The sequence below is a fragment of the Malaclemys terrapin genome, chromosome 20 (genome assembly GCF_027887155.1).
Source record: "Malaclemys terrapin pileata isolate rMalTer1 chromosome 20, rMalTer1.hap1, whole genome shotgun sequence".
NCBI lineage: Eukaryota > Metazoa > Chordata > Testudines > Emydidae > Malaclemys > Malaclemys terrapin.
Genome location: NC_071524.1, coordinates 7,733,026 through 7,801,252, shown reverse-complemented (window position 1 = coordinate 7,801,252; position 68,227 = coordinate 7,733,026). Strand labels below are relative to the sequence as shown.

Sequence of the window (68,227 nt, the reverse complement as noted above, 5' to 3'; positions counted from 1 at the left end):
ACAAGATACTTTCAAATCTTGGGTGGGGGGAAAGGCTTTTGTTTGTGTTCTTTGTTTGGTAGGGTGTTCGCTCTCGGGACTGAGAGGGACCAGACATCAATCCAGGTTCTCCACATCTTTCTAAACAAGTCTCTCCTATTTCAAACTTGTAAGTAAATAGCCAGGCAAGGCGTGTTAGTTTTCCTTTGTTTTCTCAACTTGTAAATGTACCTTTTACTAAAGTGTTTATCTTTGTTTGCTGTACTTTGAACCTAAGACTAGAGGGGAGTCCTCTGAGCTCTTTAAGTTTGATTACCCTGTAAGGTTAATTTCCATACTGATTTTACAGAGATAATTTTTACCTTTTTCTTTAATTAAAAGCCTTCTTTTTAGGAACCTGATTGATTTTTCCTTGTTTTAGATCCCAAGGGGTTTGGATCTGTATTCACCAGGGAATTGGTGAAGGTTTTTCAAGGCTTCCCAGGGAGGGAATCCATTGAAATGGTGGCAGCGGACCAGAGCTAAGCTGGTAGTTAAGCTTAGAAGTTTTCATGCAGGCCCCTACATTTGTACCCTAAAGTTCAAAGTGGGGATACAGCCTTGACAGAAGTGTAATTCCCGCCTGGGGAGAGATTATGGGGTACAAGTCCCCCAGGGTGAAAGATTGGGGGGAAGTTCCTTTTGAGGGTAGATAATGTTATTAGAACCCTCTTCTCTAGTACATCTTTTGGGGGCTCTGGCCAGGCCTATTGCCCCTGCTGCCAGTAGCTTGCTGGGATGAGCCACTAGTGGGGTGATATGGGACCCTCATTATTGGGTGACCCATGCTGGGCAGGATCTGCTCGCCCTGTGAGCCAGGCCCCTTCAGAGCCTGTAGCTGCCCTCAGGGGCAATGCACTGACAGAGTAAAAGCCCTGCCTGAGCAGAGTGACATCTGAATGCCCTGGGGGATGCAGAGAGAGCAGGAAGGGGCGTGGGGCACAGTATCATTAAGATGGGTTCCTGGGGCCTGCCCTTATTGAGGAGTCATCCCCTAAAAGTGAGGGTCACTCTCCTCAGAGTCCATATGAGGGGTCACCCACTCCCACAGCCTCAGTCCCATCACCTGCAAGTGAGGGCTCTCATGAAATCACTGGCACCACCATAGCTTGGAAACAGACTTCCCTTCCTGCAAAAATGGTGGAGATTTCAAAACAATGTCCAAAACGTTGGGGTAAAATTGAGATCTCTCATTTTTTTCCAAAAAGCCAGAGACAAAGAGACATACCACAGGAAGAAACCCAGCTGCCCCTAAACAGTGCACTCACCTGGCATGTAGAAAACCCAGGTTTAAGTCCCTTCTTCATCTCATTCACAGGAGGGACTTGAATCTGCATCGTTCACATCACCCAGTATTTTCCTAGGTATGGGGGGGGGGGGTGATGCTGGCAGACTAGGTCATATCAGACTGTATTCAGGTCAATTCACTTGTGTATTAATATATATCAAAATGAGCACAAATGTAAAAGTGTATTCAGATGTTTAAACTTCATGAAAACTAGTGGAATTGTTACTTCTATTGTTTTTACTTGTCCGCTTGTGTTATAATGTAATGGCAAACACTTCCACTGTGTATACTCCTCTGACAAAATAACCCATCAAAGAAAGCTTGTGAAATGCTAATGAAACACTTAAGGGCTTTAACAGAAAATGCTAATTTCAAAGAGAGTGGCCATTATGCTTGGTGGTTGGAGGACAAAAGGCTAAATGTACTCCTCACTCATCCTCCCCAAAGGAAAAACCCATGTGGGTAGATAGACTGTCAACTTGTCTTCTGTGAGAAGAAGATATAAATATGGATTCAGAGAAAGATCTTTTATCTCTGGACTGTTTGGACTCTTACAGTGAAGTATACCAGATGCAAAGCAGAGATCTCCAGAGACAATCAGGATACTCTGAAACGACTTTTGGGAAAGTGGCAGATTACTGCATCTCTCCTTCGAATTGGAATTATAGACTGTGACTCACCCGTTATTATATTTGATCTGCTTTAACCTCGCAATGCCTCTCACTTCCTTTTTTTATCTAATAAAACTTTACTTAATTTACTATAGAATTGGTTACCAGCGTTGTGTTTATTGTAAGATCTGGAGTATCAATTGACCTTGGGACTGAGAGAAGCCTGATGTGGTGTGATTTTAGGTTTAATCACAAAGTTCAGTTTGTCTGGGTGACAAGATAGACTGGAGACTCTAAGGGGACTGTCTGTGTCTCCACTGTAAGACTGGAATAGTGATCCAGGAGTGTTCATTACTGGCTTGGTGAAATCTAATTATAGACTACACCACCATTTTAGGGTATGTGCCTTTGTTTTCTGACAGTCTGCCCTGAGATAGATACTTAGAGTTGTGAGCTGTTCCAGAGAGTGTGACATGGGGCTAATACTTAACTTGTGGTGGGTTCATTCATTTTTAACAGAAATTCCATCCTGAACTGCAGCAACCTACCCAACAAAAAGTTTAATCAAAGTCTAGCCTTTCCCACACAAAGTTTCATTTTTGAGACAACAGCATTTTTTCAACAAGAACAAAAAACATTTTGTCCATAAATTCCCACCAGCTCAAATCACCAACCCTCAATACCAGTTTTGCAGAGGTATTCCCTTGACGTATTAACAAACAGGAGGTTTTCTCTTTGTCTTATGGCTCCCATCTCCCATTTCTATCACCAGTGATAAAGTCACAGGAGACCTTCAGGCAAGATAATGACAATAGCCACTTCCTATCAGCCTTTGCAAGTGCTGGTGAGGCTGCCTTTGACAAAGATGGCCTCCACCTCCTATAGTTTGCTTTTAAGATGAAGCCAGTCAGTTGTCAAAGGAGATGGCCAGTTGCTGATCTGCCAAGAGGCAGAGAGAGTTCTGTGAGGAGAAGGGAAACAGGTGGGATTCAGAGAAGGAGGGTGAGGAAGGAAGGTAATATTGGGAGAGGGGCAGGGCAAGTGAGGTCCGTGGAATGACTCTCTGTGTGGCTGAGTTTCAGGAGAGAGGTGTGTAGATGGAGAGCTGCTTCCTGAGCTGTGTTGTCATAGGGAAAAGTGAAGAAGCCTGGGGAAAAGATGTCAGGAGGGGACAACCAAAGATGGAGCTTTACAAATCAGTCAGAGAAGGTGAAAAAGGGACTGATTGCTGCTAATAATGAACAATCTCTAGCACTGATATCCACATTTTCACGTAGAAGTGGATCCCAGTATCTGTATTTGTCACTTCAACCTCTCAGTGAGTAAGGCCTGAATGCGCAAAAGGAGTTAGGTGATGTGATGCTGAACATCACAATGCCTAACTTTGGAAAATCACCATTATACACAGACCTGGAGCTCAGACCTAATCTCCGATACACTGAATGAAGAGTGATAGGAGCCTTAAACTGAGATTCACACCAGCCAGCCTGCTAACCTGGAAGACCTCTGGTTTACAACTTAGCCTTGGTCTTCACTACGAGTTTAGGTTGATGTTAGCAGCATTAGATCAATTTAACCCTGCACCCATCCACACGATGAAGCCATTTTTGTCGACTTAAAGGGCTCTTAAAATCAATTTCAGTACTCCTCCCCGACGAGGGGATTAGGGCTGAAATCGACCTTGCTGGGTTGAATTTGGTAGTGTGGATGCAATTCGATGGTATTGGCCACTGGGAGCTATCCCAGAGTGCTCCATTGTGACCGCTCTGTACAGCATTCTCAACTCCGATGCACTGGCCAGGTAGACAGGAAAAGCCCTGCGAACTTTTGGATTTCATTTCCTGTTTGGCCAGCGTGGTGAGCTCAGAGGTGACCATGCAGACTTCATCAGCACAGATGACCATGCAGTCCCAGAATCGCAAACGAGCTCCAGCATGGACCGAAAGGGAGGTACTGGATCTGATCGCTGTACAGGGAGATGAATCTGTGCTATCCGAACTCTGTTCCAAAAGACGAAATGCTGGAATATTTGAAAAAATCTCCAAGGGCATGAAGGACAGAGGTTATAACAGGGACCTGCAGCAGTGCTGTGTGAAACTTAAGAAGATGAGGCAAGCCTACCAAAGAACCAGAGAGGCAAATGGCTGCTCTGGGTCAGAGCCCCAGACATGCTGCTTCTATCATACAATCATAGACTATCGGGGTTGAAAGGGACCTCAGGAGGTCATCTAGTCCAACCCCCTGCTCAAAGCAGGACCAATCCCCAGACAGATTTTTGCCCCAGATCCCTAAATGGCCCCATCAAGGATTGAACTCAAAACTCTGGGTTTAGCAGGCCAATACTCAAACCACTAAGCTTTCCCTCTCCCCTCTCCAATGCATACCATTTTAGGGGGTGCCCCTACAACTACCCCAGCCCTGTGCATGGACTCCATCCATGGATTCTCACACAACAGGGATACAGGTTTTGGGGACGAGGAAGATGATGAGAAGGAGGATGTTGAAGATTGCGCACAGCATGAAAGCAGAGAAAAAGTTTTTCCCAACAGCCAGGAACTGTTTATCACCCTGGAGTCAGTACCCTCCTAACCCACCCAAGGTGGGCTCACGGACCTTGAAGGCGGAGAAGGGACCTCTGGTGAGTGTACCTTTGTAAATATTGTACATGGTTTAAAAGCAAGCATTTTTTAATGATTAATTTGCCCTGAAGACTTGGGATGCATTCATGGCCAATACAGCTACTGGAAAAGTCTGTAAACGTGTATGGGGATGGAGTGTAAATCCTCCAGGGACATCTCAATGAAGCTCTCCTGGGTGTATTCCCAAAGCCTTTGCAAAAGGTTTCTGGGGAGGGCAGCCTTATTCCGTCCTCCATGGTAGAACACTTTACCACGCCAGGCCAGTAGCATTTAATTTGGAATCATTGCATAACAAAGCATGGCAGCGTATTGTCCTGGTGTTTGTTGGCATTCAAGCAACATCTGTTTTTTATCTTTCTGTGTTATCCTCAGGAGAGTGATATCATTCATGGTCACATGGTTGAAATAGGGGATTTTATTAAGGGGACATTCAGAGGTGGTCGTTCCTGCTGGGCTGTTTGCCTGTGGCTGAACAGAAATCATCCCCGCTGTGCGCCACATGGTGGGGTGAGGGGTGAGGTGATCATCCCAGAGAATAGGGTGTGTGTGTGGGGGAGGTTAGTTCGGTTTGTGCTGCACGTTATCCCGAAAACCACAGCCCCTCCTTTTAAATGGCCTACCATTTCAAATCAGGTAATGTTAACAGCTTGGTTCACCATGAAAGAGTCTACCCATTATTCTCTAAAATGTGTCTTTTTAAATACTACTCTCCCATTTTTTTTCCTCCCGCAGCTGCAAATGTTTCAACGCTCCCTGTATCATCTCCATCCCAGAGGCTAGTGAAGATTAGAAGGCGAAAAAACGCACTCGCGATGAAATGTTCTCTGAGCTCATGCAGTCCTCCCACACTGAAAGAGCCCAGCAGAATGCATGGAGGCAGACACTGTCAGAGTGCAGGAAAGCACAAAATGAACGCGAGGACAGGAGGGACGCGTGAGAGGATAGGTGGTGGGATCAAGATGATAGGTGGCATCAGTGTGATGAAAGGAGGCAGGAAGCAATGCTGAGGCTACTGGAGGATCAAACTGATATTCTCCGGTGTATTGTTGAGGTGCAGGACAGGCAGCAGGAGCACAGACCACTGCTGCAGCCCCTGTGTAACCAACTGCCCTCCTCCCCAAGTTCCATAGCCTCCTCACCCAGATGCCCCAGAACACGGTGAGGGAGCCTCCGGGCACCCAACCACTCCACCCCAGAGGACTGCCTAAGCAACAGAAAGCTGGCATTCAATAAGTTTTAAAGTGCAGTGTGGCCTTGTCCTTCCCTCCTCCCCTCCTCCACCACCCCACACGGTGCTTCCTTCCTCCCCCACCCCTCCCGGGCTACCTTGGCAGTTATCCCCTCATTTGTGTGATGAAGTAATAAAGAATGCAGGAATTTGAAATAACAATGACTTTATTGCCTCTGCAAGTGGTGATCTAAGGGGGGAGGGGAGGGTGGTTGGCTTACAGGGAGGTAGAGTGACCCAGGCGGGCAAGTTTTCATGAAGGAGAAACAAACAGAACTTTCACACCATAGCCTGGCCAGTCATGAAACTGGTTTTCAAAGCTTCTCTGATGCGCAGCATGCCCTGCTGCGCTCTTCTAACTGCCCTGGTGTTTGCCTGTGCATAATCAACGGCCAGGTGATTTGCCTCAACCTCCCATCCCGCCATAAACATCTCCCCCTTACTCTCACAGATATTGTGGAGCACACAGCAAGAAGTAATAATGATGGGAATATTGGTTTCGATCTAACCGAGTCAGTAAACTGTGCCGGAGCACTTTTAAACATCCAAAGGCACATTCTACCACCATTCTGCACTTGCTCAGCCTATAGTTGAACAGCTCCTGACTACTGTCCAGGGTGCCTGTATATGGCTTCAGGAGCCATAGCATTAAGGGGTAGGCTGGGTCCCCAAGTGTAACTATAGGCATTTCAACATCCCCAATGGTTATTTTCTGTTCTGGAAAGTAAGTCCCTTTCTCCAGCTGTTCAAACAGACCAGAGTTCCTGAAGATGCGAGCTTCATATACCTTTCCCGGCCATCCCATGTTGATGTTGGTGAAATGTCCCTTGTGATCCACCAGTGCTTGCAGCACCATTGAAAAGTACCCCTTTCGGTTTATGTACTGGCTGCCTTGGTGGTCCAGTCCCAAGATAGGGATATGCGTTCCGTCTATTGCCCCACCACAGTTAGGGAATCCCATTGCAGCAAAGCCATCCACTATGACCTGCACATTTCCCAAAATCACTACCCTTGATAGCAGAAGCTCAGTAATCACACTGGCTATTTGGATCACAGCAGCCCCCACAGTAGATTTGCCCACTCCAATTTGATTCCCGACTGACCGGTAGCTGTCTGGCATTGCAAGCATCCACAGGGCTATTGCCACTCACTTGTGAACTGTGAGGGCTGCTCTCATCTTGGTATTCTTGCAGTTCAGAGTAGGGGAAAGCACGTCACAAAGTTCCATGAAAGTGCCCTTACGCATGTGAACGTTTTGCAGCCACTGAGAATCATCCCAAACCTGCAACTCACCAGTCTGTGCTTGTTTCCCGGGCCCAGAATCGGCGTTCCAAGGCATGAGCTTGCCCCATTGCCACCAGGATGGCCAAATTGCCGGGGCCCGTGCTTTGATAAAAGCCTGTGTCCACATCCTCATCATTCTTGTCACTGCGCTGCTTTTGCAGGTTCTGGTGCTGTAATACACTGCAGGATAATGCATGTTGTGTTTACAATGCTCATAACTGCCGTGGCGATCTGAGTGGGCTCCATGCTAGCCATGGTATGGTGTCTGCATGGAAAAAAGGTGCGAAACGATTCTCAGGCGTTGCTCTCACTGAGGAGGGGCGACTGATGACATGGCTTACAGGGTTGGCTTACAGTACTGTTCCCACAGTCTCGCCCCATTGGAATTCTGGGTTGCACTCCCAATGCCTGATGGGTCAAAAACATTGTCGTGGGTGGTTCTGGGTACTTGTCATCACACACCCCTCTCTCCGTGAAAGCAATGGTAAAAAATCGTTTCTCGCCTTTTTTCCTGGGTTACCAGTGCAGACGACATACCACGGCAAGCATGGAGCCCGCTCAGCTCACTGTCACTATGTGTCTCCTGGGTGCTGCTGGCAGACGCGGTACTGCAGTGCTACACAGCAGTATCCCCTTGCCTTGCCCTGCAGACAGCAAACGGTGCAATAAGATTGCTAACCATCATCGTCGTCCCGTGGGTGCTTCTGGCCGGCTTCGGTGAGGTCGGTCCGGGGCTCCTGGACAAAAATGGGAATGACTCAAGGTCATTCTCTTCTTTAAGTTTTGTCTAATGGAGATTCAGTCCTGCCTGGAATATCATGCGAGCTGGAGGCTTCTGCCTCAGGCTGCTCTCCCAGTCGGCAGCAACGCACGGTCGCACCTACCCCAGCCTACCCCTTGCTCCCATGGCTCATGAAGCCTGGACAGTACTAGGGAGCAGTTCAACTATAGGCTGAGCAAGTGCAGAATGGTGGGTTCACTCTACTTCCCTGTAAGCCAACCTCCCTTCCCTCCCCCCTTTTGATCTCAGCTTGCAGAGACAATAAAGTCATTGTTGTTTCAAATTCATGCATTCTTTGTTAGTTCATCACACAAATGGGGGGATAACTGCCAAGGTAACCCAGGAGGGGTGAGGGAGGAGGGAAGCACAGGGGAGGAGTAGTTATAGGGGCACCCCCTAGAATGGCATGCAGCTCATTATAGAAGCGGCATGTCTGGGGCTATGATACGGAGCGGCCGTTTGCCTCTCTGGTTCTTTGGTAGGCTTGCCTGATATTCCAGGCAGGAATGAATCTCCATTAGACGAAACTTAAAGAAGATGCAGGATCCAGCCTCCCTGCTCCAATTACTCTATAATTACTGACCATCAGTGGAACAGCTTCAAAAAGAGAGATTGAGGGAGCCTCACACCAGATTGTCTCATAGCCCAGTGGGTACAGCAAGGTGGCAGATCCCAGCTCAAGTCCCTTCTCTCTTGCAGGTGGAAGATGGACCTCTACCAGGGGTTTCCTATAACCCAGGTGGGTACCCTAACTACTGGGATAAGAGTTATGAGGGTTGTCCTCTTTCTACCTCAGCAGTGATTTTATATGAGCTCCCCTGAGGGGCCCAATCTAATAGGAAGCCTTTGAGCACACTTACCAAATTGGGCCCTGCACTAACTTAGGCTATCATCCCCTGGTTTGTGAATCACTCTGGGACTTACGCCAGAGATCAGCATCGAGAGGGAAGCTGCAGTGTACATGCCCAGAGGCAGGAACATAGACATAGGGAACTTTTCCTGTAGAAACTTAAGAGCGAAGTGAGTTTAGGCAGCTGCAGGATTTGGTGGTGCAGAGGGAAAGGGGAGCAGTACATCAGAGTCGTGCTGAAACCAGGTTTTAGGTGCCCCAAATAGCTACTTAGGTGCCTAACTTTTTTTGTGTGCAGCCAGAGCTAACACACTCAGATCATATTCAAGCTTGGCTGCCTGCTTCTTTCTGAAGGAAAATTGCTTTAGTGTTTACTATTCTATTTGGTTAATAAATAACTACATAAATGTATCAACTGAAAGTACAAAATTCAACTGCAATGAACAGCCTCTGTGAAGATTAAAAGATTCCTCAAAGCCAGACTCCATGTACAGCACATAGCAGTGCACGGAATCCAGAGATGTAGGTAACAAATCACAGTTTAGAAAAACTGATCATAGATAGATTTTTGCAAGTCTAGTTCTCGCATGTAATTGGAAGATTACAATCAGATTCTTGGTCTGAAGCAGCCTGGAGGATAATTCACTGCCATTTTCAGATACCTATGAACATACTTTGAATAGTTTTATGTTTACACACCACAGAATTGAAGACATGCCTCTCTACTGGAGGTTTAAGCAGGTTGGTTATAAGGAAGTTGTTTCAAGAAAAGGGTGTATTTGATAACACTGGTCTACAATTTTTGAGAAGTAGGATGCTTCAGAGATAAAATGTGCTATTTATTATGTATTTGGATGTGCTGAATTCAAATATGACAATTAAAACAACCGATTGGCTACTGTTTCTAAGATATTTAAGTTTTTACATTTTATGTCTATGTATATTGTGTAGATAGTAGAGTTTTAATCATAAATTGTAAACCTAGGTCTTTTCATTTGTTTATGGTTGCTTTACATGATAATATTTCACCTGTCCTGTTTATGTAACACTTTAAAAATCAGCAAAAGGGTTATATAAATAAAATGTATTAGGAAACAAAAGGCAAAAAACTATTCTGTACATAATTTAGTCCTATTCAGTGTCTACTGGGCGCTTCTTGTCTTGTCTCTTGTATTCATTAAATGGAGCATCTCTTGTCACTGTCCAGCAATAGTCTGCAAGCATTGATAAGCTCCATTTGCCCTGATAGCGTTTCTCCATTGTTGCAATGTCCTGGTGAAATCGCTCGCCGTGCTCGTCGCTCACTGCTCCACAGTTCGGTGGAAAAAAATCTAGATGAGAGTGCAAAAAATGTATCTTTAGTGACATGTTGCAACCAAGGCTTTTGTATGCCTTGAGGAGGTTTTCCACTAACAACCTGTAGTTGTCTGCCTTGTTGTTTCCGAGAAAATTTATTGCCACTAACTGGAAGGCTTTCCATGCCGTCTTTTCCTTGCCATGCAGTGCATGGTCAAATGTATCATCTCGAAGAAGTTCACGAATCTGAGGACCAACAAAGACACCTTCCTTTATCTTAGCTTCACTTAACCTTGGAAATTTTCCACGGAGGTACTTGAAAGCTGCTTGTGTTTTGTCAATGGCCTTGACAAAGTTCTTCATCAGACCCAGCTTGATGTGATGGATTTTTGTGGTGGATGCTGAACACTTTTCCTCCCAGGCTCCAATGACTGTCGGAGTGGCCAATCTTTCTTGATGTAGTGGGAATCTCTTGCACGACTATCCCATTCGCAGAGAAAACAGCAGTACTTTGTGTATCCAGTCTGCAGACCAAACAAGAGAGCAACAACCTTCAAATCGCCACAAAGCTGCCACTGATGTTGGTCATAGTTTATGCACCTCAAAAGTTGTTTCATGTTGTAATAGGTTTCCTTCATATGGACTGCATGACCAACTGGAATTGATGGCAAAACATTGCCATTATGCAGTAAAACAGCTTTAAAACTCGTCTTCGATGAATCAATGAACAGTCTCCACTAATCTGGATCGTGAACGATGTTGAGGGCTGCCATCACACCATCGATGTTGTTGCAGGCTACAAGATCACCTTCCATGAAGAAGAATGGGACAAGATCCTTTTGACGGTCACGGAACATGGAAACCCTAACATCACCTGCCAGGAGATTCCACTGCTGTAGTCTGGAGCCCAACAGCTCTGCCTTATTCTTAGGTAGTTCCAAATCTCTGACAAGGTCATTCAGTTCACCTTGTGTTCTGAGGTGTGGTTCAGAGGAGGAGGATGGGAGAAAATGTGGGTCCTGTGACATTGATGGTTCAGGACCAGAAGTTTCATCCTCTTCCTCTTCTTCGTCTGACTCAAGTGAGAATGATTCTGGTGCATCAGGAACTGGCAGTCCTTCTCTGTGGGGTACTGGTTGTATAGCTGATGGAATGTTTGGATAATGCACAGTCCACTTTTTCTTCTTTGACACACCTTTCCCAATTGGAGGCACCATGCAGAAGTAACAATTGCTGATATGATCTGTTGGCTCTCTCCAAATCATTGGCACTGCAAAAGGCATAGATTTCCTTTTCCTGTTCAACCACTGGCGAAGATTTGTTGCACAAGTGTTGCAGCATATGTGTGGGGCCCACCTCTTGTCCTGATCTCCAGTTTTGCAGCCAAAATAAAGGTGATAGGCATTCTTAACCATAGTGGTTATACTGCGCTTTTGTGATGCAAAAGTCACTTCACCACAAACATAGCAGAAGTTATCTGCACTGTGCACACAAGTACGAGGCATCTCTGCTCACTTTGGCTAAACAGAAATGTGTCCCTTTGCAAAATCAACCACTGACAAATAAGAGAGCATGACACTGTATGATTTCTAGAGCTCATATAGGGCAATTTGTTCAGCAGAGAGATGTAAGCTTCGTTATGATTGCATCATCCATGACTTCTAGGAATAACATGATGCAATTCATATCATGTATGATGCAATACCAGCTTCAGATTGCATCATTCATTGTTTTGCCTAAAAAGCAAGTACTGTCCAAACCCAGTCATAGATTTATTTATAGGTCCAGTCAAAGATGAATTTTAGTCATTTCTGGTTTAAATTGAGATCCCTTCCCCTTATAACTCACTTATCCTCCGCCATTCCCAAGTCAAGGGTCGTGTATACAGACCCAATAGCATATCTTGAAAACTAGAGCCAATCAACAATTTTAAGCATCATTTTCATTCTCAGTGACCCAGAATTAGTAAAGTTTGACTACATTTATTTCAGAAGCATTTTGGCTGTAGAGCACTGTATTCAGCAATATCATCCTCCTCACTCTATGCAGGACATAAGTGTTCCCATTTGTGGATTTTTGGCATGATGGGAGTCGTTGGGGTGTGGACTTCTCGTTCTGCTTCTCTATCAGGTCCAGCTGGTGTTTTCTCTCTCTCTCTTTCTTCTCTCTCTCTCTCTCTCTTTTTCTATTATCTCCAGTTCTTTCAGTTGCAATAATCTCTAGTTCTCCCCCTCCTTTTCTGCAGACTGCAGCCTAAAAAGCTCCAACTTCACAATCACTTCTCAGCTTTCACTAATTTTCCTGCTTTTCTGTTCCTACTTCCCTTTCCTGAAATAAGCAAAGAGAAAATAACAAAACGATGACCTCCTCTTGACTGTTCTTAGACACTGCACTTAAGACTCACTTAAAAGCATAAATATCAGTGGTTAAAGTGTGACCTCCACTTGGAATAACAAGCTGTACATACACCCTGAGCACTGTTCCATTGTGACATTCCCATGGTGTTATCTGGACTGGTGATCTGCTAGGTCACTCCAATCCTCGACTCTGGGAGGCAGCCTTACCCTGCTCTGCTGTGAGAACCCCCACTCCCGGGTTGTTCCTGCACAGCCTCAAGCATGTAAGCTCCTCCTTGGATTGTGCAACCAAATGACACTATCCAATATCTCCGGTCCCAGACACAACCCTATGCAGAGTCCAGTTATACCTGCCACTATAACATCACTATAACAACCATGCTCAATGCATCATGAGCCTTCTGAAGACACCCGACATGACAAACTTTGCATTGGATACCACACAATCAGATTATAAGGATGAACATGGGGGTGCAGGGTGTTCCTCTGAGATACAGAGTATCACAGATACAGCCCTCCTTTGTAAAATACTTTGAGATCTACTGTTGAAATGCCTGATATAAGAGCAAGGTATTATCTTCTTCTAAATACTTTTTGTCAGTTTCCAGCAAAACCCCACTTTGATTAGGCTGAGTTGAAAAGTTTAAAAATCATAATTTGCAAAAGAATATTTGTGATGGGTTCCCCCCGGGGTGCCACCTGGAACTGCGGTACCACTGAGCCCTCTGACCCACCAGCCTGGGCTCCCTCTCACAGTGTGCTGCTATGACAAGTTGCAAAGGCCTTCGAACTTGAACTTTCACCAGCATTCATACAAGTAGGGACACACCCAGGTAGAGTCTCATGCAGGGTCTCTAACCACCAGCCTCTGAGCCTAGGACACCAGAGCAGTACTGTCCTACTCTGATCAAATCTGGCCAGTATATGAGTTTATCACCTGGTCCACCTCTCCCCATGTGAAGAGGACCATGGGATGGTGTTCCAAGAAGAAGGATTGCTAGGGAGAGACGGGCTCCACCTAACGAAGAGAGGGAAGAGCATCTTCACAAGCAGGCTGGCTAACCTTGTGAGGAGGGCTTTAAACTAGGTTCACCGGGGGAAGGAGATCAAAGCCCTGAGGTAAGTGGGGAAGTGGGATACCAGGAGGAAGCATGAGCAGGAGAGCGCAAGGGGGGAGGACTCCTGCCTCATATTGAGAAAGCAGGATGATCAGCGAGTTATCTTAAGTGTCTATACACAAATGCAAGAAGCCTGGGAAACAAGCAGGGAGAACTAAGTCCTGGCACAGTCAAGGAACTACGGTATGATGTGATTGGAATAACAGAGACTTGGTGGGATAACTCACATGATTGGAGTACTGTCATGGATGGATATAAACTGTTCAGGAACAACAGGCAGGGCAGAAAAGGTGGGGGGTTGCATTGTATGTAAGAAGGCAGTATGACTGCTCAGAGCTCCAGTATGAACGTGCAGAAAAACCTGAGAGTCTCTGGATTAAGTTTAGAAGTGTGAGCAACAAGGGTGATATCATGGTGGGAGTCTGCTATAGACCACCAGCCTAAGGGGACGAGGTGGACAAGGCTTTCTTCTGGCAACTAACTGAAGTTACTAGATCACAGGCCCTGGTTCTCATGGGGGACTTCAACCATACAATATCCGGGTTGGAAGGGACCTCAGAAGGTCATCTAGTCCAGCCCTCTGCTCAAAGCAGGACCAATCCCCAAACAGATTTTTGCCCTAGATCCCTAAATGGCCCCTTCAAGGATTGAGCTCACAACCCCTGGGTTTAGCAGGCCAGTGCTCAAACCACTGAGCTATCCCTCCCCTGTTCTGAAACAAGGAAGAAAGGAGAGCAGCAGAATATGGACCCTGGACTTCAGAAAAGCAGACTTTGATTCCCTCAGGGAACTGATGGACAGGATCCCCTGGGAGAATAACATGAGGGGGAAAGGAGTCCAAGAGAACTGGCTGTATTTTAAAGAATCCTTATTGAGGTTTCAGGAACAAACCATCCTGATGTGTAGAAAGAATAGTATATATGGCAGGTGACTACCTTGGGCTTAAGAGTGAAATCCTTGCTGATCTTAAACACAAAAAGAAGCTTACAAGAAGTGGAAGATTGGACAAATGACCAGGGAAGAGTATAAAAATATTGCTCAGGCATGCAGGAGTTAAATCAGGAAGGCCAAATCACACTTGAAGTTGCAGCTAGCAAGAGATGTTAAGAGTAACAAGAAGGTTTCTTCACAGACTCATAGACTTTGAGGTCAGAAGGGACCATTATAATCATCTAGTCTGACCTCCTGCACAATGCAGGGAACAGAATCTCACCCACCCACTCCTGTAACAAATCCCTATCCTATGCCTGAGTTATTGAAGTCCTCAAATCGTGGTTTAAAGACCTCAATGTGCAGAGAATCCTCCAGCAAGTGACCTATGCCCCACCCTGCAGAGGAAGGCGAAAAACCTCCAGGGCCTCTGCCAATCTGCCCTGGAGGAAAATTCCTTCCTGACCCCAAAAATGGCGTTCAGTTAAACCCTGAGCATGTGGGCAAGACTCACCCAGGAAAGAATTCTCTGTAGTAACTCAGATCCCACCCCATCTAACATCCCATCACAGACCATTGGGCATATTTACCTGCTAATAATCAAAGATCAATTAATTCCCAAAATTAGGCTATCCCATCATACCATCCCCTCCAGGGCCGGCTTTAGGCCAATTCCACCAATTCCCCCGAATTGGGCCCCGCACCTAAGAGGGCCCCACGCCCAGTGGCAGGGCTGCCGGGGTGGGGGCAAGTGGCTGAGAATCCCTTCCCTGGCTAGAGGCTCCTTTTTAATTTTTCCTCACCCGGCGGCGCTCCGGGTCTTCGGCAGCACTTCGGCAGCAGGTCCTTCAGTGCCGCCAAAGACCCGGAGCGAGTGAAGGACCCACCGCCGAAGACTAGGAGCACCACCCGGTGAGTACAAGACCCACGTGTTTTTTTACGTGGTTTTTTTTTTTTTTTTTTAGTCATCCCTGCCGGGGCCGTCGAAACTGTTCGAACTGGGCCCCGCACTTCCTAAAGCTGGCCCTGATCCCCTCCATAAATTTATCAAGCTTAGTCTTGAAGCCAGATAGGTCTTTTGCCCCCACTACTCCCCTTGGAAGGCAGTTCCAGAACTTCACTCCTCTAATGGTTAGAAACCTTCATCTAATTTCAAGTCTAAACTTCCTAATGTCCAGTTTATATCCATTTGTTCTTGTGTCCACATTGGTATTAAGCTTGAATAATTCCTTTCCCTCACTGATATTTATCCCTCTGGTATATTTATAAAGAGCAATCATATCTCCCCTCAGCCTTCTTTTGGTTAGGCTAAAAAAGCCAAGCTCTTTGAGTCTCCTTTCATAAGACAGGTTTTCCATTCCTCGGATCATCCTAGTAGCCCTTCTCTGTACCTGTTCCAGTTTGAATTCATCCTTCTTAAACATGGGAGACCAGAACTGCACACAATATTCCAGATGAGGTCTCACCAGTGCCTTGTATAACGGTACTAATCTTCCTTATCTTTACTGGAAATACCTCACCTGATGCATCCCAAGACCGCATTAGCTTTTTTAACGGCCATATCACATTGGAGGCTCATAGTCATCCTGTGATCAACCAATACTCCAACGTCCTTCTCCTCCTCTGTTACTTCCAACTGATGCGTCTCCAATTTATAACCAAAATTCTTGTTATTAATCCCTAAATGCATGACCTTGCACTTTTCACTATTAAATTTCATCTATTACTATTACTCCAGTTTACAAGGTCATCCAGATGTTCCTGTATGATATCCCGGTCCTTCTCTGTATTAGCAATACCTCCCAGCTTTGTGTCATCCGCAAACTTTATTAGCACATTCCCACTTTTTGTGCCAAGGTCAGTAATAAAAAGATTAAATAAGATTGGTCCCCAAACCGATCCCTGAGGAACTCCACTAGTAACCTCCTTCCAGCCTGACAGTTCACCTTTCAGTATGACCCGTTGTAGTCTCCCCTTTAACCAGTTCCTTATCCACCTTTCAATTTTCATATTGATCCCCATTTTTTCCAATTTAGCTAATAATTCCCCATGTGGAACCGTATCAAATGCCTTACTGAAATCGAGGTAAATTAGATCCACTGCATTTCCTTTGTCTAAAAAATCTGTTACCTTCTCACAGAAGGAGATCAGCTTGGTTTGGCGTGATCTACCTTTTGTAAAACCATGTTGTATTTTGTCTCAATTACCATTGACCTCAATGTCCTTAACTACTTTCTCCTTCAAAAAATTTTCCAAGGCCTTGCATACTACAGATGTCAAACTAACAGACCTATAGTTACTCGGATCACCTTTTTCCCCCTTCTTAAAAATAGGAACTATGTTAGCAATTCTCCAGTCATACAGTACAACCCATGAGTTTACTAATTCATTAAAAATTCTTGCTAATGGCCTTGCAATTTCATGTGCCAGTTCCATTAATATTCTTGGATGCAGATTATCTGGGACCCCTGATTTAGTCCCATTAAGCTGTTCGAGTTTGGCTTCTACCTCAGATGCAGTAATATCTATCTCCATCTCCTCATTCGTCATCCTACCATTATCCCTAAGCTCCTTATTAGCCTCATTAAAGACTGAGGCAAAGTATTTGTTTAGATATTGGGCCATGCCTAGATTATCCTTAACCTCCACTCCATCCTCAGTGTTTAGTGGTCCCACTTCTTCTCTCTTCATTTTCTTCTTATTTATATGGCTATAGAACCTTTTACTATTGGTTTTAATTCCCTTTGCAACGTCCAATTCTACATGGCTTTTGGCCTTTCTCACTTTCTGCATGTTCTGACCTCAATAAGGTAGCTTTCCTTGCTAATCCCTCCCATCTTCCACTCCTTGTAGGCTTTCTGCTTTTTCTTAATCATCTCTCTGAGATGCTTGCTCATCCAGCTTGGTCTATGACTCCTGCCTATGAATTTTTTCCCCTTTCGTGGGATGCAGGCTTCTGATAGTTTCTGCAACTTTGACTTGAAGTAATTCCAGGCCTCCTCCACCTTTAGATCCACAAGTTCTTCAGTTCCAATCCACTTCCCTAACTAATTTCCTTAATTCTTTAAAGTTAGCCCTTTTAAAATCAAAAACCCTAGTCCCAGATCTATTTTTGTTTATCCTACCATCTAGTTTGAACTGAATTAGCTCATGATTGCTCGAACCAAGGTTGTCCCCTACAACCATTTCTTTTATGAGGTCCTCACTACTCACCAAAACCAAATCTAAAATGGCATCCCCTCTTGTTGGTTCTTCAACTAGTTGGTGAAGGAATCCATCAGCTATCGCATCCAGGAAAATCTGGGCCCTATTATTATTACTAGCACTTGTCCTCCAGTCTATCTGGGAAGTTAAAGTCTCCCATGATCACACAATTCCCATTAGTGTTTACTTCATTAAAAAGATTAAAGAAGTCTCTATCCATATCCAAATCGGATCCCGGCGGTCTGTGGCATACCCCAAGCAGTATCTCAAGGGAGGCTCTAGTAGCTTTCTTCCCCAATCTGATTTTTGCCCAGACAGACTCTGTCTTCTCCATTCCATCACTTGTTATTTCTTTACAGTCTACCTCATCATTGATATACAATGCTACTCCACCACCTTTGCCTTTATTTCTGTCTTTCCTAAACAGCACATAGCCTTCAATACCTGTACTCCAGTCATGACTACTATTCCACCATGTTTCTGTTATCCCTATAATATCTGGTTTCACTTCCTGCACCAGTAGCTCTAGTTCCTCCATTTTGTTACCTAGGCTCCTCGCATTAGTGTACAAACATCTTAATTTTTGCCATTTGGCTTCACTGACATTCTTTACCCGATTAGGCCCAGACATTCTACCACCAGTGTCATCTATTAGACTGGGATCTACACAACCCTTCCTCCTTACGTCCATTTTCATACCCACGGCTGTATCCTTTCTTACTTTGTTTTCTTCCTTCTCAATGTTAAATTCCAGCATGGAGATTACTTGGACATCTTCCAGCCATCTCCCCCAAATTCCTAGTTTAAAGCTCTCTTAATGAGTTGTGCCAGCCTCCATCCTAGAAGTCTATTTCCCTCCTTACTCAGGTGAAGTCCATCCCGAGAGAACAGTCCTCTGTCCATGAATGCTTCCCAGTGGCCATACATCCCGAAGCCCTCCTTGTAGCACCACTGCCTGAGCCATCTGTTGATCGCCATAATCTTGTCACACCTTTGTTGCCCTTCTCAAGGAACAGACAGAATCTCACTGAAGATCACCTGAGCCTCGATTTCCTTAAGCATCTTCCCCAGCCTGGCATAGGTATGTTAGGAACAAGAAGAAAGTCAAGGAAAGTGTGTGCCCCTTATTGAGTGAGGGAGGCAACCTAGTGACAGAGGATATTGAAAAAGCTAATGTAATCAATGCTTTTTTTGCCTCTGTCTTCACAAACAAGGTCAACTCCCAAACTACTGCATTGGGCTTCACAGTATGAGGAGGAGGTGTTATTCCTTGACTTTAGCAAAACTTTTGGTATGGTCTCCCACAGTATTCCTGCCAGCAAGTTAAAGAAGTATGGGCTGGATGAATGGACTATAAGGTGGATAGAAAGCTGGTTAGATCGTCGGGCTCAACGGGTAGTGATCAATGGCTCCATGTCTAGTTGGCAGCCAGTATCATGCAGAGTGCCCGAAGGGTCGGTCCTGGGGCCGGATTTGTTCAATATCTTCATTAATGATCTGGAGGATGGAGTGGATTGCACTCTCAGCAAGTTTGCAGATGATGTTAAACTGGGAGGAGCGGTAGATACGCGGGAGGGTAGGGATAGGATATAGAGGGATGTAGACAAATTAGAAGATTGGGCCAAAAGAAATCCAATGAGGTTCAACAAGGACAAGTGCAGAGTCCTCTACTTAGAATGGAAGAATCCCATGCACTGCAACAGATTAGGGACCGAGTGGCTCAGCAGCAGTGCTGCAGAAAAGGACCTGGGGTTACAGTGGATGAGAAGCTGGATATAAGTTAACAGTGTGCCTTTGTGGCCTAGAAGGCTTATGTCCTTTTGGGCTGTATAAGTAGGAGCATTGCCAGCAGAATGAGGGACATAATCATTCCCCTGTATTCGGCATTGGTGAGGCCTCATCTGGAGTCCTGTGTCCAGTTTTGGGCCCCACACTACAAGGAGGATGTGGAAAAATTAGAAAGAGTCCAGCGGAGGGCAACAAAAATAATTAGGAGACTGGAGCACATGACTTATGAGGAGAGGCTGAGGGAAGTGGGATTGTTTAGTCTGCAGAAGAGAAGAATGAGGGGGGATTTGATAGCTGCTTTCAACTACCTGAAGGGGGGTTCCAAAGAGGATGGATCTAGACTGTTCTCCGTAGTACCAGATGGCAGAACAAGGAGTAATGGTCTAAAGTTGCAGTATCCGTCTTTGGGAAGTGTGATAAATGAAGGGGTGGGGGTAGCTCCCTTTTATGGACACATACCTGTAAAGGGTTAAAAAGGATCACTGCTATCCAAAGGTAAAAATAAATGAGTTGACACCTGGCCAAAAGAGCCAATGGGAAGGCTAGAACTTTTTAAAATAGAAACAACTCCCCTTTTGTTGGTCTGTTGTTGTTCTCCAAGGGCAGAGCTATGTTGTAAGAAGCTTGGGCCAGGTATGAAAAAATAATCAGGATCATACCTAGAAACTACTAATTTAAAACCCCAGATATGTAAGTAGGTCAGGAAATGTCTAGGAAGACACAATTAGGTTTATCCCTTTTATTTCTTTATGGCTTGTAGATTCCTGTAGGCTAACCCCCGGTGCTTTGTTTTGCTTGCAACCTTTAAGCTGAACCTCAACCTTATTCTTGATGCTTAATCCTTGCAGTTGCTCTTTTTAAATCTAGCAATAGCCTCAGTTCCCAGATGCATTTTCCTTCCTTTTTTTAATTAATAAAATTTACCTTTTTTAAGAACAGAATTGGATTTTTGTGTTTTAAGAGGTTTCTGCACATGCTGTTTAATTAGTTGGGGGCAACAGCTGATTTCCTTTGTTTTTTTCTTTCTCAGAACTTTCGGGGTGTGTGTGAAAGGGCTTGAGGGTACCCCACAGAAAGGAATTCCCAAGTATGCCTTCCTGGTCTCTGAAAGGGTTCTGCACTTGGGTGGTGGCAGCATCTACCAATCCAAGGTCAGAGAAAAGCTGTAACCTTGGGAGTTTAATACAAGTGTGGTGTGGACAGTATTGATTTTTAGAATCCTTGCAGGCCCCCACCATCTGCACTCGAAGTACCAGAGTGGGGAATTACCCTTGACAGGAAGTTTCTCTGTCTTCTCTTTTTTTCAGTTTCACCTTCTCATCCTCAATCAGCACCCCAGCTCCCACTTTGGTTTGTCCCACCTCCACCTCCCAGTGTTGTTTCTTTTCTGGAAATCCTTCATTTGCCACCACTATCAAATTTTTGCAGGGTTGTGTGATTCTGTATGAAACGAAAGATGATCAGTTATATCTTTGTTACTACCACTGTTATACGATTGCAACAAATCTTGTACAAAGTATGTCATGTAAGATATCATTTGAAAAGTTATCCTCTTCAAAGTATGATTATCATGCTGATACACATGCACCCTCTTTGTGCATGAAATTATACAACTTTGATGTTTGTCTATATCTCAAACTTGTTCTATTCTTTGATAACTCCCACCAGACAAATTGACATTTAGAATAGCCAACACGGGTTGATGGGCCATATATGTGATGATGGGCCATTAAGGGGAATTAACTCTTCAATGAGCCCATCCTAAGGATGTGTGAGACTGTGGAGACAAAAAGAAGAACAGGAGTACTTGTGGCACCTTAGAGACTAACAAATTTATTAGAGCATAAGCTTTCGTGGACTACAGCCCACTTCTTCGGATGCATACAGAAGTGGGCTGTAGTCCACGAAAGCTTATGCTCTAATAAATTTGTTAGTCTCTAAGGTGCCACAAGTACTCCTGTTCTTCTTTTTGCGGATACAGACTAACACGGCTGTTACTCTGAAACTTGTGGAGACAAAGGCTGCCCCTGTGATTCAATAAAGCACGTAAGGACATGTGATGAGGACCTGTAATCTCAGTCTCCATCTTTTGCCAGTGATTTTCCATACACAGGAACTAAACTATAAATTATAAGTTGCAACATCACTTCATTGTCTTCTTTCCTGCTTCTCATCTATAGACTGTGATTTTCTAAGGGAGCTTTGAACAAAGAACTTAATGACCCTCCAACCTGCTTGGGTGAACCAGAGAGACCTTTTACAAACTAACAGATTTAACATCGTTGCTATTACCCATACCTGCAAATTCTGAAAATCAATTGTAATGTATATGATTCCTTAACTATTTAATAACTCTCTTCTTTTCTTTTTATATAAGTAAACCTTTAAGTTTTAGTTACTAAAAGATTGGCTACAAGTGTGGTCTTTGGGTAAGATCTGAGTTTTATATTGACCTGGGGAATCGGCTGATCCTTTGGGACTGGAAGAACTTTATATATGATGAATCTGGTTTTCAGTAACTTCTCATCAGAAAGACCAGATGTCTGTGTGGTGATAAGGGCTGGATTGCCTAAGAGGATTCTGTTTTTAGCTTCTTGTTGACCAGTGTGGTTATACAGGGGTTTGTTTTGTTACTGACTGGGTAAATTTTAATGTTAAAATAACCACCAGTTTGCAGTGTATGTGTCCTGTTTTTTATCAGTCTGTCCTGAAGGTAGCATTCTCAACTGTGACTCACACCAGGCACCAGTCCACAAGGGTTTCTTTTCTATCGTAGTCATGACTCTATATTTATCCTTGAATGAGAGTTTGGGTTATTTACAATCAGAATTCAGAGTAATGTTAGCTGGAGGGAGGAATAAAAATGTTCATTTAATCAATAACAAGAGACTCTTTAACTCTCTCTGAAATAAACAAACAGATAAATATCAAAGCAGGAAAAGAAAAGGAAGAATATAGTAAAGAGAGAAACAAAATATTACATATCTTAGCAACATGCACCACAGCTGCCCAGAACAAGAGTAAGACAATTAATATATGCAAGAGCAAGGACACATACAGCCCTGGCCAGTTCGAGTTTTTAGATAGGGGATTTTGAGAAAAATGAGTAAAATAAATAAATAATGTTAATGTGAGCTGAGCCCTCATACTAAGAGAAAAACAGATGTGTGTTAAAGGGCTGGAGACCATTTCAAAAGATTCCACAGGAAAATGGATTTAGCCATGAAATTTCCCTTTAAGTTTGTGGAAGCCAAAACATGAAGGGCCCTATCCTGCGTGCTATCATTACTCACCGGATCTTTGGATAACAATAGAGTTACTCAAAGGTGTAACACAGGTAGCACTGGGCCCTAAAAACCTTTGTCATAGTGGCAATTCATAGTCACTCATGATAACAATGGATAGTCAATGGGACAGGGACAGATGGTGGGAATGGGGCCAATTTATGCCAATTAACCAATTAACTCAAATGGGGCATTGATCAGAGGGAGGGATGTGTGGAAAGGAGATACTGTTTGAGACATTGAGATCAAAGAAGGAATCACCCTATCAAGGGCAGGGGGAGGAGGAGACTTGTAGCCCATAGGGCTACCTTGCCTTTATTATATTTACTGACTTGCCTTCATTATATTCTGCCTTTATTATATTCAGTAGTAATGCAAGGATCCTACAGGCCTATAGCCTGTAATACATTAGCTTCAGCAGTCAGCATAAGATTTGAAGCCTATGACCTTTGGCACAGGTAAATGACCTAACTGTCACCGTTAAGTTTTGGGGAACTGGGAATAGAGTGTGAGGGGGAATTTTCTCCATAATGACATGAGCTAACAGCACAGATATATGACCACAAGAGCGCCATGGCAACAAATTGATGTGACGGTGCACTCCATATGATTCTATGAAAATATGTTAATGACTGTGAATATAATATAATTGGAATATGCTTCATGCAAAAGGTCTCTTGTAAGGTATCATTACAAAGCTTATAATCTACTGAGTGTGGTCACCCTATTTGTATAAATGTATCATTCTTGTATCTGAAACTAGCAATATGAAATATAACTCTGAGGTGCTATTGTAATTATGCAAAGTATGGGCCATTAATGGTGGTTTTGAATCTGGATGGCTCCCATTAACCAGGACAATTGACTGTAGATGGCTCTGCTTACTTGCAAGCCTTCCTGTGAGTCAGGCCAGGAAGAGTGAAGGTTTGGAATCTCACAGGACATGTGACAATGTCACCTGGTACTGGAATCCATCTTAAACCTGGTGCTTTTCCATTTACAAGGAGGGGTGCGGACTCAAAGAGACAAAAGATTCCTGCCTTGTGCCAAAGCTATATAAGGGGCTGAAACAGAACAAAGGGGGCTGCGGTCATGAGAAATCCCCTAGTTACCACCTGAGCTGGAACAAGGACTGTACCAGGGAAAGGATTGGGCCCAGACTTGAAAAGAGTTTAGTCTGTGAAAGAAGCTTATTGGAACATCTCTGAGGGTGAGATTTTATCTGTAATCAGTTTCTTAATGTATTAGGCTTAGACTTGTGTGTTTTATTTTATTTTGCTTGGTAACTTACTTCGTTCTGTCTGTTATTACTTAAAACCACTTAAATCCTACTTTTTATATTTAATAAAATCACTTTTTACTTATTAATTATCCCAGAGCAAGTAATTAATTCTTGGGGGAGCAAACAGCTGTGCATATCTCTCTATCAGTGTTATAGGGGGTGGACAATTTATGAGTTTATTCTGTATAAGCTTTCTACAGAGTAAAACAGATTTATTTGGGGTTTGGACCCCATTGGGAACTGGGTATCTGGGTGCTAGAGACAGGAGCACTTCTTACACTGTTTTCAGTTAAGTCTGCAGCTTGTGGGGGATGTGGTTCAGACCTGGGTCTGTGTTTGTATCAGGCTAGCGTGTCTGGCTCAACAAGACAGGGTACTGAAGTCCCAAGCTGGCAGGGAAAACAGGCTCAGAGGTAGTCTTGGCACATCAGGTGGCAGTCCCAAGGGGGTCACTGGGACCCAACCCATCACAGACATGAGCTAACATCTGCAGGTGTATGACCACAAGAGCGCCATGGCAATGAACTGACGTGTATGATAATAAGGATCATTTATATACTAACCTATAGGAGAAGGGCACCCGAACGTTAGTGGGGTGAGGAAATACAAATAAAAAAGAGGGACGAGACCTCGACTGATTATGTATTACACATAGTGGCATCAGCGTAACATATTATAAAAGCGACAAAGAGTCCTGTGGCACCTTATAGACTAACAGACGTATTGGAGCATAAGCTTTTGCTGGTGAATACCCACTTCGTCAGATGAATGAATACTATAAAAGCTGTATCTCAGCTTGGGTGCAGGAGGAGAGAGAGATGTAGCCCCTAGTAGATGCCAGGATGATGGCCACTGGTGATGATGAGGAAGGTGGTGGTGATAAGAGAGATAACAACTAACATTCCAGGTTGTTCTGCAAAGGATGGTGTGTGTATATGGATGCTCAGATGTACACTATGTATTATCTTGATCCACCCTACTGAGTTAGAATGTTCTTGACTTTGCTAAATCTATTAACAAATTATTGTAAATATAGAAGGTCCTACAATGTGTGTTTTGCAACTGTGCACATTGGGGTTCCCAGCTATATAGCAATTTTAATAATACTGGGCATGATCTAGGGAAAAGAAGATGTCAACCCTCAAAGTGATAACTCAGAATTCTTAAGTATTCAATATAATTAGTGCATAATATATAGACTAGGCTACAGTCCAAACTGTTGTGTGTAGCTACACATGACAGTGAAAGGCTCTGATAGAGGGGACTCATGGAGCCTTTTCCTGCTGCTTCCCCTGCCAGAAACTTTCCACGCAGCCAGAGCCATTCCCTGTGGCAAGGAGACACTAAACTCTAAAAATAGCACGGTAGATGTGTGATGCAGTGCTTTGGCATGTAGAGAGCCATATAAGGTATATACCCTAAGGGTCCGTCCTTACTCTACTCATCTAAGCAGTGCCTAATGTCTACACTGCTATTTACATCCATGCTGGGGGTGGCTGTGTAGTGTACGTACTCTACACACCTCAGAAAATGTAGACATAGCCTTATATATACACAATATTTCCTCTTGTGACTGAAAATCAGTGCTGCTGCCACTGCAACTCCCTGACAGGGTTATAGTCTGTGCAGTTAGGCAGGACACATCATGTGTTATCCCTAGAGCTACAGGGGAACATGCCAAAGCTGAAGGTCCATTTCTGTAGATGGAGTAACTGTAAGGTTAGACCTCACATGCAGGGGCCATGACCAGAGACGGGGAGAGACTGGAGCTGTCTTATGCCCTGGCGATTCCCAATTACTGATATGGCCTCTTTGAGCTAATAGCAGCCTGCACAACTTACAGCAGCCCCCACACTGCTCTAAATTGCATTGAGATGACCCCAGGATGGGGGGGTCACTTAGGTGGCTTAACACCTCCTTGGCAAGTCCCCTTCCTGAGTCACACACATCACTCCTTGCCCCCAGCTCAGGATCTGGGGCTATCACTCTAAAAATTATGGGTCTTAGTCTGCTTTGACTTCCATGGGTCTAAATCAGGAAAAACATAATTAAAATGAAGGGTTTATGGCTGCTTTGTTTTACCACAGCAGCCAGGACATATTGACCCACAGCTTTTATAGGCAAATGAATTCAAACTGATTGTTATAATTCACTGTGCAGAGGAAGCAGGTAAAGTGTAATAGGCTAATCAGCGTTTTGTTAGCAGATCACTGGTGTCTAATTAGGAATCTAATTCACCTAATCGCTAAACATAGAAAAAAGGTTTTCAATGACTAAACAATTAATAAGTTCAAAATTAGTGGGGAAATGTGTTCATAACATTTTATCTTATTTTTCTCTTGGGAACTATTTTCACAGTAGAAGGATCAGTTGCATGATTTAAAAAAAATAATTTCAAAAATAAAATGAATGGGCCAAACTCCACTAAGAATAACCCATCACCTGAGAGAGAATTCATTGGCTCCTGGTTGGGAATTTTGTGACAAAATATTTTTTTTCTTGAGAAAATTCTGATTAATCAAAATCAAAACTTTTTATGGGAAAGGGCTGATTTTGGGAAAAAAAATCACTTGAAAAAATGTTCAGGGTGTGTCTCCTGCAGAATAACCACGGTGTTATGGCACTTGCCTGGGACATAGGACACCCAGGCCCAAAACTGCCAGAGCAAGGTCTCAAACCCCACCAAGAGGGTATTGGCTATTCTGGAGTGTGTCTGTCTCATTTTTCATGAAACATTTTGATAAGTCTCAGATTCATCCCATTGTGACACAAATGTCAAACCCCCCCCCCCCAATTTTTCATGGGATGGAAATCCATTTTCCAGCCAGCTCAGCTCTTGGTGCACTGCTTTGGTATTTGTGGGCATGCAATGTCCATTTTCAGATCATAGTGATCAGCCAATGGACGCATACACCATGTTTGTGGGAATGATTCTAATGCTCTGAAAGTGAATAATAAAAACATCCATTTCAGCACAAATTGAGGCTGAGAGGAGTTAATGCAACACTGACCTTGATTTGTTTGTAGAAATCATCAGATATCTTTATTACAACATCCTTCCGCTGTTCGAACAAGGGTTAGACATGACAAAACAGAGGCAGAGCATTCCATCCAGCAGAGACAGGTGATGCAATTCTGCAACATCTTTTGTGAAGTGATGAAGAGTTTCTGGATGAGGAAGATTATAAATAGCTCCAAGGCTGCAGCCACTAACTCTGCCCATCAAAGGAAAAAAATATATACCCTGTGAAACTGGGAGCCAGGCCCATGTGGATGGGATTAAGGCTAGAATAAAGAGGAAAATCCTGGAGCAAATGGGAGCAAATGCATAGAAAAACCCAGGAGTCTGTGATCAAATAATGGGAGAAAGTGAAGACATCCCTAGTCCTGCATTAAATTGGGTCAGAATTTCTAGTACACTCTGGCTGCTTCACACTGCACCAGTGTCCCAAAGCACCCATAATTAACTAGCCAGTTAAATTGACTTCACAGCTGTTCATCATCACAGAATGGTGCAAAGCAACCGAACAGTACTGGTGAATCTGGCCCGTGGTACTGTAGAAAAACATAACATGGTGGTGGCTTTTCCCTAGTTTTGAAAGGAGTCTTACTGGAGCCTTTACATTGTTGAGCTGTGTTTGGGCTCTTTTAAGAAGTTAGTTTCTTTGTACCTTGCTTGTGAAAAGAAACAAGCCTACTACCTTAGGGCAGCTTCTTTCATGTGTGTAACCCTATTAAACCCAATGGGTTTGTACAAGAGACACTAAGGGCTGGTCTACAGTGGGAATTTACATTGGCATAGCTGTGTCTCTCAAGGGGTGTGAAAATCCACACCCCCTGGGAGACGTGGCTATACTGACCTAAGCACCCTTAGTGTAGCCAGCTCCACATCAATGGAAGAATTCTTCCCTCAACCTAGCGACCGCCTCTTGGGAAGGTGCATTATCTACTATGCCAGTGGGAGAACCCCTCCTGTCAGCAAGGTAGAGTCTACACTGTAGCACTATGCTCTAGCCCTGCAGCTGCACTGTTTCAAAATGTAGATATACCCTAAAGATGTAAATTAAAAGTGGATTAGCTAAACTGCATTAAACTCCTGTGTGGACACTCTCATTAAGGGTAGGTCTACATTTAAAACACTGACAGGTGGGAGCTATGTCAGCGGGAGAAGCTCTCCCATTGACATAGTACTGTCTAAAAAGGGATGTTAAGGTCATTCTGACTACATGGCTCCAGGGTATGGAATTTTCACACCCCTGTGTGACAGAGTTAGACAGACATGTTTGTTGTGTAGCCCAGATCACAGAATATAATCAATTTAGCTTAATTCACTTTGAGTCAATTCCCAGAAGAATTCTATCTTGCTGGGAAGTGTCAGGAAGATTGGATAACTTTATGGTGGAGGTGGGTGTGTAAAAATTCTGTTTATAATGGAAATCTATCTTGAGTCTAAATTTTGTTCCAGCCACTGCAACTTCATAATACAGTATAATACTGTCCCAAAATATGGTTATTTGTGAGATATCCATGTTATCTATCTTTTATTATAGAGGAAAATACTGAATTTAGCAATGAGATTCTTGTTATTTTGCCTCCGACGTGAAGCTGCCAATAAGGAAAGTGTGAGAGAGGATGGTGTTTTCTTCTTTTTAACATCTGCATCAAATTCCCCAGAAACACTGTGCTAGTCAAATATTGTATTGGACAAATGTCACAAGCAAAAAACCAATAGGAAATGAAAACATTTTATTGCAAAACATGTAATGAAGACAGCATGACAATGTACATTTAAAAAATAGCTTTTTACATCAAAATACTTTCATGAAAACCTTGATTTCAGTTACCAGTATAAAATCAGCATCAGAGTCATGTTATATTTATTCCTCTTTAATTGAACAAATTCTCATTTTTGTTTCTTTGTGTGAATTTTTAAAGAACGGATAAACCTCTCCTGAGAATGAAAAATCATTAAATGTGAACAACACAGACGTGTCAGTTACACTGAAAAAAGTCACCTTCCCCTCTTGGTAACTAAGATAAACTCCGATTTTCTTGGACTTTTTCTGCACTATGACCCGTGTCCATGGGTCTGTTTTTGCCCAGTAATCTCTCCCATTCAGACCCAGAGCACAAAATCCCTCTTTAGGGGACAGGGAAAGTTTTCCTTTTCTCTGTATTGATTTTCTGGCCACCCCCAGGTCCCAGTCAGTGCTGCTCACAAACTCCACCTCCCAGTAGTGCTTTCCAGAGGAGAATCCTTCAGAGCCCAACACACAAACGGTCGAATCAAACCTCTCTGGATTTGGTGGAACTTGTTGAGGTTGGGCTTCATGTGTAAAACTCTTCTTATTGTCAGCAATGGAAATGTTGGGGTGGGCCGTGACTCCATGAAGAGTGATGTCATCTACAGGAAGAGAGTTTTCTTTTGAGACCCACTCCTATAATGCCAGTATACACTGGAATAGGAGGGAAATATACACTATGAGCCTTCTCCTGCACATTATAATTACTCATTAGACTAAAGTTTATCTACTAATTATACCTGGAATCAGGACCCCTGGGTTCTGTTCTCAGCTCTGCTGCTGTGTGACATTGGTCAGGTCACATAAGCTCTCTGATAGTTGGTTTACTCCACAGTAAGCTCAGTATGGTGCCAATCTCATCAGGTGCTAGAGGGTGCTTTATAATTGTTTGTAAAGAGCTCTGAGATGGTCAGCAGAAAATTGCTGTAACGTGCAAATTATTATGTGCACTATCTTCATCTTCAGATCACCATCACTGTGTCCTTCCTCGCCTCAGCATCATTTTCATCATCTCTCACTATAATTATTATAATCAGCAACATCTCCATCAGTCTCCATTATCACCAGAGCCAAAGATCCCACCACTGTCTTCGTAATGTTGCTCTCATAAACCTCATTGACTTGCCCCTGACCATGCCTGTCACCACTGCAGTCCCCATCGTGGTCCCACCACCAGTGCATTACGATTCTCATCGCAGTCCTCATTCCTGCCACCACATCATCTGTGCCTTCACTATGGCCCAAATCCCAAAGTTCCTCCTTAGGAAAACTCCGCTCCAAGTAAACACTGAGGCCGAGCTCCTCAAAGGTATGTAGATGTCTAATTCCCATTGGGATCATTACTTTGGAGGAGCTGGGCTGAAATGAGTTGGGAGCGCAGGTCTCTCAGAGGGTAGCTGGACCTCTGAAGGGGTCAGGGGCCCAGCCTTCCCCTGACAGGCTCCACAAGGGGGCATAAGGAAGCTCAAGTTCACCTGGGACTGGGAGTAGTTATCTCAGTGAGTAACTGGGGGAAGGGAATTACGCAGGGAAGCACTGGGTATTGATATAAGGCTAAGGGCCTCAGTGAGGGAGGCGCTCCTGGGGAGAAAGGCAGCAGCCAGAGAGGCAGAGGGATTGCAGAGAGAGGATCCCTCCAGCACACTGGGGAGAAGCTGCTTGAGAATCCAACACACCAAAGAGGGAGAAGCAGAGCAAGAAGCAGGGGAAGCCTCCAGAGCAGGAGCAGTAGGAGGTAGCTCAGGGAGCAGCAAGTGACAGAGAAGGTCTGGTTCTGGCGTTCCAAACAAGGACCATGAGATGGAACCCAGTGGAGTGGATGGGCCCAGGTTCCCTGTCATAGGTTTCACCCCCACTCTGGACTTTAGAGTACAGATATGGGGACCTGCATGTGAACCTCTAAACTGAATTACTAGCTTAGATCTGGTCTGGCTGCCACCACCCAAATAGTTTGAGTCACTTGGGAAACTCTGTCTTCCCCCCCAAAACCTTTCCCTCCCTGGGTAGCCTTGAGAGACTCCTCCACCAATTCCCTGGTAAACACCATTCCAAACCCCTTGGATCTTAAAACAAGGAGAAATTAACCATCCCCCCTTCTTTCCCCCACCAATTCCTGGTGAGTCCAGATCCAACCCCCTTGGATCTTAAAACAAGGAAAAATCAATCAGGTTCTTTAAAAAAAGGTTTTTAATTAAAGAAAAGAAAGGTAAAAGAAAACCCTCTGGGAGAGATTAGCATACCAGCTACTCTCACAGACAACAGATTCAAAACACAGAGGATGTTCCCCTGGGCAAAAACTTAGTTACACAAAAAATACCCAATTTGATTATTCCCTAATGCCCAAGACAAGTTACAAAGAAATAAACATAAACCTATTTATTTTCTTCACTAATACTCACTACTTGATAAGAGGCTGAATTCTGGAGCTTTCCCACTCCGGTCAAAACTTAAACTGAAACTAAACAAAGGAAACTTCCCTCCTTCCTTTTGAAACATCTTATCCCCCAATTGGTTCCTCTGGTCAGGTGTCAGCTAGGCTAGGTGAACTTCTTAACCCTTTACAGATAAAAGAGGCATTAACCCTTAGCTCTCTGTTTATGACATTCCCCTATGTACTCCAGACAAGGAATTTGGAGAAGAAGGGCTCTCTAGGAACTTCCAACTCCCCATTATCCTGAAGGGGAATGAGACTATTAAGGACTCAGCCAAAGGGCTAAGCAATGAACTTGATGAACACAGAATTGAGGGTGGAGGCATAAAGGGCATGGAGTCAGGTGGTATATCTCTCCAATCCTGCCACAGTGGGGGTGCTACAGATATAGGCCTCAAATACAAGGACCCATTGAGTTGCAATGAGATTTGTGCTCTGAAATCACTTAGATGTTTTTGAAAATTACACCATCAGTCGTCACTCAGGGAAATCTCTCACTGGGGCTGATTCTGAACTGACTGTTATAATTCAGGAGTAACTCCATGCAAGTCAGTGAAGTTACAATGGTGTGAAACTGGTGTAAATACAGTCAGACTCAGTCCCTGAAATTAGTTTAGGAGCTGAGAAGGGCCTTAGGAGCTGTGTCTCTGATAAAAACAGGTTGTGTTTCTAGTTTGATTATAGTATCAAACCTGCTGATTCCTTTAATAATGGAATAGATTCTAATATATTGAGGTTCTCACACTGCATCTATCACCATAGTATTAGAACCTCCTATCCATGTGCTATGTATTCTGTTACCTGAATTGTTCCGAGCCCTTCTCCAGTCTGAAATGAAAGTAAGAAAACAACAGACATTGAATTAAGAGAGGCATTGACTGTAGATTTCCTCCCTCCGGCAGCAGGGAAGTTCCAGACTGAGGACAAGGGAGGATGCCAGACACAGTAGGGGATGATTCCTTTTGCAGGAGTTAATATAGACAAAATGGCCCTTGAATGGTCATACTCTCTCTCTCACACACACACATGCATGTTGCTTGTTCTGAGCTAAGATTAGAAACCAGGATAGGAGTCCTGCTCTGGCTGAGACCTGCTCTGTCTGTCTTGAACCTCCAGCCAATGCGTCACCTCCCCATGTTCCCCGCTCTCCTGGGCTTTGATCTGTTTCTAACTCCCTCTTACACATTCCCTTATCACTTGAACAGAAAATGATCCTTCCCATCCACACACACAGTGTTTCCAACCACCAGAGTCTATTCACAGCAATCCAACTCCTACTAGGCAGGACATAGAAGGACAATTCCCTCCAACGTGTGTCTACATTGCAGCTGGGAGGTGTAATACCCAGCATGGGTAGACATATATGTGCCAGCTCTGTTTGAGCTAGTGCACTAAAAATAGCAGAGTGACCAAGCTGGCTAGGGTTAGCTGCATGAGTACAATTCCACCTGACCCCTAGGTACATACTCATGCAGCTAGTCTGAGCTGCTACTTGTCTCACTGCACTTACACTGCTATTTTTAGCATGGTAGCTCAAGTAGAGCTGGCAGGTATCTGTCTACTTGCACTGGGAATTACACACCCCAGCTGCTGTGCAGACATACTCTAAATCAGTGACACTCCAGCTGTGGCTACTGAAGTGTTTTGGATCCCATGGCTGTCAAGGAGACAGAGGGTCTGTCCCACCCCTCAGGCTGAGACAAACAACAGGGATCAGGACACATCTCCCATGCTGCCTGGTATGTGTGAGCAGTGTGGGGAGCTGCAATGTGTCTGCCTGGAGCACCTTTATTCCCTGCTGTGTATGGGGAAGAACATGGACTGTCAGGATCCCCTTCTCCATCAGAACCATCCAGGGAGATGGAGGAGAGACAGGAAAAATGGCCCCTCTCTCCAAATATCCAAGCAATGGGAGTGGGGACACCAGCAAGGGTGTACATAGGTCTTCACTCACCGCATTCCTTCTTCATTTCATCTGGAAAAAAAACAAAAACAATTATTACAGCCTTTTAAATTCTTGTTCAGTGTTTTCCTTGGTACCATGCATCAAAGATTACCCAGTAAATGAATTAAATTCTGCAAAATCCATGATGACTTAAATTAAAAAAGAGCTAGAGAAATTGATAGCCAGACAGCTAGAAGAATTTACTGTAATGATGGTTTATGGTTTGGATGATTAATCTTACAGATATTTATGTGGAATGGAGAAAAGGGTGGAGTTCAAGTGGCTTTGAGATCCAGGTATGCAGTTCTGCAGAGCTATCTGAGCCCTTCTTCCACATAGAAGGAGAGGAATCTTGGATGCTCTGCAGAGGATATGGGTGCCCTATTTTTTGAGTGGGGGGGTGGGGACTCTCCTCTCCCTATCTCTGTGCTGAAGATAGTGTCTGTTGAATCACCGATACCAAGAATGTTGATTGCATCCACATTGGACTTAACTGAAGAAGTTGAAGGGCCTGGAATAGCAGATGGTATCGATAGTCCCGCTGACACCTGAGGTAGTGGTGAGGTTGGCATGGACAAACAGAGCAAGTCCATTGCTGCCATGTGGACCTGCAGGGTTGAAGGCACCAAAAGAGGCAGTGCCACACCTGTGTCTGTAGGTACTGGATTCGACAGCCGTTCCCCAGATGGATCCAGAGTCAACAGTATGATACCATAAAACTTACACCTCAGTACCAGGGTGACAGGCCAACTGCCCGATACAATCCTGGGTACCTGGTTACCATCTTGGGTACCATGCAGTCATCTCGACGCTGTCTTTGAGGATGGAGAGATGATGAATCCCCCCTTTCCCCAATCTGTCTTGAGAATCCTCTTTCCAGGTGGTTCCTGAGACACAGAATGACCTCCCTTTTTGAGGGAGAATCAGAGTCCCAGGGTCTGTCGTCTGCCACTTCAGAGGTGGAAGGCAGCTGAGGGTGGTTAGACCCAGAGGCTGTGGAGGGTCCTGATGCCAGCACAGGCCTCATGGCTCGCTCCACCAACTGCTGCTTCAGATAAGGTCTCCTTGTGATCTGTGTTCTCTTTTTAAAAGAGCAACTCTCTGTAATGTGACTCACTCCTGGGCAGAGCAAACAGTGAGTGTGTGTGTGTCACAGTTGGGGATAGAGACCCCACATGACGGGCAACAATGAAGCCTGGCGCAACCCATTAGGCGACCTCTGTGGGGGGGACGGCATTTTGGGGCGGGACCTTCTGCCGCCTAGGGCGGCGGAAAAGCTGGCGCCGCTCCTGCTGGAGAAAAGTGCATAACCCTTGTTGTTGGGCACCACAAACCACTAAAACCAGATACCTATAAAAACTACGCTAAATCTAAATTAGACTGTAGGTTCTACCTCGGACAACTATTAAAAAACTATTTACAAAGTGACAACTCAGCGACACAGCGTGATGCAGAGAAACAATGTGAGGAGAGAATGCTCATAGGGAGCTCCAGCTAAGGCCAGTGGCATTAGGAAGGAACTGATGGGATCGGGACAGTGCTGCCCTTATATAGCCTCCTGAGAGGCCAAAAGGAGGTGTTGCGCACATGCACTGCCCTGACAGGTACTGCTAGGGGGAAAATCTCCAGTGCCAGTGCGCTTGGCACAAACACACCTGAGAGGAATACACATCTGCAACCACCCCAAACAGAACTAATAGTTAAAAAATTAAAGAGTCTGTAAACAAGATTGTGTTTTATGGAGACTCTCTCTTGGGGTGAAGGGGATAAAGGTGCATAATCCTCACACATACCCAGCCCAGCCCCCGGCTCTTTCTTTCTTTACATACAGTTCCATGGATCTGAAGAAGGAGCTTTGAATACCAAGAAAAGGGGCAACAGAACAGAAAACATGTTTATACCTCCTTCCATATGGGGGGAGGGGACACAACCCCCTGCCCCCTCCACACACATGCACACTTTGGTTCTGGAGCAGCAGACCCTATAAAACACTCATAGGAGGGAGAGGGTCTGAAAATGTTTCACAAAAGAAAGCAACAAAGAGTCCTGTGGCACCTTAAAGACTAACAGATGTATTGGAGCATAAGCTTTCGTGATCCAGACTAACACGGCTACCCCTCTGATACTTGTCACAAAAGAAACTGCACCAGTTTCCATGCTATAGCATTTGAGAGGCCACCTGCCAGTGGAAAATACTCTACAGCTCTGAATCTCAACTGCAAAACTTACCCATCTTCCTCTCATTGCAAAAGCAGAAAGATCCTGATTAGAGCCAGTCGGAGTCCACAAGCACTGAAGCTCATTCCAAGCACCTTTTAACTTCAATGGGAGCAAGGTTGAGTCCAGAGTGTCAGTTTATTGAAAATACCACTCTGGAGCTCATCATCTTCAGACTGAAATATATGAACCATTGCTCTGACCTGTGTATTTCCTCAGTTAAAAAAGGAAAACCAAACCATCCATCCAAAACTAATAACCAAATAGGCAAGATGTCATAGCTAGGGAGAAAGACAAAGCAACTTTGAAATGTTTACTATTAGAAATTACAATGTGTTCAGAATGCATGAAGATGAGCACAGAATAAATAACAGAGAAATCAGAGTAAGTAGAAAAATGTTCTGACCCAGCTTAATCTAATACAAATGAACAAGTGTTGGACCAGATTTCATTCACAAGGCCTCGTAATGACAGTTCACTTAAAATTCGTATTGATTTCATTGGAAAGTTAGAGTTATGGAAACAGACATCACACACTGAGGTACAGATATAAAAACTGGCCATATAAGAGAGAGGCTGAGAACATGATTTAGTTAGAGCTGGGCAGAAACCAGAATTTTCATTTAATGGGAAATTCCATTATTGTAAAATTGGTTTTTTTTCTTATGAAAAGAATGAAAACAAAAATTTTTGAAATTTCCTCAACAATGTTCAGGTCTACCAAAACATTTTGTTTTGATAAAATTGAAACATTTTGTTCTCATTTTTAAATTTTCAATATGAATAAAATGTTGAAATAAAAAAAACCAAAAATTTCCATTTCAATGCAGTCAAAAAAAGGAAAGTTTTGACGTTACTGAAATGCTTTGTTTTTCTCCCCCCCCAAAACATTTTTTAAAACAGACACGTAAGATGTAGACAATTGTCTCACCTCACCTCAGTTCAAATTACAAAACTCACTCACTTTCTGCTCATTGCAAAAGATGCTGACCCTCAGCAGTTAATGAAATCCTGCCTCCCACACTTCCCTGGATGGGAAATGACTGACTGTTTCCCCTCCAAAATGCAGATGTCAAAGACAACTTACCCTTTTCCTCCTTGAGTTTGGCTGCAATGAAAAATGAACAAGACACATTTCAATATATGCACTTTATTGTTATCAAATTAAGGGCCCAATCTTGCTCCCAGGATACCTAATGGAAGTCTTCCCCCTGAAATCATTGAATGAATAGTCAAGTCTTGGATTCAGTAATGCTATTTTTTTTGTTTCATTTTGCTTTTTTTAAACACCTATGCTACCCCCACATGACTGGGTAACGGAATGAAACCTTAACAGTGTCTCCTTTGAATTGTTCTGTGAAAGAGGACTAGGGTCAAGGTCAGAAAAAATACAGGAAAAGTCATTTTGAAAGTAAAAATCAGAATGTTCCATTTTAATACAGAGGAAATAGAGATTTGACTCTACTGAAATTGTTTTGTTTCTTTTCTTTCCATCCCCCCCTTTTTTTTCAAAATAGACACAGTCTCATGCAAAGTTTCTGCCAACACCTTGGTCTAGTAGTGAATACACTGGACCAGAATAGCTAGGTTCTATTTCTTGCTCTAGCAAACATTCCTGTGTGGCCATCATCATTTCCCTTGCAGGGGGATTGTCAAAGAGCCTCCTCTGGGTCCTCTCCAGAGGACATGATCTACCAGTTTTATGGAAGTTGATTGGGGAAGACTATTCTCCCTCTATCCCTGAGGCATGTGGTGGAGTGTCTGCATGGCCTTAGCTACTACAAGCCCGGGCATAGCACTAGAAATTCTCTCTTGCAGCACTCCCCATCCAGAGTTTTTTTATTCAGTGGATATGTTCAGTTCCTGGACATGTGGATGTTTTTGCTCACATGCCCAACTGTCCTTGAACCTCTCCCCCTCTGACTTTCTTTGCAAAGTGCTGGTGAGGTCTCAGCTCCATGACATATCATGATTCCAGAGTCACCTGCACACACCCTCCCCTTCCCAGGTCCATGGGCTGTGCAATGAGAGCATCCTTTCTGCAGCTGGGGTTCTTGCAAACCAGGCAGGGGCCACAGGGTTTGATCATCTTTGGACTATAACTATACGGTAAACTAGGCACACTCACCTGTACTCCCTGGAGTTCCTCTGCAAAAGAAAAATGGGAGGAGAAGATAACAGTTCAGTGTCTGTCCATTGAGTTATAAATTGAAGAGGGTGAATGAGATCCTTTCTTTCTTGAGTAGCATGAATATTGACAATGATTACTGAGGGGCACAGAGCCTTCACTAGCTATTCAATCTGTTGACTAGTCCCATGCCCATCTCCCTAGACAGTAGAAAGACAAGCTTCTATTCTTTCTTTAAAAAAAATAACTCATCAGTAAAAGTGGTGAATGACACTCAATGCTCCTCTGTTGGCCTCTTTTGCTGCCCCCATATGATTGTATAATTGAATGGAACCTTAACAATGTCTCCTTGGGTTTGTTCTGTGAAAGAGGCACAGGGACTGCATATGTTCCATGAAGGGGTAACATTTTCCTCATCCATCTGACTGTAACTAATACAAAGAGGGTGCAAACTTTCTGATTTGGTTAGGCCGGGCTTCTGAACAAGAAATGTTGCAATGACATCAAAATAGTTATTTTTCAAACTGGGGAAAATGTATTTTATTTCCCTGCTAAATCTTTCATGACATTGTGAGATATGTCACACTAAATATGCAGGTTTGGGAAGCTATTGGGAAAAGCAGAATCTAAGAGCTGGGTTTTGCATGGATCCTCAGAGGTGGGGCCATTCTGATTTTGTGCAGGTTTGAGTTCTGTAGTCCAAGTCCAGCTCCCATACAGGATCCTATTCTGTCTCACAAGTGGAATGTAGGTGTCAGTGGGGGTTGTGGTCACAAGGAGAGAAGCAACTCCCAGTTAACAGGGCACATCCTATGGGAAGCTTTGAATGTTAGAGCAGAGACATACGATTGGACTCTATGTTCAATGGGAAGCAAGTCTTTATTATGTTCCTACTTTGATTTTAGGGAGGTATAAGCCTTTGAGTCCAAGGCTACAGATTGAATAAACTATGTATTTGCCACATCAGTTTCAATGGGTTTACATAAGCAAACAAAGGTACCTCACAGAACTGACAGTTTAGAGCCTGCTGATGTATAATGGATAATTTCAGGAGCGGTACTGAGGTTTACAAATACAGGATATATACATCATACTTCCGGGAAATAAAAACAGGGTGATACTGCTTAGAAATCCATGCAAACTCACCAATTTCTCTCTGCAGTTGCTCTACAAAAGAATAAACTTTATCAGTCACCACTTGCAGTTTTTCTCTTTAGAATGTGAAAATGGACTTTACAATTGGGTACCTGACTTACTAACATCATGAACAGCATGATTTAGCTGTATTTATTATGGTTCATATTCAGTGGGCCAAATATTTTAGTCTAATATTTATCTAACGGTGTATTTGACCATATCCTGCTTTCTCTGCTGCTCTCATTCCTACTTCACAGATTACCTCTCACTTCTTACACTCCTTCTAATCCATTCATGTGTGCAATGTAACACTTCAAAATCTTCTGACAAAAACCTGACAGCACAGGCTACACTTCTGAATCCCTGAGGATTAACTGAGCTGACTGAGCAAAACACAATTAAAGTTTCACATTTCCCTGCAGTGGCAGCTTTTTGCAACTTGCACAAGAATGAGCCAGACACACTTTCAGATGAGCTACATCCATACCTGAAGCTTTGGACATAGCTGAAGTAGCATGGGCAGCAGCAAGGGTGGCATGGGCTAGACACCGTGAAAATGTACCCAGAGGGTCCATGTGGGTTTGTACTTGTGGAGACTAGGCTATGCGTCCGCACCCACTGCCTGTGCTACTCCACCTACAGAACTTTTTTGAGCATCCCAGCTAGATAAGAGCTAGCATGAGTATGTCTACATGACCCGGGAATCACCCAACTATCTCCAAGAGCAGACACAGCCACTCTGACAGAGATTTGATCATAGTTAATGGAAGAGGACAGGAAATCTTACCTGCTTCAGGAAACCCTTCTTGCCTTTCTAAATGACGACAAGAAAGAAATAATTTTCATTGATTAAATGTGTAGTTCTTTTTTGTCCTTAAGACACACAAAGACACACACAAATAGTGGACTAAGATCCTGCTCCCCAAGAAGTTAATGACAAACTTCTGTTAATGCCAATGAAAGCAGGACTGAATCCACAGTCCCTTTTTATTTCTGATGTACTCTAGGGCTCTGCAGTCAGGCCAGGCTGGTCCCCATTTCCTCTAAGAGTTCAGACACCGCTCCCCTTGGCCACAGGATGCAGCAGAAACTCCCAATTGAAAGGTTGCTGGAGTTCCAAGATGCTGTTTTCCCCCCATGGTAGGGGATGATCTGGCCCAGAGTTGCCAAAAATTCATATGGGAAAGAGGAGGATGTTAATAAAACCTGACAGAATTACAGCTTAGGGGATGGGGGTGGGATACAGAAATATTCAAGGCCAGGTTTTCTGTAGAATTCAGCATAAGATTTTTAGGTCCTCAGCACCAACAACTGAGGCCCATTTTCTAAAGTGTCAGAAAATAGCAGCAGCCATAGGGACACGTGGCCAGAGATTGACAAGGGTGCAGTACCCAACATGCTGAGCTCCTTTGTAAACCCAGGCACTGAGAAGAACTTTCCAAGGATCTCCTCTGGGTGCTCAGTTTTCCATAGATCTCCTTTTCCCCTGTCTCTGAGGTGTGGGGTGGGGTGTCTGCATGGCCTCAGCTATTACAGCCCAGGCACAGCTCTAGCAACCCTGTCCTGCTGCACTCCCCACCCAGGGTGTTGTGATGGAGCAGATATGCTCCGTTCATGGAGCTTGCAGATGAACTCATGCTCATCCCACACAGCTCTTGACTCTCTCCCCACTCCACTGATTTAAAGAGAGCTGGCAAGGTCCCAGCTCTGTGATTCAAAAATGTTCCCCTGGCATGGTCCCTCTGCTTCCCAGACTGCCTGCAAAGTGCTAATAACAACATTCCTGCTACACATGGCACTGTCAGAGCCCATAAAGGAACTTCAGGGCTTGGCCCCCTGACTGGATAGTTATTCGGTAAACTCAAGCTTTTGCTCTTGGATTTTGTCTGAAAAACAATCATGGAAAAAAAGAAAAGGAAAAAAATAATTGATGTATTTCTATGAATTAGCAAGCTGTAGAGTGTGAATGGGATCCTTTATCTCTTGAATAGCACAAAGAGCAGCAAAGAGCCTTTACCAGCTATTCATTCTATAGAACTAGTCATATACCCATCCCCCTGTATAGAAAACTACAAGAGATATTAGATCCCAACCTTTTTCTACACCATTTTGCAAGAAATGTCATAGTCACATGCTGTTGTACTGAATGATAACAGGACCTGGAGGGGTTTGGTGCTTGTCACTAGCATTGTGAGACACAGCCCAGTCTCCAGAGTTAAAGCGGGGTACAGCAATCCCACAATCCCAGGCTACACCGCAGGGATCCCACCACACTCACCCTTACCTTCCTGCCATTGCTTTGCAAAAGCAGCCCCATCACAATGCACCCCCTGTTCTATCTTTGTTTTTGATGCATATTGAGTTAATGAACATTCCTTTACTCTGACCAGCCCCAATCTGACACCCCTACTGCACCCCAGTCAAACAGAGAAACAACCCCCAAGTGAAAAATGCCCAAATTCCCCTGAGTTCCAACTGCAAAATTCACCCACCTCCCGTTCACCATAGAAACAGAGAGATCCTGACTTCTCAGCAGTTAAAAAAAGCTTGCCTCTTCCACATCCCTCAATGGGGAAGTGACTGACCTTTCCCCCTCCAAACTTCATGTCAGAGCAAACTTACCCTTTTCCTCCTTGAGTTTTTCTGCAAAGAAAAACAAACAGGACATTTTTCGCTATACCGTATATACTTGTTCATAAGCCAAATATTTTTGGTTAAAAAGTGACACATAGAAGAGCGGGGGTCGGCTTATAAATGGCTTTACACCAAAATTTGATGATTTTAAACTCTATGGAATCATTGAATTGAATATCTAATACATTGTAATTTTGTTTACCTGCAGGCATGGAGCCCCTTCCCGCAGCTCCCATTGGCTGGGAACGGCAAACCGCAGCCACTGGGAGCTGAGGGGCTCCGTGCCTGTGAAGGCTCCAGGTAAACAAAATGTCCAGACCCACTAGCACCTTACTCCAACGGACCAGGAGCCAAAGTTTGCCAACCTCTGAAATATAGGGTCGGCTTATGAAAGGGTCAGACAGTTTTTGCTATTTTTACCTATCCATTTTGGGGGGGTTGGCTTATAAACAAAGGGGCTAATGAACGAGTATATATGGTATGTACTTTATTGTTATCAAATTACTAGCCCAATCCTGCCTGCAGGGTAGTCAATGGAAGTCTTGCCACTGGATTCAAATTCATGATTGTTCCATTTTACTACAGTGGAAACAGTTTGTTTTGACTTTACTGAAATGTTATATTTTTCTTTTTTCGCCAACCCCTAAACATATATATTTATATATATCTATATAGAACAACCATAGAATCATAGAAGATTAGGATTGGAAGAGACCTCAGGAGGTCATCTAGTCCAACCCCCTGCTCAAAGCAGGACCAACCCCAACTAAATCATCCCAGTCAGGGCTTTGTCAAGCCGGGCCTTAAAAGCTCTAAGGATGAAAATTCTACCACCTCCCTAGGTAACCCATTCCAGTGCTTCACCACCCTCCTGGAGAAATATTTTTTCCCAATATCCAACCTAGACCTCCCGCACTGCTATTTGAGACCATCGCTTCTTGTTCTGTCATCTGCCACCACTGAGAACAGCCAAGCTCCAACCTCTTTGAAATCCCCCTTCAGGTAGTTGAAGGCTGCTATCAAATCCCCTCTCCTTCTTCTCTTGTGCAGACTAAATAAGCCCAGGTCCCTCAGTCTCTCCTCATAAGTCATGTTCCCCAGACACCTAATCATTTTCATTGTCCTCTGCTGGACTCTCTCCAGTTTGTTCACATTCATTCTGTAGTGGGGGGCCCAAAACTGGACACAATACTCCAGATGTGGCCTCACCAGTGCTGCATAGAGGGGAATAATTACTTCCCTCGATCTGCTGGCAATGCTCCTACTAATACAGCACAATATGCCGTTAGCCTTCTTGGCAATAAGGGCACACTGCTGACTCATATCCAGCTTCTCGTCCATTGTTTAGCAGGTTTCTTAGCCAATCGATCCCCAGACTCTAGCAGTGCATAGGATATTTCTGTCCTAAGTGCAGGACTCTGCACTTGTCCTTTTTAAACCTTATCAGATTTCTTTTGGCCCAATCCTCCAAATTGTCTGGGTCACTAAGGACCCTATCCCTACCCTCCAGCTTATCTACCTCTCCCCTCAGCTTAGTCACCCGCAAACTTGCTGAGGGGGGAATCCAACCCATCACCCAGATCAATAATGAAGATGTTGAAGAAAACTGCTTGATACCGGCTGCCAACTAGACATTGAGTGGTTGATCACCTGTTGAGCCTGATGACCTAGCCAGCTTTCTATCCACCTTATAGTCCACTCATCCAATCCATACTTCTTTAACTTGCTGGCAAGAATACTGTGGGAGACCTTATCAGAAGCTTTCCTATATCTATATCTATATATAGGGTGGGGGGGGGAAGAAAGAAATGAAACATTTCAGTAAATTCAAAATATATAATTTCCACTGTATTAAAATGGAATATATATTTTGAAATAGACACATTCCCATGGAAACTTAGTGACAATCCGTTTGTCTAGTAGTGAATATTCTGAACTGGAAGCTTGAATATCTAGGTTCTATTTCCTGTTCTAGCAAACATTCCACTACAACTATCGCAACTTCAATTGCTGGGAGATTGTCAAATATTCCACACAGGACATGGGTTCCCAGTTTGAGAGAAGATGCTTGGGGAAGTCTATTTTAGCCCTATCCCTGTGGCAGGAGATGGATTTTCTGCATGGCCTCAGCTAGTACAGCCCGTGCGCAGCTTTAGTAACTCTGTCTCGCTGCATTCCCCAGCCAGACCTTTGTCCTACAGTGGATATGTTCAGTTCCTGGAGCTCATGGATGTGTTCGCTCTCATCCCTGACTGCCCTTAAAACTCTCTCCTTATGATCTTTTGTGCAAAGAGGTGGTAAATTCTCATCTCCATGATGGTCCAGGCCTCTGCAGTCTCATATATGCGCCCTCCTCTTCTCCAACCCAGAACCATGCATATAATACAATTCCTGCTGCATTTGTAGATTTTGGAACCCATGCGGGGACCGGAGGTTTTGGCTTTGGACACCAACTATTCAGTGAACTAGACAAACTCACCCATTTCCTCCTGGTGTTGTGCTGCAAAGGAAAAATGGGGAAGAGAAGAGAACAGTTATGTGTATGTCCATTTAGTTACAAATTAAAGAGGGTGAATGAGATGTTTTCATTCTTGAGCAGCCTAAATATTGGCCATGGCTAGTGAGGGGCACAGAGCCTTCCCTGGCTATTCAATCACTTGGCTAGTCCTGTGCCCATCCCCCTAGATAGTGGAAAGACACTATTCTATTCTTGTTTGAATACATTTAACAAGAAGCTTCATGGCCACAACTAGTTAGCGAAGGAGGAGAATATGACACATGATGCTCCTCCATAACATGGGATCTGCTACCAACAGAGGCAGTGACACCATTTACATCATGGCCTGCATTCCATTTTCAAGTTTCAATGTAGAGTCTTTTCAATGTGTTCATTTTCTTTGATACATGTCTCTTTGCAGTGGGGTTATGGTTCTTGGAGGATACAAAAAGGAATTGGGGGAGTCTATTTAAAAATGCAGTAATGTACGAGCAGCGCTGCTTAGATCTAGCAAATGCTCATACATGCATTTCACAAAGCAGCCCAAATAAAGACTCCATCAAAGGCAGGAGAGAAGGGGTGAGGTCTAGTAATAAAAACATTATTATCCCCATTCCTGAATATTGGTGGAACACATGGGAAGAAAATGATATAGACTTACTTATTCTCTGCTCCACATTTTCTGAAAAACAAACGAATGTTTAATGTAAATGACAGAAGCTTTAGTCATGATAGGTGCAAGAAGTAACTAAGTAAATAGCTAAAACACTGAAGGCTATATTGTCTTTGGTGGGGAAGATCTCTGGGATTGAGGGGGAGACAATGTGCATGATAGAGTCATAGATTCTAAGGCCAGAAGGGACCACTGTGATCATGTAATCTGACTTCCTGTATAACAGAGACCATAGAGCATCCTCAAAAGAGAAGAATTTTCCTTTTATAGTAACTGAGGTGCTTTGAGATGTATCCCCCTATGGGAGCTCCACTTTAGGTGTGCTTGCATCCTTGTGCCTAGGCCTGGAGATTTTTGGTAGCAATGCCTGTGGGACCATACATGTGCTTCCCCACTTCTCGCGCCATGAGTGACAGCTATAAAGTGATGTGCGATCCAACCACCTTCTTTACAGCAGAGTCAATGTCTGAACTCGGAGCAGAGGGGAGGAGGGTGGCTAATGGAGCACCTAAAGGGGCACACATCTCAAAGAACTTCAATTACTGCACAAGGTGAGTAACCTTCTCTTCTTCTTCAAGTAGGGTCCACTTTAGGTGACTTTAGAGCAGTGCCCCACATTGGAAGGATGAGGCTTCAGAGTTGGATTAGTTAATTATGATAACACAGTCAGTCCTAAAATAGCATCTGATGTTGAGTCTTGTGTGATTGCATAATACTTTGTGAGCATGTGCTCTGATGTCCAGGTTGCTGCTTTACAAATGTCTGTGATTGGTACATTATGTCAAGTATCAGGGGGTAGCCGTGTTAGTCTGTATCTACAAAAACAACAAGGAGTCTGGTGGCACCTTAAAGACTAACAGATTTATTTGGGCATAAGCTTTCGTGAGTAAAAACCTCACTTCTTCGGATGCAAGTGAGGTTTTTACTCACGATAGCTTATGCCCAAATAAATCTGTTAGTCTTTAAGGTGCCACCAGACTCCTTGTTGTTTTTGTTGATTGGTACATTGTTCAGGAAAGCTATAGAGCTGAAAAGTGATCATATAGAGTGTGTTCGAGTCCCCAGTGTGGGCAGCAAATCATGTTAAAATTAGCAAAAGTGAATGCATTCAGAAACTGATTTTGATAGTCTTTCTTTCGAAATGGCAGAGCCACTTGATCTTTCTCCAAGAGACAGGAATAGTCATGGTAAGTTTCTGAACAGTTTAGTTCTTTTGACGTAGAAGGCCAGCACCCTTCTAACATCTAGCATATGGAATAAGACTTCCAATTTACTTCCATGTAGTTTGGGGAAGAAGGATAGAAGATGAATTGATTGATTTAGGTGGAATAAAGATGGTACTTGGGGTATGGTCATGGCTTTATTTTTGAAGAAGATTTTGTAGAGGGTTATGCCATGAGGGCCCCTTTTTCCTCTACTCTTCAAGAAGATTTGATGGCCATGAGAAAGCCTGTCTTTATTGATAGATGTATGTAGAAGCAGGTTGCCATGGGTTTAAACGGGTGCCAGTGAGGCAGCCTAAGATGGAGTGGGGTCTTGTACTTCGAGGTATAGCTTTAAAAGTCCTGTGAGATATCTTTATGTCACCAGGTGTGTGAAAACCAAATGATCATAGACCTTATGGCGGAAAGCTGTGGTAGCTTTGAGTTCCAAGATGTAGTCCAGTACTAGTGGTAAGGGAGAGACTCTAGTTGTGACCTATTTGCTGTCACACCAGGTCTGGAATCTCTTCCGTTTGTGGAGGTAAGTATAATGTGTGATTGATCATCTCCTATATAACAGGATCTCTTTTACCTTCTCTGAACAGGTCAACTCAGCAGCCTGGAATCATGGAGTAAGCCATGCTTTCACATGGAGAAGCTCTAGGTTCTGGTGGTGAATCTGGCCTGTGTCCTGAGAGAGGAGTGTGGGACCCGGTGAATGGTTATTGGTAGGCATACAACCATGCACAAGAAGTAAGGATACCATGTTGGTCTGGTCCATGTTGGGACTATCAAAATGACTCTGGATCCTTCTTTTACTTTGTGTATTACACTGTAAGGGGATTGGTGGAAAGGTGTAGAGGAGATGTGCATTCCATCTGATAAGTAAGTCATCCCCCAGAGATTGGTGACTCAGGCTCGCTCTTGAACAGAATTGTGTGCATTTGATGTTTCCGGGTGTGGCAAAAAAGATCTATGTTCAGGAATCCCCAATGGTTGAATATTGTCTGTAGGATTGCAGTATCTATCTCCCACTCCAGTTCTTGTGAGAATTTCCTGCTCAGTGCATCTGCTCTGGTGTTTTGATAACTCAGTAGATATATGGCCAAATGCTGATGCCATATTGTATGCACTAGTTCTGCAATTTTATTGCTTCGACACACAGGGATTGCTGCCTCACTTCCCCTTTCCTCTTGATGTAAAACATGCAGGCAATGTTGTGCATCGTTATCCTTATGTTTTTGGTCCTGAGTAGTGGTAAAAATTGTGAAAATGTGTTCCAGACTCAACGTAGTTCCAGTAGATTGATATGTAACATTTTCTCCAATATGGACCACTTGCCTTGTACTCAAGTATCAGGGGGTAGCCGTGTTAGTCTGTATCTACAAAAACAACAAGGAGTCTGGTGGCACCTTAAAGACTAACAGATTTATTTGGACATAAGCTTTCGTGGGTAAAAACCTCACTTCTTCAGATGCATAGAGTGAAAGTTACAGATGCAGGCATTATATACTGACACATGGAGAACAGGGAGTTACTTCGCACGTGGAGAACCAGTGTTGACAGGGCCAATTCAATCAGGGTGGATGTAGTTCACTCCCAATAATAGATGAGGAGGTGTCAATTCCAGGAGAGGAAAAGCTGCTTCTGTAATGAGCCAGCCACTCCCAGTCCCTATTCAAGCCCAGATTAATGGTGTTAAATTTGCAAATGAATTTTAGTTCTGCTGTTTCTCTTTGAAGTCTGTTTCTGAAGTTTTTTTGTTCAATGATAGTGACTTTTAAATATGTAATAGAATGACCAGGGAGACTGAAGTGTTCACTTACTGGCTTTTGTATGTTACCATTCCTGATGTCCGATTTGTGTCCATTTATTCTTTTGCGGAGGGACTGTTCGGGTTGGCCAATGTACATGGCAGAGGGGCATTGCTGGCACATGATGGCATATATAACATTAGTAGATATGTAGGTGAATGAACCCTTGATGGTGTGGCTGATGGGGTTGGGTCCTCTGATGGTGTCGCCAGAGTAGATATGGGGACAGAGTAGGCAACGAGGTTTGCTACAGGGATTGGTTCCTGGGTTGGTGTTTCTGTGGTGTGGTGTGTAGTTGCTGGTGAGTATTTGCTTCAGGTTGGGGGGTTGTCTGTAAGCGAGGACTGGCCTGCCTCCCAAGGTCTGTGAGAGTGATGGATCATTTTCCAGGATAGGTTGTAGATTGTGTAAGGCGCTGGAGAGGTTTTAGCTGGGGGCTGTATGTGATGGCCAGTGGTGTTCTGTTATTGTCCTTGTTGGGCCTGTCCTGTAGTAGGTGATTTCTGGGTACCCATCTTGCTCTGTCAATCTGTTTCCTCACTTCCCCAGGTGGGTATTGTAGTTTTAAGAATGCTTGATAAAGATCTTGTAGGTGTTTGTCTCTGTCTGAGGGGTTGGAGCAAATTTGGTTGTATCTTAGGGCTTGGCTGTAGACAATGGATCGTGTGATGTGTCTTGGATGGAAGCTGGAGGCATGTAGGTATGTATAGCGGTCAGTAGGTTTCCGGTATAGGGTGGTGTTTATGTGACCATCACTTATTTGCACTGTAGTGTCCAGGAAGAGGATCTCTTGTGTGGACTGGTCCAGGCTGAGGTTGATGGTGGGGTGGAAATTGTTGAAGTCCAGGTGGAATTCTTCAAGGGCCTCCTTTCCGTGGGTCCATATGATGAAGATGTCATCAATGTAGCGCAAGTAGAGGAGGGGCACTAGGGGACGAGAGCTGAGGAAGCGTTGTTCTAAGTCAGCCATAAGAATGTTGGCATACTGTGGGGCCATGTGGGTACCCATAGCAGTGCTACTGACTTGAAGGTATAAGTTGTCCCCAAATCTGAAGTGGTTGTGGGTGAGGACAAAGTCACAAAGCTCAGCCACCAGGTGTGCTGTGGCCTCATCAGGGATACTGTTCCTGACAGCTCGTAGTCCATCCTCATGTGGAATATTGGTGTAAAGTGCTTCTACATCCATGGTGGCCAGGATGGTGTTTTCGGGAAGAACACCAATGCATTGTAGTTTCCTCAGGAAGTCGGTGGTGTCTCGAAGATAGCTGGGAGTGCTGGGAGCGTAGGGTCTGAGGAGAGAGTCCAAATAGCCAGATAATCCTGCTGTAAGAGTGCCAATGCCTGAGATGATGGGGCGTCCAGGGTTTCCGGGTTTATGGATCTTGGGTAGCAGACAGAATACCCCTGGTCGGAGTTCTGGGGGGTGTCCATGTAGATTTGTTCCCATACTGTAGCTGGGAATTTCTTGAGCAGATGGTGTAGTTTCTTTTGGTATTCCTCAGTGGGATCAGAGGACAGTGGCCTGTAGAATGTGGTCTTGGAGAGTTGCCTGGCAGCCTCCTGTTCATAATCTGACCTGTTCATTATGACTACAGCACCTCCTTTGTCAGCCCCTTTGATGATAATGTCAGAGTTGTTTCTGAGGCTGTGGATGGCATTGCGTTCCACAGGGCTGAGGTTATGGGACAAGTGATGTTGTTTGTTCACAATTTCAGCCTGTGCACGTCTGCGGAAGCACTCTATGTAGAGGTCCAGTCTGTCATTTCGACCGTCAGGAGGAGTCCACGTAGAGTTCTTCTTCTTGTAGTGTTGGTAGAAGGGTTCCTGTGGGTCAGTGCACTGTTCAGTGGTGCGTTGAAAATATTCCGAAAGTAGGCTTCCAGATCACTGCAGAACTGTATTGTGTTCGTGGGGATGGTGGGACAGAAAGAGAGTCCCCAAGATAGGACAGACTCTTCTGCTGGGCTAAGTGTGTGGTTGGAAAGATTGACAATGTTGTTAGATGAGGGTACCACTGTTGTAGCCCCCTGTGGCAGGTAGGAGTTTAGATAGCTTACTGTCCTTTTTCTTCTATAGAGAAGTGAAGTGTGCATTGTAAATGGCTTGTCTCATTTTCGTAAAGTGCAGCTACGTGGAAGTTTGTGTGGAAGGTTGGGATTGTATGAGAGTCTCCGGTTTTGAGAGCTCATTCTTGATCTTCTCCTGTCTGCTGTACAGGATGTTGATCAGGTGGTTCCTCAGTTTCTTTGAGAGTGTGTGGCACAGTCTCTCACCATAGTCAGTGTAGGATGTTGATTGCAATGGATTTTTTACCTTCAGTCCATTTGGTATGATGTCCATCTGTTTGCATTTGGAGAGGAAGATGATGTCTGTCTGTATCTATGCAAGTTTTTTGTTGAGGTTGATGGATTTCCACTCCATACGGCTAAATTTAGTGCCACCAGACTCCTTGTTGTTTTTGCCTTGTACTGTGTAGTTCTGTAGGTGTGCTCTCCAACCCAGTAAGGAGGCATCCTGGGGACTGGTTTGTACTGTAGAAATCAAGTTGACTAGGGTGGCAAATCTGTGTGTCAGTAAAAAGGCTTTGGTCACATCGTGGTAGGCCCCTGTAAATTCTAGGTGTTGTATTGGTGTCAATGTTGGTATTTCAGTGTTTATTTCTAGGCCTAGTTATGCTTTCTGTGTAGCAATGAGCATGTCATCTCGAGAAGGGTCTTTGATTAGACGATCATCCAAGTATGGAAATACCATAATTACTTATTTGAAGAGGTGCACTGATACCACCGCCCAGACTTTGGAGAATACTCTGGGTGCCGTAGAGAGGCCAAAGAGTACTAATTTGTACTGATAGTGATCCATCTCCAGAAAAAATCCAAGGAATCTCCTGTGAGAAGGATGTATGGAAATGTGGAAATATGTGTCTTGGAGGAGGAGGCCCAAGAATAAATCCCCTTGTTCCAGTGCTGGGATTATTGTTGTTAGCGTGACCATTTTGAATAATTCTAGCTTGACAAACCTACTAAATTTTCTTCAGCCTAGAATAGGTCTCCAAACCTCTGTTCTTTTCTTGATGAAGAAGTAGCTGAAATAAAAACCACTCCCACTGTGTTGAAACAGCTCTGCTGTTCTCTCTTCTACAGCACACAAGTGTAGAAAGTGGTTTATTTCTTCCCATAGAAGGCGTTTGTGAGAAAGGTCCCTGAAGAGGGCTGCGTGGAGGGATAGGCAGGAGGGATAGAAATGCAATTATCTACTGATGATGATTTCCACCAACCACTCATCTGAGGTGATATTCTGCCATAGTGGGTAGAATGGGGTATGACGTTCCCCTCTGGTGTTATCTGGATCAATGATCTGCTAGGTCACTCCAATCCTCGACTCTGGGAGCCAGTCTTACCCTGCTCTACTGTGAGAACCCCCACTCCTGGGCTTTTCATGCACCACCTCTGGCATGTAAGCTGCTCCTTGGACTGTGCAACCGAATGACACTAGCCAATATCTCCAGTCCCAGAAACAACCCTAGGAACCTCCATCTTGCAGTATCCAGTTATACCCGCTGGACGCTGCAAGCTTATATGACTTCATCGATTTAAGAAAGAAATTGATATGTACCAGGATTGTTATACCAAGGGAAGTCTCTGACATGCTTCAAACCAAACACACTGCTTCAAGTAGAATAAACAAGCAAATTTATTAACTACAAAGATAGATTTTAAGTGATTATGAGTCTAAGCACAAGAAGTTAGATTTGGTCAAATTAAATTAAAGCAAAACACATTCTAAGCGGATCTTAACACTTTCAATGTTGTTACAAACTTAGATCCTTCTCACCACAGGCTGGCTGGTTGCCCTTCAGCCAGGCTCTCCCCTTTGATCAGTGCTTCATTCGCTTGGTGGTGATGTCTGTAGATGGAGGTGGAAGAGAAAGGAAGAGTATGGCAAATGTCTCTCCCTTTTATCATGTTCTTTCTTCCCTCTTGGCTTTGCCCCTCTCCCTCCCCCCCCCCCCCCACATCCAGAGTCAGGTGAGCATTACCACATTGTAGTCCCTACTGACCAAAGGAAGCGGGGGTGACTCACAGATTCTTTGTTGCTGCCTAGGCCAGTGTCCTTTGTTCCTGTGAGGCTGGGCTGGGTTTGTCCCATACATGCCCTGATGAGGTGTGAACAGCACCTCTGATCTTGGAGAGTTTTCCTGGGCCTGTTTTCGGCCACGAGAATACATTTTCAGTCTCATAACTATATACACAAAATTTCAACCTATAATATTACTATAACCTTACTTTAACAACAATTATGATAACATCACTATAACAACAATGCTCAGTGCATCATGAGCCTTCTAGAGACACCTGATATGACAAACTTTACATTGGATACCACACAACCATTTTATAAGGATGAACATGGAAGTGTAGTATGTTCCCACGAGGTACAGAGCATTACATGGGGTCAAATGGTCGACAAACTGATGGAGATTTTCTGATGGTCACAGCACGTAGTCTAGGGGGAGGTGTCTAGAAGCTGTTTTGAGGTAGGTAGGTGAGATGTAGACAATTGTAATGGGATCTGTCTATTCTTAGAAGGATATCTCTATCATCTCCACTGCAGGTCGTACTGTCATTGAGGAGGGAGGAAAGCCAGGGATCAATATCTTGGGGAAGGGTTGTATCTACATGGTCTTCTCTCTTTTCCGTGTATAAATTTTGAATGATCTCAATGTTGCTTTTGAATCCTTTAGGTAATGGAGGAATTCATAGGTCCGCTTGGCAAATAGTTTGGAGCTTTGAATGGGAGATCCTCTATGGTGGCCTGCCCATCTCATGACCACTGATGTTCCTATGGACAAAGCAGCTCTGTCAGCCACATCTAAAGATGACCTTAGTTCCATCCATGCCAGTAGCTGACCCTCCACTACAATTGCCTGGAACTATTCCTTTTTGTCCTCCAGAATGTATTCAATTAATGTGCTTAACTTAGAGGAGTTTGTGAGACTATACTTTGACATAAGCAGCTCATAATATGAAATTCTGAATTGTAGAGTTGCTGATGAGTACACCTTACATCCAAACAGATCTATCCTCCTCCAGTCTTTATCACAGGGGGTCATCTTGGAGTAATATTGTCTCCCCCTTTCATTCACTGCATTGACTACCAGAGAGTTTTGGTGTGGGATGTGAAAGAAGTCCATATCTTTTGAGGGGACATATTACTTTTTTTCAGTCCTCTGACATATGGGAGGTATAATGGCTGCCAGACCACTTAGGCTGGATTTAATAAGGCCTCATTGATAGGAAGTATGATCTTGGCTGATGTAGAGGTCTGCAATATGTCTAGTGATTTGTGTTGTGATTCTCACACTTCCTCCAATTTGATCTGGAGGGACTCTGCTATTCGTCAGAACAGTTCTTGAAATTGTTTGAAGTCATCAGCAGTTGTTGGGAGTAGAGGGGGCTGGCATGACTGCCCGTCCAGTGAAGATGAAGAGATGTTGGTTAGAGGTGAAGTCTCTCCTCCTGCTCCTCAAATGATTCTCCTTCAGGAAGTCTGGATGCAAAGGAAGATGGGGAGTGTCTAGGTCTCTCCCTCTCACTATCCAGACTGCCAATCTTCCTGTCTCACGCCTTTGTTGGCACCTATCTAGCGCCGCATGACCAGACCCCTCTCAGTTTCTTCTCTACCACCTGGTCCATAGATTGAACTCTGAAGTAGAGAGGAGGAGGATGGGTAGTGGAGCACCCACAGGGACACCATTTAAAAGAGCCTCAGTTACTGCACAGAGTGAGTAACCTTCTCTTCTTCTTTGAGGAGTGTCCCTGTGGGTTCTTGACTTCAGGTGACTGTCAAACAGTGTCCCTCTGTGGACAGAAGGGGCTTCAGAGTTGCATGAGTAATTGACAATAATACAGTAAGTTCTACTGTGATGTTATTGACATAAACTGTGACCGTATAGATTATTGTTGCAACCAAGGTCCTGTAGTGGCACCAAATAATGTATAAAAGGGGGTCAAATAAGGTGTCTAAGACAAGATTATGGTTTGCTAGTTATGATTATGCTGTCTGTATGCGTGTTTCATTTTTGCAGTTGAAGTTATGAATATTGGCTATGTACTTGTATATCAATGTGTTTTGATTCTAAGTAGCCTCAATGAAGAATTTGGTCAGCTTCTTCAGAAGGGACTATTCTCAGTAAGTGCCGTGCCCAATCAAGAAACACTGAGCTGACAATGAATTTTGGGAGACACCAATCCACATCTGAGCTTTCCTGGGAACATTCAAACTAACCTGTGAACAACGGCATTGGCCTGTAAAGAACTGAGTCATGCAGGGACATGTGGCTTGCCCAGGTGACTCCAGGCTCCATCTTACTGCTGTGATCATCCATTGATTAGCATAAATATTGGCATTGGGTAGTGAGCTAGCTATTTAATTTGTGGGCTAGTCCCATTCCTATCTCCCTAGAGAGTAGATAGACAAGATTCTATTCTTGATTTAATAAATTTAAGATGAAGCTTCATGGCAACAACTAATTAGCAAAAGAGGCAAATATTACATGGATAATATGGAATCTGCTATGAAATGGGCAGTAACACCATTTACAGTATGAGCTGCATTCCATTTGCCATTTCAATGCAGAGTCCTTTCAATCTGTACATTGCCTGTCATACTGTGTCTCTTTGTAGGAGTGTTATGGTTCTTGGAGAACACAAAACAAGACTCTTACACAACAGTGTAATGATAATGACAGCAGTTTTTGCCATAATGTGACCAAAGAGGAAGGTAACTAACAGTTAAAATATTGAAAGCTGTATTATCTTTATTGGAAAATAGCTGAGAGGAAGCAGATGACACAATGAACATCATAGGATCTAAGGCCAGAAGGATGCATTTTCATCATCTATAACATGGGCCAGAGAACTTCTCCAAAATTATTCATGTTCGTATTAGAGCAGATCTTTTAGTGATGGATTTCAGAGTAGCAGCCGTGTTAGTCTGTATCCGCAAAAAGAAGAACAGGAGTACTTGTGGCACCTTAGAGACTAACAAATTTATTAGGGCATAAGCTTTCATGGACTACAGCCCACTTCTTCGGATGCATCCGAAGAAGTGGGCTGTAGTCCACGAAAGCTTATGCTCTAATAAATTTGTTAGTCTCTAAGGTGCCACAAGTACTCCTGTTCTTCTTTTAGTGATGGAGATATTCCAGTGATGGAGGATCCACCACAAACCCTGGTAAATTGTTAAAACGGCTAATCACCCTCACTTTTAAAAATGTACAACTTTTTTCCAGTTCGACTTCCAGCCATTGGATCTTGTTAGACCATTCTCTTCTAGACTAAAGAGCCCATTATCAAATATTTGTTCCTATCTACATACTTATAGAGCGTAATCAGTCTCTTTGAGTCTATCACTATTATACACGTTATCTAATCCATTAGTCATTCTGGTTCTCTTCTCTGAACCCTCTCCAGTTTGCAGCGGCGGCTCCAGGGACCAGCACACCAAGCACGTGCCTGAGGCGGCAAGCCATGGGGGGGCAGCCTGCCATTCGCTCCAAGGCCGCAGTCAGGCAGCCTTCAGTGGCTTGCCTGCGGGAGGTCCGCCAGTCCCGCGGCTTCGGCGGCAATTCGGCAGTGGGTACACCGAAGCCGCGGGACCGGTGGACCTCCCGCAGGCATGCCGCTGAAGGCAGCCTGACTGCCGTGCTTGGGACGGCAAAAAAGCTAGAGCCGCCCCTGCCAGTTTGACAACTTCCCTCTTCAGTTGGGGATATTGTAACTGCACACAGTATTCTAGCATCACAGCCAAATACAGAGCTAATATAACATATGTAGTCCTAGTTAAGATCATCCCAATGCCTGCTGGCCTGGTGTCTAGCCAACACTTTCCTATTGAAGGGGTTTTGTGACGTCCAGGGAAAGGGGTGCAGCCCTGCTGAGACAGAAATTGCACCTATTCCCATCACACACAATGTGTGTCAAATAGGTACAGCTGTGTGTCAGGAAAGGTGAATGGGTTGCTGAACTGCACTGCCCTGGGGAGATCCAAGAGGGATGGTACCTCAAGGTGTTAGCTTCTCCTGAAGATTCCAGGCATGGAGGGGAACAGCACCCTCAGCATTGAAGTGCCAGGGCATAGGAGGCCAGGACAATCTTCTCGCACAAAGGAACGGGACCCCTGAGCATGAGGCCTGGTTTCCAGCAGATTTTATAGCTTTGATGTGATTCCAGGATGCTCTGCGTTTGCTATGTGAGGGAAGAACTCTGCTCATCAGTGGAGGATACAGTGAAAGGTCCCTGAAGTTCTCAGCAGATGTTTCCCACTCAAGGGGATGCTCTGGCCCTCAGGGCAGGGTATTAAACCCCACAGAGTGGTTTAAGAGTTATAGAGATTACTGGGTGGAATCTAGAACTAGCTGCTAAACATTTCCCTGATAAAATCCCACTCTGTGTGACCGTCTCAGAAGCCAAAGCAAACTCACCTTTGCCATGCAGTCATTGCTTTAAAAAAGGAGACACATCTCTGCATCTCACCTATTTGTCTTTGTTTTTGCTGGAAATTGGGTTAATGAACATTTGTTTCCTCTCATCAGCCCCAGTCTGACAACCCAACCCTGAACAAGCAGAGAGACAACCTGCCAATAAAACATATCCAGCCCCTCCTCAGTCCCAATTGCAAAATTCACTTACTTCCAGGGGAAAGGCCTCTCAACAGTTAATAAAAACCTGCCTCCACCACTTTCGTCAATGGTAAAATGGCTGACCCTTTCCCTTCCAAGCTGCAGAGGTCAAAGACAACTTACCCTTTTCCTCCTTGAGTCGGGCTGCAAAAAAAAAAAAGGACACACTTCAACATATGCACTTTATTGTTATCAAATTAGGGGCCCAATCCTAATCCCAGTAGTCAATGGAAGTCTTGCTGCTGAATTCACTGAAGGAAGGGTCAAGTCTTGGATTAAGTGAGGCTCACTTTTTTCTGACACCCCCACTCTGACCCCACGTGATGGTCTAGTTAAATGGAACCTTAACAATTACTTCATGAATTTGTTCTGTGAAAGAGGCATAGGGTCAGCAGAGGTCACATTAAGCGGTAACATTTTCCTCATGTATCTGAGTGTAAATGACACACAGCTGGTGCAGACTTACTGATTTGCTTCTGCAGGGCTTCTGAACAGGAAATGTTACAATGATATAAAATGCTTATTTTTCAAACCAGGTAAAAGTTGTACTTAATTTTCTCTGCTAACGCTTTCATGACATTATCAGATACGTCACACTAAATATGCAGGGGTTGGGAGCAACTGGGAAATATAGAATCAAAGAAGTGGGTTTTGCATGTAGCTGGGGAACCTGAAAGGTTTGGACCATTCTGGTTTTGTGCAGGATTGGGTTCTGTAGTCTGAGCCCACCTCCCATGCAGGTTCATGTTCTGTCTCACAAGCTTCCCCTGTTGGCTGACAAACTTAAGGCTCCAGTGGAGAATAGGAGTCAGTGAGGGTCATAGTCTCAAAAAATAAATGGAAAGTCATTTCAAAATGAAAAATCAGAATGTTCCATTTTAAAAAGATGGCAACAGAAAGTTTTGACTTCACTGAAACACTTCCTTCCTTCCTTCCTTTCTTCCTTCCTTCCTTTCTTTCTTTTTCTCCCCCATCCCTCTGTAGTAGAGAGGGAGAGAGCCTGGAGCACTGGGCCTGGTGTAAGACCTGAGACTTGAATCAGAGGCTGTGAACCAAAGTCAGGCCATGTATTGAAATAGATGCTTACATGTTCTCTGTTAAATATATGAACTTGGCAAAGTTATTGCTAGTGTACTAGGCACAAGATATTTACATAAATACAGTACACCTACTACAGATACATCCCAATCTAATACAAAATAAGGTGGCTTCACAGAATAGGGATGTTTTGTTCAAAATATCAGGAACAAAGGGGAGGTAAAAAACAGATGTCATGAAATGCATAAGATGCTACATAAGTTGTTTATCCTAGTTGTTCGTCACTTAACAAAAACCCTTTAAATATTTCTTTTCGAAATACACGTATTCCCATGGAAAGTTTCTGCAAATCCCTTTGTCTAGTAGTGAATACACTGGACCAGAAACCAGAATACCTGGGTTCTATTCCCTGTTCAAGCAAACATTGCTTTGTGACTATCACCTCTTCCCTCACAGGGGGATTGTCTAAGAGCCTCCACTGGATGCTCTGCACAGGTTCTCGGTTTGAGGGAAGCTCTTTGGGGAAGACTATTCTCCTCCCACCGCTGAGGCAGCAGGTGGAGTGTCAGCATGACCTCAGGTACTATAGCTTAAGCACAGCTGTATCAACTCTGTCCTGCTTCACTCCCCATCCAGAGATTTGTCCTACTGAGGATATGTTCAGTTCCAGGAGCACGTAGATGTTTTTGCTCTCATTCCTGACTCCCCTTTAACCTCTCCTGTTCAGACCTTCTTTGAAAATTGCTGGTGAGGTCTCAGATCCATGACATACATGATTCCAGAGTCCCCTATATGAACCCTCCTCTTCCCAGACCCAAAAGCCATGCAATGAGAGCTTCCCTTCTGTAGTCAGGGCTGTTAGAACCCATACAGGGGATGCAATGTTTGATCTGTGAACTGTAAGTATTCAGTAAAATAGGGAAACTCACCTGTTTCCTCCTGGAGTTCCTCTACAAAAGAAAAATGGGGAGAAAAAGAAAACAGTTCAGCTTATGTCCATGGAGTTATAAATTGAAGAGGGTGAATGAGATCTTTTCTTTCTTGAGTAGCATAAATATTGCCCATTGCTAGAGACTATGCACTTGCTAGTCAATCTGCCCTTCCGCCTAGATAGCAGAAAGCCAAAATTCTATTCTTGTTTAAATAAATTTAATAAGAAGCTTCATGGCCACCATTAATTAGCAAAAAAGGCACGTATGACACTCGATGCACCTCCATTGACCTCTTTCGTGATTGTCAAATTGTGGCTTTGGGGCCATTTTATAGACACTTCTTAAAGAAATCCCAGTTTTCTTTCACACTTTTCTGTTTAACTGTTTCCTTTCTGTCAACATTGCTTATAATTTCCCTTATCTTTGGGAAATTAACCTATTTGAAGCCTAAAGTATATGCACAATTTGTTGACAATGCCCTCTCTTTGCCCATATTCAGTGTGATCAGTTGATAATCACTGGTCCATAAGCAACCGCCAATATCCAGTTCAGTGATTAATTCATCATTTTCAGTCATACTGAGATCCAAAATAGAGATATCTTATGTTGGGTGCAACACTGTTGGTGCTACAAAATCATCTGTACATTTTTTAAATTCTAATGATGTTTTATTACAGTTTGCACAGGACTTCCAGCAGTGGAGTGTAACTGACAAGAAGTCAAAACAGACTTACTCAGGACCGTTCCTTTTTGAAAAAAAAAAGACAACTCTTGCTAATGGATAAGGAGGGAGAGGGGAAATCTTACCTGCTCCAGAATGATCTTCTTTCCTTTCTAATGTGGAGAAGAAAACAACATTTTTCCTTGACATATGTGTATTTGTCAGGTATATATACACACACACACACCATCCCCTTGCCCAATCCCACAACCACTGAAGCTCACGGAAAACACCTTTTAATTTCAGTGGGAGCAAGACTGAGTCTAGCATGTCTGTCTATTGAAAGCACCACTCTACAGCTGACCATCTTCACACTGAAATGGAAGAACCATTTCTCTGACCTGCATGTTTCTTCAGTTAAAAGAGGAGACTCAAACCAACCAACCACAACTGAAAACCAAACTATCCATGGAGAGAAAGACAAAGCAATTTTGATAAAATTACTATTAGAAATTACAAATGTGCACAGAACTCAATAAACCACTAAAAAGAGATCAGAGTAACTCGAAAAATGTTCTGACACAAATGAGCAATTGTTGGATCAGATTCAATTGTCAAGATATCATGATGGTTCACTTACAATTTAGATTGATTTCAATGGGAAGTTAGTGTGTGGAAAAAGACATCACACAGTAAGGTACAGATATAAAAACTGGCCATGTAGGAGATAGAGGCTGAGCACATGGTCTAGTTAGACATGCAGAGGAACCAGAATTTGTATTTGGTGGGAATTTCCAGGATTTTAAAATTACTTTTTTCCCAAAGCAAAATGCAAAAAAAAAAAAAAGAATTTTGAAATTTCCTGCAACATTTTTAGGTCAAACAACATTCTGTTTTGATAAAATTAAAACATTTTTGTTCTAATTTTGAACATTTCAAAATAAATGTAATATCATTTTGAAATGAAAAATCAAAAGGTTCCATTTCAATATAGTCAAAAGGAAAGTTAGAATGTAACTGAAATATTAATTTCTTACGTGCTTTCATTCTCCCAAACAGTTATTTTTTGAAATATACATGTTCCCATGGAAAGTTTTTGAATAGCCCTCAGGCTTGTAGTGAATACACTGGACCAGAAGGGAGAATATCTGGGTTCTATTTCCTGCTATAGCAAACATTTTTGTGTGATTATCATCACTCCTTTCACAAGGGAATTGTCAAAGAGCCTCTGCTGGTTGTTCTGCACAGAACATGGGTTCCCAATTTGGGGGAAGCTGTTTGCGGAAGACTATTTGAGCCCCCATCTCTGAAGCAGGAGGTGTAGGGAGTCCTCTGCATGGCCTTGGCTACTCCTGCAGAGGCACAACGTTAGTGGCTCTGTCCTGCTGCACTCCCCATCCAGAGCTTTCTTCTATAGTGGATATGTGCAATTCCCGGATGACCTGGATGTGTGTTCTCACACCCCAACTGCTCTTGAACTTCTCCCCTTCTGGCTCTCTTTGCAAAGAGCTGGTGAGGTTTCAGCTACACGATGCACCAGGGCTGCAGAGTCCCCTACATGGCCCCTCCTGGCCATGAGGAATGATACCTTTTTTGCTGCAGTCGGGGCTCTTGGAACCCAGATAGGGACTACAGAGTTTGCTTTTTGGACTGTAACTATTCAGTCAACTGTGAAAACTCACCCTCTTCCTCCTGTAGTTCTTCTACAAAAGAACAATGGGGAGAAGAAGAAAAGAATTCAGTGTATGTCCATTTACTTGCACACTCAAGAGAGTGAATGAGGGCCTTTCTTTCCTGAGTAGCATAAATATTGCCCATGGTTAGTGAGAAGCACAGAATCTTCGCTGGCTACTCAGTCTGTGGGCTAGTCCCATGCCTATCCCCTAAAAGCAGAAAGACAAGATTGTATTCTTGTTTGAATAAATTTAACAAGAAGCTTGATGGCCACAACTAATTAGCAAAAGTGGTGAATATGACACATGATGCTCCTCCACTAATATGGGATCTGTCAAGAAAGGACCAGTAATACCATTTAGATCATGACCTGAATTTCATTTCAACTTCAATGCAGAGTCCTGTCCATTTGTACAATTCCTTTCATACTGTGTTTCTTTGAAGGAGGATTATGGATTTTGGGGGATACAAAACAGTAAAGGGGGAGTGTCATAAATATACAGCTACGGGTAGCATAAAATCCCTCCTGGGTAGCTGTACTGAATCTTTACCTGTAAGGGGTAAGAAGCTCAAATAACCTAGTTGGCACCTGACCAAAAGGGCCAATGAGAAAAGAAGATACTTTCAAATCTGGGGGAGGGAGGGTTTTGTTTGTGCTCTCTTTGTTTGTTCCCTCTCTGGACGGTGAGAGAGACCAGACTGGAAAAACGTGTCCTGAAAATATACCTGACATGTGCATCTAAGATTACAAAAATTGTAAGTAATGACAAGGAAATGCATTAGATTATCTTTTGTTTTAGCCTGTGAATTTTACCAAAGCTAGAGTTTTATTCCTGGTTTTTTTGTAACTTTGAAGCTGAGCCTAGAGGGGAATCCTCTGTGTTTTAAATCTTTTTATTATCCTGTAAAAAGTACCTTACATCCTGATTTTTGCAGGTGTGATTCTTTTACTTTTTTTTAAATAAAATTCTTCTTTTAAGAACCTGATTGATTTTCAATGTCCTAAAAACCAAGGGGTTTGCTCTGTGCTCACATTGTAACCAATTGGTTAGGATATTATTCTCAAGCCTTCCCAGGAAAGGGGGTGAAGGAGCTTGGGGGAATATTTTTGGGAAATAGGGACTCCAAGTGGCCCTTTTCCTGATTTTTTGTCTAAATCACTTGACAAAATATCAGCCATACCGTCCAAGGGCAAGGAAAGGATTTGTGTCTTGGGGAAGTTTTTAACCTAAGCTGGTAGAAATAAGCTTAGAGGGTCTTTCATGCGGGTCCCAACATCTGTACCCCAGAGTTCAGAGTGGGGAGGGAACCCTGACAGGGAGTCTATTTACATTTTAACAATGTATGAACAGCACTGATCAAATATAGCAAATGCTCATATATGCTATTGACAAGGAAAGCCAAGGAAGTTGCTCCATCAAATGTGGGAGGGAAAGGTGTAGTCTAATAATGAATCAAATATTTTTTTTCCCATTCTACAAGAGTCCTACATATTTGTAGAGTACACGGAAGAAAAAGGACGCAGACTTACTTATTCTCTTCTCCAAGTTCCCTAAAAAAGAAAAATATATATAACATTAGCACCTTTTGTAATAATATAGCCAAGAATGAAGGCAACTAATAGTTAAAATATCGAAAGCCATATTGTCTTCATTGGAGAATATGTGTGTGGGAGTAGGTGAGATAATGAGCACCATAAAGTTTAAGGCCAGAAGGGACCACCCTTATCATGTATCACACTGTCCAGAGAACTTCCCCAAAATAATTAATGTTTGTATTACAGCAGATCTTTCAGAAAAAAAACATCCAATTTTTATTTAAAAATTACTAGTTATGGACAATCTGCCATGACATTTGTAAATAATTCCAGTGGCTCTTACCCTCACTCTTAAAATTTTACAACTTATTTCCAGTATGGATTTCTCTAGCTTCACTTCCAGACATTGGATCTTATTAACCCTTTCTCTGCTAGAGCCTATTATCATATAGTGGTTCTTTATATACATAGTTATAAAGTGTGAGTAAGGCATCACTTCTGTTTGTTAAGCTAAATAGATTGAGCTCTGGAGTCTATCACTATAAATCATGTTTTCTATTACTTTAATCCTTCTTGTCGTTCTTCTCTGACATCCTCTCCAATTTATCAACTTCCATCTTCAGCTGGGGACATCAGAACTGGACGCAGTTTTCCAGCAGCATAGCCAAATACAAAGCTAATATAACCTTCTTACTTTTACTTAAGACCACCCCCATGCCCTCTGTTCAAGTGCCTAGCCAATCCTGTCCTATTTAAGGGGCTTTGTGAGCTCCAGGGAAAGAGGTACAGCTTTCCTGAAACAACTGAGACAGAAATTGCACCTATTCTCATCACAGACAATGTGTATTGAATAGGATCAGATGTGTGTTAGGAAAGGTGAGTGAGTTGCTGAAGTGCACTGACCTGAGGAGCTCCGGGTGGGATTGTATCTCAAGGGGTTAGCTGCTTCTCCTGGATATTCCAGGCATGGAAAGTGACAGCACCTTAGTGCCAGGGGCAGGGGAGGCCAGGACACTCTTCTCTCAGAAAGGCACAGAATCTATGAGCATGAGGCCTGGCTTTCAGCAGAGTTTTTGGCTTTGCCATGATTCCAGGATGCTCTGCTGTCTGTTATGTGAGGGGAGACCCCCACCATCCTCAGTAGAGGATGGAGTGAAAGTTCCTTGAAGTTCCCAGAAGAGGTTTCCCATCCTAGAGTATGCTCTGGCCCTTCAATATCAAGGTTTCTGCCTCGGGGCATTGTATGAACACCCCCCCCCCGAGTTCTTTAAGACTTACAGAACTTCGTGCAATCTGGAACTAGCTACTAAATATTTCCCTGATAAACCCCCACTCTGTGTGATCGTCTCAGAAAGCAAAGCAAACTCACCCTTGCCGCCCAGCCACTGCTTTACAAAAGTAGACACATCTCTGTGTCCCACCTGTTTTGTTTTTGTCTTTGCTGAAAATTGGGTTAATGAACATTTATTTCCTCTCCACTGTCACAGTCTCACACCCCAACCCACACCAAACAGAGAGACAACCTGCCAGTGAAAAATACCCAGACTCTCCTCAGTCCCAATTACAAAACTCACTCACTTCCTGCTCACTGCAAAAGCAGAAAGATGCTGACACCTCAGCAGTTAAAGAAATCCTTCCTCCACCATTTTCCTCAATGGGAAAATGACTGACCCTTCCATCTCCAAACTGCAGAAGTCACAGTCAACTTACCCTTTTCCTCCTTGAGTTGGGCTGCAAAAGAAAAACAAACAGGACACTTTTCAGTATATGCACTTTATTGTTATTAAACTAGTGACCCAATCCTGATCCCAGTGTAGCCGATGCAAGACTACCCATTGAATTCATTGAAGGAATGGTCAAGTCTTGGATTAAGGAAAGCTAGGATTTTTTTCCTGAAACACCTACTCTGCCCCCACATGATTGGGTAGCCTAATAGAACCTTAACAATGTCTCCTTGGATTTGCTCTGTGAAAGAGGCGCAGGGGCTACACATTACATAAACAGGTAACATTTCCCTCACCCATCTGAGCATAACTATGCACAGTGAGTGCAGACTTACTGATTTGCCTAGGTAGGGTTTCTGAACAAGAAATGTTGCAATTATATCAGAATGGTCGTTTTTCAAACCAGGCAAAAATTTCACTGCTAAAACTTTCATGACATTATCAATATATCAGACTAAATATGCAGGTGTTGAGAGCTATTGGAAAAAGCAGAATCTATGAGGTGAGTTTTGTATGGATCCTTAGAGGTGGGGCCATTCTGATTTTGTGCAGGTTTGAATTCAGCTTAGGGTTGTCCAGCTCCCATACAGGTTCATGTTCTGTCTCACAAGTGGAATGTAGTAGGTGTCAGTGGGGATCATAGTCATAGCGGGAGAAGCACCTCTCAGATAAAAAGGTGAGATCTTATGGGAAGTTTTGAATGTTAATGCAGAGACCGTGACTTGTACTCCACATTCAATGGGAAGCAAGTCTTTACTGTGTTCCTACTTAGCCTTAATGTAGGTATAAGCCTTCAAGTCCAAGGCTGCAGATTGAATAAATTCTGTATTTGGCACATTGATTTCAATGGGATTACATTACCAGACCACAGTACCTCACAGAACAGACCGTTTGGAGCCTGCTGATGTGTAATGGATAATTTAGGGAGTGATACTGAGGTTTACAAATACAGGATATACATTATAGTTCTGGGAAATAAAAACAGGGCGATACTAATCCACACAAACTCACCAATTTCTCTCTGCAGTTTCCCTGTAAAAGAATAAACTTTATCAGTCACCACTTGCAGTTCTGTTGTTTAGAATGTGAAAAAAGAGAACATAACAGTTGGATACCTGATTTACTAACATCAAGAAGAGCATGAATCAGCCATATTCAGTATGGCTCAAATTCAGTGAACTAAATATTTTAATCTAATATTTATCTAAGTGTGTATTTTACCACATCCTGTTGTCTCTGCTGCTCTCAGCCCTACATCACAGATTACCTCACATTTCTTACATGCCATCTAATCCACACATGTGTGCAATGTAACACTTCAAAATCTTCTGACAAAAATCTGACAGCACAGGCCAGATATCTGAAGACCTGAGGATTAACTGAGATGAAGGAGCAAAACACAATTAAAGTTTCACATTCCTCTGCAGTGGCAAACTTTCATAACTAGCCCAAGAACTAACCAGTCTCACTTTCAGATGCAGTCTGTCAATGGCTACACCTCCATATTTGAAGTTACAGGTGTAACTGAAGTAGCATTGGCAGCAGGAAGGGCAGTATAGTTTAACGATCCTGAATATGTACCCACAGAGTCCAGGCGGTTTGTACATGGGGAGGCTAGCCTGTGCAGCTACACCCACTGCCTGTGCTATACCAGCTGCACAACTTTTTTGAGCATCTTGGCTGGACAAGATCTAGCGTGAATATGTTTATCTGACTTGGGAATCACCCATCTAACTCCAAGAGCAGATGCAGCTACTGTGACAGAGATTTGACCCAGGCTGATGGAAGCAGACAAGAAATCTTACCTGCTACAGGAAAATCTTCTTTTCTTTCTAAATGAGGACACAAAATAAAGAACAATTCTCATTGACTAAATATGTAGTTCCTTTTTGTCATTAAGACATACAAAGATGCACACAAATATTGGACTAAAATCCTGCTCCCAAAAAAGTTAATGACAAACTTCTGTTGATGCCAATCACAGCAGGAGCAAATCCACAGTCTCTTTTTATTCCTGTCATACTCTAGGGCTCTGCAGTGAGTCCTGGCTGCTTCCCCATTTCCTCTGAGAGTTCAGACACCCCTCCCCTTGGCCACAGGATGCAGAGGAAACACAAAAGTAAGAGGTTCCTGGAACTCCCAGAAGCTGTTTTTCCCCCATGGTAGAGGATGATCTGGCCACCAGAGTTGCCAAAAATTCACATGGGAGAGAGGATAATGTTAATAAATGTTATTAAAGCCCTACAGAATTACAGTCTAGCTGTGGGGGATGTGTGTGGGGGGGATCTAGAAATATTCCAGGCCAAGTTGAATGGGCTGCAGGGTTTGTCCCTTTGACTTGATAGTTATTCAGTAAACTCACCCTTTTGCTCTTGGAGTTGTGCTGAAAAAGAATCATGGAGAAAAGAGAAGGAGAAAAATAATCAGTTATATATTTCTATGTATTAGCAAGCCATAGAGTGTGAATGGGAACCTTTATCTCTTGAACAGCACAAATATTAGCCATGTTGGTGAGCAGCAAAGATCCTTCACCAGCTATTCATTCAGTGGGCCTAGTCATCTGCCCATCCCCCTGCATAGAAGACTGGAAGAGATATTAGATACCAACCTTTTCCTAAACTATTTTGGCAAGAACTTTCATAGTCACTATTAAATAGCAAAAAGCTCAATAGGAAACACAATCCCCCTCCTATGGGCATCAGCTATGAAAAGAGTCATATTATTTATTTAATGAGTTATGTTCCATTTTCAGTTTCAATGAACAGTACTTTTCATACATGCATTTTCTTTCATAAAATATCTGTTTTCTGGTGAGCTACATTTCCTAGAGGATACCAAACGGCACTGGGGAAGTTCATTTAAAAATATCAAAATATTAAAGCAACTATTTCAGATCTAGCAAATATTCAGAGATGTTCTTCTCAAGCCAGAAAAAGGGGATGATGAAAGGCAGGGGAGAGCAGAAAAGTTCAACAATAAATTCTTCCTTATTCCACTATACAACATTTGTGTGTACTGACCAGACTATGCATTAGATAAATAAGACACACACTTACCAATTGTCTTCTCTAGGTTTTCTGAGAAAGAAACAAATATTCAGTGATAGTGACAGAAGCTTTCATCGTTAAAGGGTACAGAACAGGTCCCTTGGGAGAGCCCATTGTTCACCTCACTCCATTGTGAAAATTTACTATGATGATTCGTTTTGCAGCAGAGTCTTTTGACTCCACAGAAATGTCAGGCTGTTTCACACTCTGTTTGTAAGGCAATAAACTCTCTAGGTGAGTGGAAGTTTCCGAGGAAACATCCGAGAGAGAGGATCCTGGAGCTGCCAGCAGAAGGAGTTCTCCTTGGGGAGGAGGCATTACACCTCACAGAGTGGTTTAAGACTTACAGAGGGTTGCTTGGTGCAATCTAGAACTAGCTGCTGAACATTTCCCTGATAAAACCCCACTCTGTTATTGTTTCAGAAATCAAATTCCCTGTGACATTCTATACCTCAGGGAAGCCCCCGTAACTCCCATATTCCTCACCTGTATATAATTGTGATATTGCATATTAAGCATGCCATGTAAGGTATCAGGGGAAAGGTTATGAACTGTTGAAACCCACTGTTCTATCTATGTATATCTTTAGTGCATATGAAGTTATGAGATTGTGTTCTATGGCTGTCACAAAAACATGCTGTAAGTTGGGGAATCAGCCAGATATTTAGCTCCCCAGCAGCAACAGCAAGGAAAGTAACCAATGACTGGGCAGGTGTAAAAACAACCATCAACAGCCATTGCCCATCAAAAGAGATACAATTCAATTACTCACCTGCATGAGGAAACATCAAGGTAATTTCTCAACCTTACCTGGGCACTCAGCAATGCCCAGCAGACATGCCTGGACTTGAATTCTCCAATCATATAAGAGTGAGGGTATAAAGGAGACCACAGGGGCTCCATGCTTGGCCTTTCTCCTTCCCCCACCTATGCTGCAAGCAACAAGGACACTGAGGACAAGACTGAAGACACTAACAGAAAGGACTGGCGCAGATTTCAAGGGTGAAATCTGTTTACTATGAACTGCAATATCCAATGGGGTGATAAAAACTGTTTATCTAGTTGTTGCCCACGATAATAGGTTTAAGAGATTAGACTGCATGCTTTAATTTTATTTCATAGACTCATAGACTTTAAGGTCAGAAGGGACCATTATGATCATCTGGTCTGACCCCCTGCATGCTGCAGGCCATAAAACCGTCCCTACCCCTTCCCTGGACTCTGCTGTTGAAGTCCCCAATCCTGTTTTTAGTGACTTCAATCGGCAGAGACCCTCCTGCTAGAGATCCCTGCCCCATGCTGCGGAGGAAGGCGAAAAACCTCCAGAGGCTCAGCCAATCTGCCCTGGAGGAAAATTCCTTCCCGACCCCAAATGTGGCGATCAGTAAGACCCCGAGCATATAGGCAAGAGTCTCCAGCCCGACCCCGTTAGCCATTATACTATTTACCCACCATTGCTTGGCTTTCCTTGACTACTATGTTTTACCATTAAACCA

The 68,227-nt window shown here is 43.5% G+C and overlaps 1 protein-coding gene across 1 annotated transcript; it reads right to left on the bottom strand.

The window, feature by feature from the left end:
• Positions 1–28,772: 28,772 nt before the first annotated feature.
• On the bottom strand, positions 28,773–41,286 carry LOC128826355 (butyrophilin subfamily 1 member A1-like). The gene is made up of 6 exons (XM_054009602.1): positions 41,241–41,286; positions 39,406–39,432; positions 36,441–36,461; positions 33,146–33,166; positions 31,993–32,019; positions 28,773–29,362 (listed from the first exon to the last, which is right to left on the bottom strand). The coding sequence occupies exons 1-6, from the start codon at positions 41,284–41,286 to the stop codon at positions 28,836–28,838; spliced, it is 669 nt and encodes a 222-aa protein (XP_053865577.1). The 3' UTR covers positions 28,773–28,835.
• Positions 41,287–68,227: the final 26,941 nt, after the last annotated feature.

Excerpts from the sequence above, each read along its gene's own strand:
- LOC128826355 (XM_054009602.1), bottom strand. The coding sequence starts at position 41,286 with ATGTCCTGTTTGTTTTTCTTTGCAGAAAAACTCAAGGAGGAAAAGG. Across the intron at positions 33,167-36,440 it reads CAAACTCAAGGAGGAAAAGG|ATGAAATGAAGAAGGAATGC; the intron begins GTAAGTTGTCTT and ends TTTTTTTTCCAG. Across the intron at positions 32,020-33,145 it reads TGAAATGAAGAAGGAATGCG|ACTGGAGAAGGGCTCGGAAC; the intron begins GTGAGTGAAGAC and ends CTTTCATTTCAG.